This window comes from Lygodium microphyllum, chromosome 19, assembly GCF_053477565.2.
Source record: "Lygodium microphyllum isolate KBCC chromosome 19, Lygodium_microphyllum_v1.1.10, whole genome shotgun sequence".
In the NCBI taxonomy this organism is placed as follows: Eukaryota; Viridiplantae; Streptophyta; class Polypodiopsida; order Schizaeales; family Lygodiaceae; genus Lygodium; species Lygodium microphyllum.
The window spans coordinates 38,789,404-38,861,492 of record NC_141153.1 but is presented as its reverse complement, the minus strand read 5'-3'; the positions used below and the strand labels follow the sequence as shown (position 1 = coordinate 38,861,492).

General features: G+C 36.9%; 1 protein-coding gene across 1 annotated transcript; it reads left to right on the top strand.

The window, feature by feature from the left end:
* Positions 1 to 38,902: 38,902 nt before the first annotated feature.
* Positions 38,903 to 67,731, top strand: LOC148019768 (cytokinin hydroxylase-like). The gene is made up of 5 exons (XM_087699932.1): positions 38,903 to 40,073; positions 40,373 to 40,602; positions 40,904 to 41,163; positions 66,069 to 66,513; positions 66,633 to 67,731. The coding sequence occupies exons 1-5, from the start codon at positions 39,716 to 39,718 to the stop codon at positions 67,209 to 67,211; spliced, it is 1,872 nt and encodes a 623-aa protein (XP_087556058.1). The 5' UTR covers positions 38,903 to 39,715; the 3' UTR covers positions 67,212 to 67,731.
* The last annotated feature ends 4,358 nt before the right edge of the window (positions 67,732 to 72,089 follow it).

Genomic DNA, 72,089 nt, shown 5'->3' with positions numbered 1-72,089 from the left:
CTTAAGTGGAAACAGCCAGAATACTTCTACTAACGTGGCAGACGCGGAAAGTCCTAGATCACAAAACCCGTAACATTCCATGGGAGTGCCGGGCAGAGCTTTCTAGACCTCCTTTCCGATGGACTACTAAGACGTGTCCTGAAGGGAACAAGTGGACACGTTATTGGTATCAGAGCGAACCAACGAAGGATTTGCTTTTTTAGAAATATTAATAAGAAGATGTAAAGCAAATGTTGTTGCTCAGAACATTTCCTTACTTTCGATGCTGTCTTGCAGAATTATGAAGTATGGAATAGGTTCTTAGTGTTCCGAGTCATGTTTATGACCGTGATGCACTCCTCAGATTATCGACAAAGGATCGATATGATGAACATCCTAGACCGTATTTATAATCCATCGCCTTTGTACGTGAAATGGAGATGGACGGGTGACTCAGGAATCTACTACATAGCTGCCCATCGGTTTGTGTACCTTCGAACCAACCTAAAGAGGATCAAGTGGTTGGAGGACCTGAAGATCGTGAAGCTATTCATTTTTGTGAAGGCTCATGTAAACTCAACTTTACATATCGAAGGTTGGCGGGTTGAGCTGAACTCATATGTATACGAGGAAGTGATCTACGTAATCCCCGCCGACAGGATCAAGGTGCTGGGATGCTACGAGAAGAATAGATACCAAAGGAAAGGATACCCTAACCTTCTGATGACAAACCGATTCTTGAAGATCCATGACCCGAAACCATACTATTATCCAGTTCCCGTGGCTAAATGTAACACAACATTATTCTCCCCGAACTAATGTAACAGTTGCTTTACCATCCCAAGAAATATTGTACTCTGAAAGAGCTAGGCCCATATAAATGGAATAAGACTTTTTTTTATCAATGTATGTCTTGTCTATGAGAATTGATAAAAAATTAAGTGGCTAGGGTTCTTAGTTGATAGCTGAGTTGGGTGTGAAATATAAATCATAACGAGAAGTAAGTTATAACGATAAGAATCCTCTATCCAGGCACAACCCCAGGTACAGATTTCCTGTTCGCCCCCTACATCAAGTACGACCGTGATCCAAGAGAAGAAGTTTCTTCTCAAGTGGATCAAGCCGCCAGAATTTGACGGGAAAGTTAGGACTGTCCAAGTAGATACTGAGATTTGGATAGAGTCCATGGAAGATTATTTTGAAGCAGCCGGTACTATACCCGCCAACCAGGCTGTGCTCACCAAGCTGAAGCTCACCGGCGAAACCAGGCTTTGGTGGAAGCAATGGTGCAGAGATCAAGGGATCTCCAAAGGATCCATTACTTGGGAAAAGATTAAGAAAGCTGTGCAAGGAAGATACTTATCACTTGCGTATCGCACGCAGAAAATGAATGAATTCTACGAATTGAAATAACTGGGTCTCACTCGTGACGCATACTACTCAAAATTCGTCTCACTTTTGAAGTATGAGCCACAGATGGACGTGACACAGCAGGTGTCGAAATTTTGTGCTGGTTTAAACCTACCAGTGAATACCCGCCTCGAATCTGTGCACCCAACAGATCTATAAGACGCACTCATTCGAGCTGCGCCCATAATTCAGGAGGTGCAGGCTAGGCCAAGAAGTAACAAAACTTGGTCTTATAATGACTAGAACAGAGGAGCATATAGGCCCCAAGCGAAGAGAGTTCAAGGTCAAAACTGGGGACAAAGAAAGGAAGCAAGGACCAATAATGTCAACAAATTTATCCCTACCCAAAGCAAGGGCCGAAATCTCCGTTGTTTCCACTGCAACGAGCTCGGTCATTTCAAGAGGCAATGTCCTAAGCTTGGCGGAGGACATCGTCAAGCACCTTTCCAAGGAACTGGCCGTGGCCAAGGAGCCACCGCCCGAGGCAGAGGAAGAACTGCCTGTGTTGCCAACAGGTAATTGTGTGAAGAAAAAGACCTGACCATGAAAGCAGAGGTTGAAATGGAAACAATCCATACTGCCCTTCACAAGAAAGGTCCAAATCACTAGTTTTTGGTGATTTAGACACCATCTGACTATCAAGGTAAAGGTTTCAAAACCTTGATTGATTGTGGCAGTACACATTCCTTTATCTCACCAGCTTGTGCAAGAAGATTAGGAATAGCCACAGTAGAAGCATCTACCTTGCTTGTGAAATTAGCAAATGGTCATGAGGTCACTTGTACCAAGAAAACTGCTAAGGTGGAATTCTTTATGGGAGGAAAGATGACTTTGGTCAAATTCAGGGTCATGAACCTAGGTATCCATGAGTGTTTACTCGGAATGGATTGGCTTAAACCTAAGGATGCCCACATTCATTGTGGAAAGGGCTAAGGTTCCTTTCGAAACTCTGAAGGGGAACTGGTCACAACTCAAGGTGGGACAGGAAAGTTGAAAATTCAATTGGCCAAATCATCTCGGATTATAAAGGGAATTAGAAAGGGACTACTTGTCTACTTGATTAAGCTCAATAAGCTAGATCGGAAGCAGAAGTCTAGTGAAGAACCTTCATGGCTAAAGGAGTACGCAGACGTATTTCCTAAAGAGTTGACAGAACTCCCGCCTCAAAGAGAACTGGATCATGAGATCAAGCTAGTGCCAAGAGTTGTGCCAATTGCAAAGAGACATTATAGGATGTCCATTCCGGAAGCAATTGAGCTGAAGGACCAACTTAAGCAATTGCTAGATCAAGGCTACATCCGTCCTAGCAGTTCACCATGGAGTGCTGTTCCAGAAAAAGAAAGATGGAACGCGTCGACTATGTATTGATTAGAGAGGGTTGAATCAATCAACTGTTAGGAACAAGTACCCTATTTCTAGAATAGATGAGCTTCTTAATCGTCTTCAGGGTGTGAAGATCTCTCCAAGATTGATCTCAAGTCTGGTTAATATCAGATAAGGATCAAGGAAGAAGATATCCCAAAGATGGCCTTCAACACAAGATATGGACACTTTGAGTTCCTAGTTATGTCGTTCGGGCTCACGAATGCCCCTGCCACCTTCAACAGGTTAATGCAGGATATCTTTAGGCCATATCTTGATAACTTTGTACTCGTCTTCTTCGATGATACCCTAGTCTATTCCAAACAAGAAGAAGATCATGAACCCCAGCTTTGCATTGTCCTTGAGACAATGAGGGCACACAAGCTGTATGCTAAGATGAAGAAGTGTGCGTTCTTAAAGTGTTAGATTGAATATCTGGGATTCATTGTATCAGCGGAAGGAATCTCAGTGGATCCGTCAGAGATGTTCTAGAATGGCCAATACCAACAACTATCAAAGAAATATGCAGTTTTCTGGGATTGATAGGATGGTATAGGGTCTTCATCAAAAACTATGCTTTGATTGCAGCACCTCTGACGGATTTACTGAAGAAGCAAACATCCATTGCATGGTCAACTACCGAACAATCTAGCTTTGATAGATTAAAGAAAAGTTTGGTATCAGCACCTATACTGAAACTTTCGAACCTCAGTAAGGAGTTCGAAGTAGTCACTGATGCTAGCATGCTTCCCTTAGGATGCGTGCTCATGCAAGAAGGTCATCCTATAGCATAATCTTCAAGGAAACTGAAGAGCCATGAGAAGAATTATGCTACCCATGATCTAGAACTGCTAGTTGTCATCCATGCCCTAAAGCTTTGGAGACACTACCTGTTGGATAACAAGTTTACTCTAGTGACGGATCATAAAAGTCTTAAGTGGATCTTTACCCAGAACGAGCTCAACATGAGGCAACGTTGGTGGATTGAAGTGATGGAGGAGTATGATTTTGAAATCAAATACCGACATGGAAATGAGAATGTAGTTGCCAATGTACTCACTCACAAGGCATTCCTAAATTCTCTAATCTTGCAAAATCCATCAACAACTAGATCTCTAGCCACAAAGGTATCCATGCCAAACAACCCAATACTTGAGCTAACTAGAGAAGAAGCATGCCATGATCAAGCCTATCAAAAGATGCTAAGGGAGATCCTTATCAAGGACCAGGACCAAACGCTACATGTTAAGTATTATGAATTCTCTATTAGTAGTAGACTTGTCTACTATCGAACGAGATTATGTATACTGGCAAGCCAGTCACTTAAGCAGAAGATACTATGGGAAACTCATGATTCCCCTTTCTCAGGACATCATGGCTATGCCAAGACTCTCAATGCAGTTAGGAAGAGCTACTATTGGGAGAGGCTTAAAGATGACGTCCTCAAATATGTAACTGAGTGTTTATCTTGTCAACGTATCAAAGCTGAACATGTCAAAATGCCAGGGAAGTTGCAACCACTTGACATTCCCCAAATGAAATGGGAATTCATCAGTATGGACTTTGTTGTTGGCCTACCCCAAGTTCAAGGAGGATACAACTCCATCATGGTTGTGGTTGACATGCTTACTAAGGTTGCACACCTTATTCCAGTTAAGACAAACTATAAAGTCTCAGACATTGCAAGGTTGTTTATCAAGGAGATATTCAAGCTACATGGGTTACCCAGAAGAATCATTAGTGATCGTGATTCTCTCTTCACATCACACTTCTGGAGAGCTATCTTTGAAGCCATTGGGACTCAACTCTGTTTTAGTACAGCCTACCATCCCCAAACTGATAGCCAAATGGAGTGAGTCAATCAAGTCATCGAGGATATGCTACGGGCACTTTGCTGCCGTGAACCAAAAAGGTGGATTCAATACTTGCCCTTGGTTGAGTTTGCCTACAATGCTTCTTACCAACAAACCATTCAAATGACCCCTTTCCAAGCATTGTATGGGCATGACTGTCGAAGTCCCCTAAACTTCTCAGATCCAACCTTGAGGGTTGAAGCTTCAAGGCAGATGCTAGAAGAGATGGATGACCAAATAAAGTCAATTAGACAAGACATCCAAGCAGCCAAGGATAGAAAGAAGGCATATGCAGATTTGACGTGTTAAGATAGAACCTTCGAGAAAGGAGACATGGTCTTCATTCGCGTATGGCCAATGAAGAGTTGCCTATCCTTAGGAGATTGCAAGAAGCTAAGTCCAAGGTATTGTGGACCATACAAGATCCTCAAGTTCCTAGGACCCAATGCTTATAGAGACTGCAACTCCCTGAGAACCTAAAGGTTCATAATGTATTCCATATCAGCCTACTGAAGAAGTATGTACCTAATCCTAGCCATGTACTTGATGACCAACAAGTTGTAATGCCTAGCCAAGGAGTCCTTGAGCTACGGCCTGACAGGATCTTAGATGTTAGGGAGAGACAATTGAGATCCAGAACCTTGAGAGAACGCCTCATCCAGTGGAAAGATTATCCCGAGGAGGACCCCACTTGGATGGATGAGAGCACTCTCAACCAACAATATCCCCAGTTCATCTTGAGATGAGGACATCTCGATTCCTCCAAGGGTGAGAGAATGTAATATTCCCTTTTGAATAAAAATATTACTAGACTAACCTCTCGCACACCATAAATTCGTGCAAAGATTATCAGCAGTGCGGGCAGTGGATCTATAACCATATGTGAGAAATGGAGTACTCTGCATTGGTAAACCGTGACCGAGGTTCAAAACCGCATCATCTGCGGGAAAACATCCTCTTGGGAGGAGGTTAAGAGGATAATGATGAAATTAATTTCAATTTATTTTTTTCCTTCTCCTCTTGTTGCTGATGCACCGCTGGAGGAGAGGGAGTGTGAGGGGATGGGCCAGTATAGCTGCATGAGGAAGGGGGGACAGAAGGCCATGCAAGGGGCCACGTGGGAGGGAGGTCCTCTCTCCCCCCTTGTCCTATAAATACACCCGTCTAAGGGGAGAAAGAGGAAGAGGTTGAAAGAGACGTCAAAGCTGCGTGGGGTAGAGGAGCTGCGTGAGTGTGTTGTGCCGTGACCAAAGGCTGCTGCGAGTCGGAGGGCACTGGCCCGTTGCTGCCATTGCTGAAATGTGGCCAGTTGGCCAGCCGAATTTGATACCGCCATCCCACCTAACGGCCGCCATCAAGGCCTTCTCAATCAGCGTCTTCCACGTAGCTATTATTTCTTCCCCCCTTTTCGACATGGCCTTGCACACACCCCCAGAAGCTTCTTAGAAGCTTTTAAGGGGGTTTCTCTAAGCCCCCCTTCCCATTGGATCCACCACAAGCCCATTTCCTAGCCGGGTTTAAATTCCCCCTTCCCATTGAACCCTCCAAAATCCCAAATTTTTCCTCCCGGGTCTTGTAGAGAAGAAGAGGATTTCCTTAAACCCCTTGTCCACAAGATCTTTACCCCTAGGATTTTTAGGAAAATAAGTAAAAAGCTCTTCCCACCATTCACCCACAAGATCCTAGGCTCGGGATATAAAGTCTCCACTCCCGCAAGGTCCATCACAAGAACCCTTTTCACGAATCCTCTCTTTTTACGAAAGGAAGAAGGCCCAAGCTCCAAATCCTAAGACCTTCAAGTCGGTACTTCGGTCAAGGAGCCGTACTTCAAAAGAGAATCTTCGCGTACGAGGGAGATGGGCAAAGATCATAAGACTATGAACCAAGGCAAGTAATTCGAATCCACGAAGGCAATCTACAAGCCAAAGTCACGATGGCCCCTAAAAAGTCACAAGGTGCACCTGCAGGAGGATCATCTCCCACTATTCATGTGGATATTTCACCGAACCCACAAGTCCAGGTTTTCTTCCTTTTTTTAAAAAAAATTATGTAGAAGTATTGCAACTATGCATGGTTAATTCATGGAATTAGGATGCACTTATGCTTGTCAAATCCACCTAGATAAATGTGAGTGAAATAAATTGGCTAGTTGAAATTACTTAAAGTAATTCACGATACGAAGTTGGTCGTTTGCATTTTCAATGGAATGAACGAAAAAGGAACATAAGGTGTCTATGCATTTTAGTACCTTATTAGCAAGTTGCCTTTTGTGCATTCCAAAGAGATAGATGAGTCTAGAATAACTAACGACTAGCATTACAAAGTCAAAATTATTATAGTAGACCCTTGATTATGCATGGAAAGATTAAATTGCATGTCGCAATTTTAGACTAACCTTCTTCGTAATGATTCATTTAGTAAGTCGTTATCAACCGTAGGAAAGTGCAAAGCATGGGAAAGATTCTAAGGGCTGCATGAAATAGGTTAACTCTAGCTTCAACTAGCATGAATCTCATCTAACTACGAAATGTTGCATATTGCACATTCATCATACGAATAATTTCATCCATCAAGGGTACACTTAGGGAAAGGCTACATGGTTCATTTAAGCGTAAAATCTTAAAAGTTTAGTGGCAGGAATCTTGAATGCATGTCCTAGTAGGATCAATGGAAGTTATGCCAAAATTTAACATGCGTCTTGGTCTTAACACGAAAAGTTAGGGTTTGTGAATCTAATCATACGTAGAGGCAATGAATCGTGTGCTTTCTAGAAATTGTATCGTAATGCAACTAGTTTTTTTCCCCTTTTGATCAAGACAACATCTTTAGGAATGCCCGTCCTTGTCGTAAGACAAGTAAAATGGAATTACCTAAAACACCTTAATCGCAAAGGATTCGCATAGGATGGTTAAATCGATACATTATACCCCAAGTGCTAACTAGGGTTTACGATCTAGGGTTTCTATCCTAAGGACCACTCAAATCAAATGTTGAAAATCGATTTGAGTTGGAACCCCTAGGACCAAACGTTGTCGGCCTAGTGCAATGGGGAATGGGTTGGATATGAAGACACCCTAAACCCTGCTTCTTATCTAATCATGATTCCGTGACCAAAAGACGTCGTTCGATGGGTGAAATAATCCCATGGAATAGATGCGACACTTGTGCAACAAGTTGCAATGTCGCATGATCTTGTGGTTTGATCACAAGAGAATGGCCAATTCCTCGGAATGAGATTGGTAGATTCTTGCACAAGCTTAACTTGCAAGAGGATGAGTAGTCATCCTGTTATATCACCTTCTTGGGAAAAGTTACCAAGATAAGGGAATTAGATATTTGCTTGGAAGCAAAGGACTAATCAATAATTTGGAACGACATGGTCACCACGATTTACTATTAATAAAACCTAAGGTATTGGTTAAGTTAGGTTAATAGGGTGCGGCCTTAACCCAAGGACAAAAGGGAGAATAAACAAACCCTTGGGGATCTTGCCAAGTCACAATTGATCTCGGATCGAATGCTGGAAGCATTCGGAGAGAAGGATTCACTCCTAAGCAGTTGGCCAAATAACGACCACTGGAAATGATTGTGCTTGTAACAGTTTAGAGAGCACTGTTTGCTTTTTTTACTCAAGGAACTAAAGGATGAAAAGATATTTAATGCTTCAGGTTGAAGCCCTGAAGGGAGAGGCAGCCTCAGCCACCCTTGATTGTCTGCCTGACCCTAACCATGGGGGTTTTTAGTCGCGCAGGGAACGTGGACCGAACCTACCGCGTGAGGTCTCTCTGTCGAGCACTACTTGGAGCAGGAGGATGCTTGGATGCTAGGGGGGCTCGGGCAACAAATCCCTTGGGTGCCAGGGGGGGCTCTGGCCATAAATACCTTGCCTTCCGGGCCATGCACAAGAGGCCGACGTGCCTTGAGATTGGATATCGAGGCCCGCATACTAGTCTATGGGTGGAATCTTGGATTAGTAGTCCCTATGGATTGCTAGATAGCCTTCGGGTGGATTTTGGATAAGCCTGCGGGCTGGACTTTATGAATGTATTCCAAAGATAAATATGATAACTTGTTGAAAATGAACTTTTTTGACACTACTTTTCTATGTCAAGTGCTAAGATTACGTGAAGGAACTGGTGTCTGATAGGCTAATTAAGGAAGCTGCTTGATGCATGTCCAACTAAATGTGGTAGGTAATTAGACAACTAAAACAACCTGAGAAAAGTGTGGTGGATATGGCCATGGGTCTGTCCTACGGATGGGTGGTCCCAGTTGGCCGGGAACTTTTCGCAATCATAATGGACAACAAGGAGATATTCTCAAAGGAAATGAATAGCAAGGGCGTTGACTTAGAGTCTAGGCTATAATAATCTCGGTTTATGATGTTTTAGCGAAACTGAATGGGACTATGCCTTATGCAGAGAGGTCGAGCCGTGCATCCCTCTCGTTTCCCATTCTCCTTGAATGAAGTGCAGCGTGAATCCGCTTCGGCCCTGGCATTTTTGCGTAAAGTAGTTCGCTCGGGGTTCGACGCTAGTTGCCATTTAGGAAATGACCATTAGGGAAAACCCTGATTGAGGTCGGTCCTAAGTGGGAATGGCCAGAATACTTCCGCTATGTTACAGACATGGAAAGTCCTAGATCACAAAACCCGTAATATTCCATGGGAGTGCCAAGTGGAGCTTTCTAGACCTCCTTTTCGATGGACTGCTAAGACGTGTCCTGAAGGGAACAGGTGGACACATTACAATGGGTTGCTAACAAGATGATGCATTGTGCTTCAACTTGACACATCCAATTCTAGGTTGATAATCATTCTACATGAAGCTAAAGTTAAGATCCAAAATGTTATCATCTATCTATTAAATAAGTATCCATGGTTTTATTCAAGATAAATCTTTGAATATATTGTAGTCGTTCGGCAAAGAAGACATTCTTGCCTATTTAATCTCGTATAGCATTCTATGTGGGGTGCTCTAGTAAAGACAAATGGCTGAGTTTGGTAGGCATTAAATTCTAATCCTAGGTTTAATGAATTCTCCTCATCTTTTAGAGGGAACTCCTTGTATATTGCTCATGACATTATTTTGGTGGTTTATTATCTGATCCCTTTTGGAAAGGTTTAGCTTTTTAATAGATTTTATTTAAATAAATTAGAGATCTTATAGATTCTTCTCAATTTCAATTTCTTATTAGCATGACTTCTCTATAGTGTTAATAATTGAATTGCTTTACTTTATGTTTAACTTACATAACATTATCTTAGATCAACCCTCTTCTCCTTAGTTAATATGCTTACTCTCTTAGTAAATGCAGAAAAAAATAATGTCCCCCTAAAAGCCTCGTACAAATACATGAGTGAGATAACTATAAGCAAAGTCCATGCATTAATTAAGGATGAATAATGCACTACTTAACTCTTATAACCCTTGAATTAACCATCCAAAGGGTATCCCAACTTATCCTTTCTAGTCCAAACTTCACATTTCCAATATTACATACCAAAACCCCTCACATCTCATTAATTCACCCTTCAATTTGAACTAAAATCATTAATATTCAAACTCCAATACTTAATCACTTACATTAGAGATAGAATATGATATAAAACTATTATCCCAATCTTTATTTTCACAAATATTATAATTTAACTCTTAATATCTAATCATTTTTATTTTTGTCTAAACCCCTATTTAACCACTATGTAACCACTAAACTACCTTCAACTAGGACCCAAACCTTATGAAATTTCATTAGTATATTTGACACAATAAATAACATATATTCTATTTTCAAGATTTTGAGTAAAACCTTCTCCATTTTTACTTATTAAATACTACAACTTCTTGATAGAAAATTCAAAATATTTTTAATCATTACTTTAATGTAAAAATTCAAATCCTTTAAGATAGAGTATCCCCATAATCATTATAACTTTCTATAATATTTCATCCCTAAAATTTATCATGATTCTTTAATATTCATTAATTATGCTCTAAAATACCAAAGAGTATAATTTGGACCTTTAGAAATTGATATCTCCATATTCGTAATTCCAATATGACAAAAATATCTTCGAGAAATCCCTGTGAACATGTTTTAAATTTTTTTAAATATCTCATTGTTAATATTTACTAATACTCTTAATTATACATTATTACCATTAAAAATTACCATTTTTAGCACTAAAATATCCAAATATCTAGATATACATAAAACTTCATTTCCAGGCTCATCTCAATGTAATCTAGGTTTATTTTAATGTTTTTTCCATCATAACTCATATATTTCTTAATTGTTACTAATTAACACCTAAAAATACAGTTTTTAGTCTATTTCTTATCATGTTCTTTTCATTTAGACACTTAGAGTCAAATCAATCAATCTCATTGTAATCCTTGCAATTTTAGAAATTAGTTTTTAGAGATCGCAGTAAATACATGTTTGATTGTTGTAGGTCTTTCTCTCTTTCCCCATAAGACAATTATCAAGCTCTTGAATGCACCATAAGGAGATGCTTAAGTTTGTTATTAGGAGTGTCAATAACACCCTTTTCAAAAAATCTAGTGACTATTATCTCAAGGACATTTACATCTAACTTAAAACTCTATTTTTTATTTTTTTGTTGTGTTGTTTTTTTGGGTGGATAGAATACTACATTTGAGCTATTAATATGTGAGCTATTCAAATTTGTACATTTTGAGATACATATAGAGGAAAATGCTTTATGGAAACCATTATTCTCAGGAGGCAAATATATATTCAATAAGAAGAAAGTAGGTTAGCTAAGATAGAGAGAAAGCTATAATTATTTATGGTCCAATTAGAGACAAAGAGTATCAATGGCCTATTTGAATAGACACAAGAGCAAAGGCTTGTTGTAAAAAGACATCACATTTTATTCATAAGTATTCTCTATTGAGCTTGAGCACATAAGCTTTACATTTTCTCTTAAATCTCCTAACATGTTCTCTTCCTATGCAGCACAATGTTATGAAGGCATGGAAAACTCTTTGTTATAAGGGACCATTTTCAATATGTGACACCCAAGGCATAGAGAAATCAAGTCCTAACTTATACCATTTTCCTTTATAGCCAACAAATGTGGTAACATGCTAATATAAGCTTATGGAAAAATAAAGCAACATAAAAGAAGATCCAAATGCAGCTCAATATATGATCTTTCTCATTAGTATGATGAGATTGTATACAATACATGTGATTTTAATCACATTACTTTGTAGGGAATTCAACCAAAGACTTGTTTTCCTCTAGGTTTTCTTTTTCTTTATTGTAAGAGTATATTTAATTTTCTATTATGAGATATTTTTGTGTCTTATAGCCTTCAAATGGGATTCTTGAAATGATTAACAAGGTATAAGTACTATACTCAATAACTTTTGAAGCTTGGATCATACCCAAACATTCTAGTTATGGTATAATCTTAATAAATATAGCCTTGCATCTAGCTGCAAAAGAGTGGGAAAGCCCAAAAATTTAAAGTAGTATGAAGAGTGGCATGATGGAGTCATTTGAGTTTTAGCTTGATATATATCTAGAATGTTTATATTTGACCTTTGCATGTAGGGGGCAAGATATAGAATCCATCTCATTAAGTGAGTAAATTAGTAGCTATTTGGATGCTTTTTTTGCATTCTTCTTGAATCAAATTTATTGCTTTAATATTTATTATACCAAGTGTCTTTGACTTTTCCTTCTACTCCTCAATATGCATAATAACTTCTCAACATCCATGTTTTCTTATTCAACATATTCAATCTTGTTATTTGCTTCTAGTATGCGAAGTTTGTTTGCGTTAGCTAGCTCTTCTGGTAGGCCAAGAAGCACAAAAACCCAAAACAAAATTCAAACAAATCACACTTCTACGTATAAAATGAATAGTCCAATAATTCTCTACAATCTTGAGGAAACTTCTATAGCCATTTCTTCACAATTCTCCTTTTAACCTTTCCCTAAATGGTTAGTGGATACATTCTAAGACTCTTTAACCACTTTTCAAAATCTCCACCATTGATCTATCTCTAAGATAAGGTCCATTAAGACTTTTTTATCAACTCCTATCTCCTCTCTAGTGTTTGGATCTTCTAGGGATTCTATCTAAGAAAATGTTTTGGTCATTTTTTGTTCCTCATCTACGACATCCCTTTATATTGAAATTTTAAAAAACACATCTATGGATAAGGTAAATCAACAAAAGCTAAAACAAACCTAGATCACCATACAATATGCTATGAGGCAATCTAACAAATTGCCTCACAACATATCATAGAGGGATGGAGTACAAAGTTGAATAAGTCTAGATTTGAGATCTTTAAAGACTTAGCACTAAATAAAATGTAATTTGAATGTGTTATATAGTAAAAAATAACACAAAATCGTAAGTAGAAAACGTGAGAAATTACACAATACTAATGCTAGTTCCCTCCATCGAACAAATCGCTATCTTAATTTAATAAGAAATGGCAATTAAAATGGAACTTCTTACAATTTAAGAATATTAGCCTCCTAACATCCATACTAAGGATCCACTCTTCTCTAGTTAATACTACTCACAATAGTATGGGTAGGTAAAATAATGTTAGTCTTCTAACATTCATGCTAATGATCCATTGTTCTCTAGTTAGTACTTCTCAAAATAGTAGGCTAGGTGAAAGAAAATGCAATATACTCAAGTATCTATTTTTCTTGTAGGCTAGCTTCCAATTTGAGAAGTCTAATTGAGTTAGTAGGCTCTTCTTGGTAGTCTAAGAAGCCTAAAAATGCAATGTATAATTCATATGCTTCCATTTATGAAATATATAGTCCAATGTCACCTTGTAATATTTAAGAAGCTTACATAGACTTTTCTTCACAATCCTCCTTTAGAGAATCATCCTTTCCTAAAATGGATACTAGAGTAGAGGTCTTGGATTGTATAATAACTTTTCAAATCTCATCCATTTCCTTAAAGCTCATAAATTCCCAATGAAAGTTTAACATGTCTAATAAGATTATATAATGTGTGTTGGAGATTGCATTGAAGATTTTTATGTCATTATCAAAGAAACAAGTTTGTACATCTTTATAAAAAAGTCAAAATAACTTCTTACTTGGGGATTCCTCTCCATTAACAATTTTTTCTCCAACATGACTGTTGCTTATGCCAAGGTCCTTTGAGATGTAGAGACTTTTGCAGCAATCTCTATTTTTTCTCTAATTTCTAAGCTTTTTAGGAGCTCTGTATAGCCAAATAGTATGGTTTCACTACAACATATAGACCTAGTGCCAAGATTCAAAGTAATTGAGTTAGTCATGGAAAAAAGATCCCCCCATCATTGTTATTAGTATTGCCAGAAAACTATGGCTATATTCATTGCTACATATTGACAGAAATATAGTCACAAATATTGGAGCAAATAGCAATTGTTGCATTACATTTTTGACACTAATAGGAACTGTTGCAGGTAAATTTTTGACCAAAATAGCAATGGCTCTAGAGACCCCAAAAAAAAGGGTGACAAAGCATGCAACCCTACAACCCTTCTAGCTACATGGATTGAATATTGTTCCATAAATCATTTACCAACCTAACATACAACTAATATCCAAAAATTATACATCATAATTTACCAAAAATTAGAAACCCATTTATTAAATGTACAAACAAGTAGAATGGTAGCATCTCATTCCATAGTACTACATTGAATGATAGTGAAGATGAATAACAATAGGGTCAATTCTCTATAAAAGTTGTAGAATTTGAGGTGGAAACAACAAAGGAAAAATATGCATAAAGACAACTAGATACAATAAGTTAAAAAAGTTTTTTATGGAGAATATGTAAAAAAGAGAGAGGATTTCTCCATGATTCCACCCTCCCAACTACAATTGGTCATCATCCGATGGCTCACCCCAATGCAATGGATCATCTAATGGAGTCTACAATATAAAATACCATATTAGGGAATTTGGGAATCTCCCAAGTTCCACATTCACTAAGGAGTAAATATTCAACCAAGTGGTTGAATCTTAACCCCAAATTTGAGAGTGGGACTTGGGGGGATTATTTATATAGAATCTAAGGAAAATTTCACCTTCAAGTAAGGGGATAAGATTTGACCATGTGTCTAGATATTAGTCATAGTAGGAATTTCTAAACTTTATGAAAATTCTCAAATTCATGAATATATGGCTATAATCAAAGATCAATCTAAAGTAGAAATGTACAACAGGAACTAGAAATTGAAAAAGTTAAACATGCATGACTTATTGGACTACCGTGCGCATATAGCTTATCAATAAGTGTAGTTAGACCATGTCTTTCTATGTATCTTATCTCTAAGCCTATAAGATCATGATTCGTAATGGAGTGTTGCAGCAAAAAATAAAAGTAGTATGATTAGAATTAGATTACTACTATGAGAGACACATAAAATAAGAAAGTGAACTTAACTAATAGAGATCTTACAAAGTCCTCCAAGTAGGTCTTGTGGCTATCACTCCCAAGGTGGTGTACAACTCCTACCTCCAATTGTATCCTCACCACCTCTCATTGCTATGGCCATCACCTTGAAGAGTTCATGGCATCGTATTGAAGCCTCCTCTAATTCTTGTTAAGATTTCCTATAACACTCTTTACTTCATTTTGTGCATCCAACTATTTGTGGGATATGTTAGTGCACATCAATTCTATTATCCATCTTGTGGGCACATGATCAACTACTATAAGTATTGGAGACTCCTCTTAAAAGGATACTATTACTATCAGCCATTGTAGATATTGGAAACTCATGAAAGGATGCTATTATGTAGTCCTTACTACCCTCTAGTACATTCTTTTAGTGATCCAATATATGGTGTGCAAAACCCATTGGTAGAACTCTTGTATACGTACAATCAATCTCTTCCCCTCATCATTCATGTATATAGCACCAATTCTCTACCCCACAAGTACTTGTAATCTCAAGGGTGGTTTGAACATATATTCTCTTCCACCTATAACCATGCACATGAGGGTAACTAGGACAGCCCTGTACATTGAGTGTATCCATAGGAGTGGTACTCTTGGAGTAGCACCCATTGGATTGGTGCCTAGAGATAGCTGAGCATACCCTTATATCATACGGTTTGAAGTGCCTATAAGTGTAGCTATGTTGATGGGTGATGGCTCCGTGTCTAGTCGATTGCGAAGGGAGGTCGACACTACACTGATGTCCCTATCTTGGTCAATGCAAATATTATTAGAGATCATCTATGTAACATCTCTTCAAAGGGTATTAGTAAATACCCTTTGTTTACATGCTAGAAGGCTATAAAATTACCCCCTTTACTTTACCAAACTTACAATTCTTTCTCAAATTATTATTAAAAAATCTCTTTTGTTACTATAATCTTGTAAATTTTACCAATAAAATACACTTTATTTTGAACTCATGTGGTATCTTACTTATTTTTAAGGTGCATTGCTTAGGGCCTCTACAACAAGCATTAGGACTACCCTCTCACTCCAATGAGAGCAAGAAGTATGAATACGCCACATGATTAGAGTATTTGTATCTATTCAACACCCGTCTTAGAAACACCCCTAGAATGAGGAGAGGAAGCCCATGATTCCTCAAAGTATCCACCATATCCACCACCTCCAACATTAGTCAAGTGAGATGTACTTGAGTCACCTCCCTCTATGACCAATCTAGAGCATTGACTCCCATTACTAGGGATCGACGTGTCAAAGCACTCTAGGGAAAAATGCTTAGACATCAATTGAGAAAAGTTTGCATCTACTATGTTCTTGAACCATGCCATCTAATTTGAGAAATATGCATAAAAATCAGCTACAACTCCTTATCTATATATTGTCAGCTCACCATGCTCTCTAGACCACTTATAGGAATCTACATAACAAAACATAGATGTTAGGACATCAATACAAAGGTAAAAGTGAAGCACTGTAACATTATATATCTGTAGATCTATAAGTAGGTTAAAAACAGGTAATAAAGTATCAATAGCAAATAGTTATTGACTCTAACAACAAGTGATATAAATATGATTGATTCTACGACTCCATAAGAAGCTCTTTGCATACATCAAAAGGTCTATTAAGATTTCTCCACAAAAGAAAGAGTCTATTTTACTCTCAAAGAATTCTTATATGCTTGTCTTCTCCACTGGATTGCTTGTGCTTGTCTCCTCCACATTTCATAAGTACTCTTTATTCTCCACTTCCTATAACAAGAGCTCCCATACCTGCACACTCTCCATGTCCACACTAGGGACATTTCTTTCATCATAGACTCGAGTTGTTTGAGGTGTTTGCTACACAACATGCCACCAATGAGGTTTTTGCGGATTCTTGATGAGTAGTCTACCTTATAAAACATGTAAGATACTAGATCAGTTTAAAGGAAAGAGTATTTTACTAGTAAAATTTATAGGATTATGTTTATAAAAGGGTTATTTTAACTATAGTTTGAAAAAAAACCATAAAATTAGTAAAGTAAAAGATATTATTTTATGGCCTTATAGAATGTAAAGAAAGGGTATTTCTTAATATCCTTTGAGTGCACATTATAGAGATGATTTTTTATAGGTGTACCCCCCGATATGGATTAGAGCAAAAGACTATCTATTTGAAATCAATTAAAAACTTATTGCAAAATAATAGGAATTTTTTGCCTTCCTTTTACTGAATTAAAATTTAAAAAAGACCATGCATTTGCTAAGGACTTGGTAAGATACATGTATCTCGCAAAATTTTCATCATTTTCTCAAAATCTACATCTAAGAATTAAGATACCTCTTATTGAGTGATTGCTCATACTCCTTCCAATACCACTTTAAACCACTATACATCAAATATAATCATGGAGAAGCTACTATAATCTACTCAAACCAAACATTGAAACTTGCCAAAGTACTCAATCTTGTCCACTACAATATTTGGATCTATGGTCTAGAGTCGACTTTATTGCTCAAACATTGCCATGACACCACAATCTATCATCGATCATAATTTAGCAAAGTGCTTTGCTAAAAAATGTCATCCATATGACCATGCTACATTGGAGACTTTGTATAGTATATTGAAACTTTTGGGTTAGTTTTCAATTATAGTTGGTAGATACAATAATGAAGAAACCATATGTTTACCTTAATTGGGCTACATTCCCTAGAGAACTCCCACTCGTGTCTAGTGACTTCCTCCCCTTTGTGTGGAGGTCTTATGAGTGTATCATGCAACCACCTCGCAAACATGGAGCCCTTGAGGTGTGCAACATACCATTGACATGTACTATGTAGAAACTTTGATTGCATTGCCTCTCATTGCCTTCTGGTGACCTCATACTTATTCAACCACTCTTCCATGGATGCATGGTGCAATAAACAAAAATGATTCTTCTCCTCCATGCTCCCTTCATCTACTTGTCTGTCCTATTTTCAATTAATACATCTTGTGTTAGTGTGCCATCATTCTTCAGTATCCATAGCGTCTTATTATGCGTATCCACTATCTATATCCAATCAAAAATATGTACAAATGCTTCTGATACTAGACAATATTTAGTCATACTACCCTTTGGATGAGCCCACTGTTGCACAAATTTATTCAAGGTTTTCATGAACTGCTTCAGAATAACATTCATCAAGTATGGATAGGTATTTGCACTCCATCTACAAGATGTATAACGAGGTCAGTCTATATCGTGAGTATGCTTATGGGTAAATACATATCAAAGAGACAAACTATCTTCACCACTCCTAGCCTTGTGGATTCGATTGAGGATATACTTATCTCCTTCTGCAAGATCCATTTCATTAAGTTAGACAACTTATAGATCTCCAAACATATCTCTAGAGTAAGACAACTCGAGATCATGATTGATAGTATAAATTTCCATAAATATAACATATTTCATATTAACAAAACAAAGTAAAATAAAAAATAAAAAAGGATCACTTAATTAAGCTAGCAACTATCATGGCTAGTACAATCATGGTATATCTTATGCCAATATTGGGATTTAAATCCTATTAGTTGGCCATCTTTAAAAATGTGGATTTGAAAAAACACATTATACTCATTAATGTGTGGATAGACCTAATGATTTTCTTTACTATGCACTTCTCTTTAGTGTATAGGACCCAAGGGGCACGAGGTAGTTGCACATGACCATCATAGCTTATGTGTAGCCCATATGCCTCCATATTACCTATCTCTTTTAAGCCCACCCTTACCCCCATGGTTTCTCCCTTTCATATGATTTGGTCCCATAACAAGCTACCAAGATACTTAAAAATGTGCATTGGATTCAAAAGGTGATTTATTTGTAATGAGTCCAATATGATAACTCGTAGAAAATTGAGAACCATCGCATTTCACTCGAAGCGACTTTGTAAACTATCTTGCACTCATACCAACTTTGGGCATTCATCCTTCTAGGAGGTCATCCAATGATTCCTTCTCTTAAATCATGGCTCTTTGGCAAGAATGGTATGTGCCCTTAATAAACTGTATTTTTCATTGTCCACAACTTTCAAGATTCTTAATAGCTTTGGTCCAATTCAATGGATATTCATGGTATCTCAAGGTGATCATGCTTACCACAACATATGTATCTAGTCAATACGAATATGAAAGTGCAACATTCGAGAAAGTGATAAGAATGAAGGCTCATTTACCTGAGCACTCTTTGAGACCCAGAAAGTCATGTATGGTCCACATAAGAATGGGTTTTATATTAGCAAATCATCGTCTCCCAAGATGCTCGGTTATCTCTTCCACAACAATCCCCTCCTATGACAACATCCTAAGCTCATGAACTTATGGATAAAGATAGACATCCATATTCTTGACTAAGATAAGTATCTCGTGCCCTTTATTGGTACAAATCATGGTAGAATATTATGGTTAACAAGGACCATTGGCCATACATAGTAAGAGATTGAGTGGAATCTGAATGGATTCATGCCATCCATGATAAGACCAACTCAAAGATTCCTTACCTCTCATGAAAAGCTAGGAAAAATGGAATCAATGTGATGCCATACTTTCAAGTGTGTTGTTGGTATACACAAGATACCATCCATGCATATATTTTGCACATGCCATGTTGCTAAGCTCACCATGCCTGATGTGTGAAACATTTGATGCACATGTGATATGAGTGAAAAGTGTCTAAGAACCCTTTGGGAGACCATTTGACCTTGTAGATCTTGTGAATACCTATAAGCACTACACTTCCAATATACTTCCATAGACTTATTTCTCCTCAAAAGAGCACGTAATCATTGATAGATACATACATGCTATTGTAATCCATACCTAGGTTTCGTAACACTTGTGGAGCATTATCACAAACTCGCACATCATGTTTTCAAATGAAAATATGTGACATCTTAGTAAGTTGAAAAATATCAAATATATTAAATAAATTAGAAAAATATTTAATATAATTTTAAAAAGAGTATACTATGTATCTAAACAATTTGGTCATACTTGCATCACTTCATACTTTGCCTATATACTTATGAGCACAAGAAGCATTGTCAAATGGGTTTTAGTCGAAAGGTTGTATCCATCAGGGATTAGAGAGAGAACTCGGGTAAGTTACTCAATGAATATGTGTGCATCACGTGGGTTCAAAATACATATAAAAGGATGTAGTATAGAGGGATTATTTACAGATTGATTAGAAAAGGGTTATGTTTTATTCAAGAAAAATTAACACCTAAGGATATTTATAAACAGGCCTTGAACGCACATGATGTAGAGGATATTTATATAGTAATTTCCGCGAGAGAGACAGAGAAGGAATTAGAGAATAGGAGATAGAAGAGAAGAAAAAGAATAGACAAGAGATACACAAGGTAAAGACAAAGCTTAATGAATTAAAGCAATATGTATTGATAGAACCTTAGAAGATAAACAAAATCCTTGTTTGGGACTACTCGGAAGCAATCTCCAAGCATTAGATCTCTTGGAGGTCCTTGGTAAACCAAAAACACGCACCAAATATTAGCTTCTTCTCTGGTGCTCATACCGCAAATCTAATGGTTTTATTGGCTCCAAAGGGGGGTAAAACTGCATGACACTTGCTCAGAATTCCCCCTGATCGCTCCTTATTCTTCCTAGTTCTCGGAGTGTTGTTTGTTGCCTATAAACTACGATCGTGCATCACATGATCTCATAAGTCCTTTATTTTTGCATCAGATATCCAAAAACTAGTTGAAAAAGTAACTTTCTTTTTGCATGTCACTCTATTTTAGAAGTTTTATATATCTTTTCACGATATTTACAAGAAATAATATCCGAAATATAAAAAATAGGCTAAACTTATCCAAAAATCTCATATTTTTAAACTAACCATGCTATGGACACTAGCACTAATGACTAAGATGACATTGACTCTCTAGATCAATAAGAAAGTTGGATGATGATGCACTCCATGTTTTTTCACATTGTGTCCACGTGGCGACACAACATCCACCCCCTCTGAACATGCACATCCTTTGGTATATGCCAGTGTTGCACCATCCAAGTCAAACACCCATAGCATCAACTTGTTACTAATCATGCACATTAGAAGGTATCCCTCTAGATCATAGATCAAAATACTTACTATCTACATAACTCTTAAACCTCACCTAGTGTCCCCTATAGGGTCATAAGACCTTGGGTGGGTATCATACACTAAAGGCTATGGAACCTCCATATATAGACTATCAATGTATCCATCAACAAATACATAGCAACATGTCTGCTCTTTTAGAGTCACAGCACATGGAAATCTTCTTATATTGATAATTGAGTACCGCATCGAGCCTCACTTGCATCCAACACATTCTCACCATCACTGAAAATAATGAAGTAGTCTATATCTTGAAGCATCTTAGAATTACCTATCAAGGCCTCTCACAAAGTATCTGAAACATTTTCTAGCTACAGAGCATTACATCCAACATCCTCTAAAGGTATATCCTCGAGCTCATGAACTCTCTCAGAAATGATAACTGTATATCCTACAAATCATGTGCATCCAACACTTTATCAATATCCCTCTACATCTCTGCATCAAGTAAACCATGAGCTTCATAAACCTCTTCAGATGCATTAAGAAAATCTATAGATGCAATGGCTGACTCTTCTACTATAAACACCATATTGGGAAATATGGGAATTTCCCATAAGTTTGGGACATGTGGTCAAATCTTTGGATTTGCATAACTTGAACACTATAATTCCAAATAAAGCATTCTATATCTCAATAGATTCCATTTTTGAAGCGCTTTCCAATGATAGGTCACATTATATGGTTTTGAGAAACTTATTGGCATGTTATCTAGGTTCCAAGTTTCTAGTATTAAAAAAATGGGAATTAGGAGATTCTCAAGCTCACTAATATTGTGTTTATAAGATCTTCCAAGGCATTTGTGGCTATCTCAATATAATATTATAAGTTATATCGCAACTATTTTCCCTCTTGCTTGCTGTCATGTTTCTCCTCCTAACCAACCTCTTCCATAACATGTTGGAGAGGTGGCTGATTTGTAGCTTTAGACTAATCCACACTTCTTCTTGTCACTCTCTTAGATGTCCCTGCATTATCTTCATCTCTCTTTTGTTTCTCTTCCACAAGTATATCTATGTTTTTCACCTTTGCTAAATGTGCATCTACCAATGATTCCCATCCAGTTATGTCATGAATGTCTTGCCCTGCATGAGACATTTCACTATCAGTAACTTTCCTCTTTTCAGCTACATGCAAAGCATGTGTCCATATTGCAGTCTTTGGACCAACAACCATCATTTGGCCAATCATTCTATCCAACTGTAGACCAAAAAGTAGAAGCATGTGCAGTCACATAAGCATTTCTTTAGACCATATTGCAGTCTTTGGACCAACCATCACTTGGCTAGGCATTCTATTCAATTGTAGACCAAAAGTAGAAGCATGTACAGTCACATAAGCATTTCTTCGGATAGCTAAGTCTTCCAACAACTTTTGCATACCTCCCTTTCCAAATTTCAAAGCAAGGGGCAATCCCATTTCTTGTGCATGGATCTTGCTATCTTTCCAAAAGATGAGCTGTCATGCCAAGGCCTCTTGATAAGCAGCACAATCCTTTCTTTCTTGCTGCAAACTATCACACCACATACACCTTTTTCCTGGTTTAGGGGCTACTATCCATCCCCTTTCCTCTTGTCCTTTTTCATCTAATTTTGTGACCTTCAACTCAAGATCCCACCTTTCTTTAACCAATTCATCTAATACATCTTCCCTAACGGTGGGAATAGCAATGGTGCAACCATAGGGTTAGCCACAAAAGTGGGTGGCTTATTGGATACATTAACTATTTTACCCATCATAGTGGGCAAGCTAGATACATGCAACATTTCTCTTCTTTTATGCTTTTTCACCAATGTAGTAAAAACTTCCTTAACATGCCTCTAATCTATTTTAAGCCTTGTCTTTGTAGTCTAATCCTCTAACAAATAATCAAGCTTCTCTTGAATCCCAGGACCTCTTGCTCGTAGAAACAATTTAATTCTTTGACTTGCAAGATCTTGTTGTTGTGCAAGATCTAACTACTTAAATTGACTTTAAAAGTCTCTTAATAACTCTGTAGTAGTCACAAGACCCTTATTGGGTTGTAGAACCGACTCTGGAAAAGTCTTGTGGGTAATCAAACTAGTGTCTTCAATGTGAAATTCTTCCTTGAGTGTCTTCTTGAAAGCTACCCAATTAGCATCCTACATGTATAATTTAGTAACTCAAGCTTTTAATTCTCCCGAATCACTCCTTCATCTTCCCAGTTTTGAGAGTGTTGTTTGCTGCATATAAGTTGTGATCACGTATCATGCGATTTCAAAAGCCCTTTTTTTGCACGAGATCTCCCAAAACTGATTGAAAAAGCAACTTGCTTTTTGCATGTTACCTTATTCTAGAAGTTTTTTACATCTTTTTAGGATATTTATAATAAATAATATTCAAAATATCAAAAGTTAGCTAAAATTGTCCAAAAATCTCATATTTTTGAACCATCCATACTATTGACATTGACACTAATGACTAATATGGCATTGACTCTCTAGATTAATAAGAAAGATGGATGATGATGCACTCGAGGGTCTTTCATAGTGTGTCTGCATAATGGCACGATAGCATCTTTAAGCAAGATACCTAACACCCATCATATAATGGTGTGTATGACTCCTTTGTCAATAGATCAAATGATTCAATATCCATAGATAGTAATGCCTTAATCATCACTTTCATCTCATGCTCGAGTATATCTGAGAAAGGTCTAGCAACTTCCCCACATTTGATCCATTGACAAAAGCACACTAGACAAAAGCACCCTATAGAGGGTTTATTAGCTTGAGTGATCATTCTATTCTATACCTATACGAACTCTTATTATTGCTTACAATGAGCTAGAATCCCCTTATGGAGATTTTTCATAGTCAAATAATAATATTATTAATTATTTCAATTCAAGTTTAGACAATCATTGCACACTTTTGTTACTACTAACTTGAAGTCCAAGGTCGCTTGATCTATGATTTTTAGTTGAAACTTGCCATAGTGTCACACATGGTCTATAGACAAATATGTTTTTAGTAAGCTGTAAGCTTATAGTAATTGTAAGGATATGGGACATGTTGATTGAGATATATCTCTTGATCTCCAACATTGAAGTCATCATCATTGGTCATTTTTGCTATAGTATGGGCAATACATTTTTTAAATGATTAGGTCACTCACCCTAAACAAAGTAATAATTAGCAAATCTAGTAGATTTTTAGTAAAAAGTGTAAAATTTAATGATATGAAAGTGTGTGTTTCTACTTTTGATTTTTTTTTTTGGACTGTAAGAAAATCAAAATCTCTAATCTAAGTCTAATTTTAGCTTATCGTTGATCCCATTGGTTGACAACCTTGTAGCTCCATACTCCCACCCTTAGAAGCTCATGGATAAGTAGTTAACTCCTCTCTCTCTCTCTCTCTCTCTCTCTCTCTCTCTCTCTCCCCTTTTCTAATTAGAAAAAAATCAATAATTTTCACTCTCCATCTCCATCTTCTTTCCCCTCTCTTGGTTTATCTCCATCTCTCTTTCTTTCTCTCCCCCTCATTCATTTCTAAATGCATAATAACCTAATTTTTTTCTCTCACTCTTTCTCTACCTCTGTCTCTCTTTGTTTCTCTATCCATCTATATCTCCTTTCACCCTCTCTTTCCCTCGGTCGCTCACAAGAACAATGCAAAAAGAAATCAAAGAAAGAAGAAAAAAATTCATAACCTCATTCTCTCTCCTCTCAATCTCCTCTCTCTTTCTCTTCCTCTCTCTCTTAAGAGCAAAGCAAATAGAAAAACAATGAAATAATAGAGGAAAAAACTTACCTCAAATCTCGGAGAAGTACTCTTTCGTAGTCATCTTCTTCATCATTTTTACAACCTTTCTCCTCCTCCTCAGCTTCTTCTCCTTTGCAATTATCTCCTCTCTCTCTCTCTCTCTCTCTCTCTCTCTCTCTCTCTCTCTCTCTCTCTCTCTCTCTCTCTCTCTCTCTCTCCCCTTGCTTCCTCTCCCTATTTCTTTCTTTCTTCATGCTCCTTTACAATGCTAAAATTGCTACAATTTGTGTGCCATGATTTTTTCATCCACAGTATCTCATTTTTGCTATTTCCATTGGTATCAACATTAGAAATGCACATCAACATTACCATAGTTGCACGTGTCTCTATATATAGTGACACTAATTCCAACAACTATAGTTATGAAAATAGTGATGCCAAAAAAAGTGTCACTATAGTTTGTGGCTATGGCCTCATTCCCTTGTAGTATTTCTCTTATATTCTCCTCTAGACCTTCATTTCTACCTTAATAGAAAAATTCATAAATGAATAGGGTTAGACTTTTCATATTGATTGCTTGGATAAAATTATAATTATTTGAGCTAGCATGATAACATTTAAGGAGTACAATAATACTAAGTGCATTGAGAAAAATATAGTTTCATGAGCCAAAATACTAGAAGAGATAAGAGAATTCTTAATGCCATTTTTTTGTGTGAGTGTTTTGATCATTATAAGACCCTACATGAGGTCAAAAGACACGCCTCAATAATTTTGAGTACAAATATGACCCCATTCTAAGTGGTGGAGTGAAAGTTATTGCCTTGTATCTCAAATTTTGGTTCATGAAACTCTTTTTCTTCATGTACTTACTTTTACTATATGTTTGAAAATGATTGTTCTAGCTCAAACAACTATATTTTTTCCCAAGTAATTGATATTAGAGTTATCTATAAGTACATCATTACTACAATTGGAAACCTCAAGGAATGCTAACCATGGTAAATCTCCACCTTAAAGTATTTCCAGTTGGTATCTTCATCTTCAAGTTCACTTTATTTGAATAATGTTATCACTTATAAGTTTTCAACCTTGCTACCTCTTTAATGTTGTTGATGAGGTTTTTGGGTCTAAAAAAATGTGGGACCCTTCAACGAGTTAGGAGGCAATTTTAAAGCATGGATTTTCCTTCCAGTGTCGTCTAGGGTTTGTCTATTTTTGGAATTTTTTAAAATTATGCTTGCATGAAATATAATTATAAAGTCTATCTTTTGTGTTTTTTAAATTAGTGCTTCTTGTTGGAGAAGGTTTAAAGCTTGCTGAAACTGAAATTGTTATACTTTTGGTATATTTGAGCATTAGGAAGACTCACCACAAAGTTGATTATGTCATAATATCCTTTCATGAGGGGTATGGTTTTTCAATAACTAAATGCTAACTAATGTTTGATGGTGAATGATTTAAATTCTTCTAGGAGCCTAAGCTTGGTTTTCCATGGAGCTCCTACTAGAGTGCTATAATACTTGATCTACAATTAAGATAGATTTGGTTGATGAATGTCCTCGAAGGACTTCATTTAGATATCAAAATGTCACTACAAGGGATTAAGAGAATATGGAGACAAAGACTTGTGACACATCCATGAGATAAAAGTCGACACTTGTATGCACACCGATAAAATTGCCAATATATGCACCCGTTTTTTTACAAGTTCTTACAATTAAACACACTAGTGCATATTTTGATGTCTATACCAATGAAACGGAGAAGAGATGAGAGAGAAAAGTGAGGGAGAACAAAAGAGAGGGCAAATGTAGAGAGAGGAGAGAGTAAAGTGTAGAGTAGACAGGACAACGCATGGAGATAGGAGAGCATAGAGAGAGGGAAGAGAAAGTAGAAAGAGGAGAGACTAGAGAGTGAAAAGAGAAAGTGGAGAGAGGAGAGTAGAGAGAGAAGATAGGGGTAGCTATGGGGAGTATATAGAGTTGAGTAGGGAGCTAAAAAAGTGAGTAGAGAGAGAGGAGTAGCAAGTAAAGGAGAGTAAAGAGAGAAAAGGAAGGATAGCTAGAGGTAGTACAAAGAAGAGAGAGAAGGTGGAGTAGTAAAAAGAGGAGAGACACAAGAGAGAGGAGAGAGAAAGTAAAGAGAGAAGATAAACTACTAAGAGAAGAGAGGGAAGTAATGAGTAGAGAAGTAGAGAGAAGAGACAGAAGTCCAAGTAATAGAAGGGAGAGAGGAGAGAGAAATTGGAGAGGGATGAGAAAGAGTAGAGAGAGGAGGAAGTACAAAGAGAGATAGGAGAGAAACTACAAAGAGGAGAGTAGGGAGCAAAAAGATAAATTAGAGAGAAAAGAGACAAAGAGAGAGAGGGGAGAGAGGAAGAGAGAGGAGGAAAAAATCAAGAGGAAGATGAACATGAAGAGGGAGGGAGAGGGAGAGGGAGGGATAGAGAGGGGGGAGAGGAAAAGAGAGGAGGGGAGAATTGAGAGAGAGAGAAAGAGAGAGAGAGAGAGAGAGAGAGAGAGAGAGAGAGAGAGAGAGAGAGAGAAAGGGATAAAGAGAGGGGGGAGATACACACACACAAACACACACACACGTGTGTGTGTGTTTGTGTGTGTGTGTGTGTGTGTGTGTGAATAGAGATAGAGAGGGAGAACGGGAGAGGAAAGAGGAAAAGAGGGGGGATCAAGAGGGAGACTTAGACTCTAGGTAAACTCTAGGTAAGAGAGAGTGTGTGAGTATGTGGGTGAGTGAGTGAGAGAGAGGAAAAGAGAGTAGGAGAGAGGGAGAGAAATATATATCATAGAGGGAAAGAGAATTACTCTTTTTTATGTTTTAATTAAACATCATTCTACTTTCTAAAAGCTGGTTACTATGGCCTACTTTGGTAATTGTATGAAGTACATTGCTATTTTGTATTTTATGAATATGAAAATATTAGATTATTTTTCATTTGTATATTTTAAAAAACTACATGATTTTTTAGAATATTTTGATTGTTTTTAATTGTATGAATTTTCAAAATTATTTTTTGTGATATTCTCTTGTCTTTCAAGAAGACATCTATCTCCATGAAAGAAGAAATATATGGTGGAGAGATATTATTGAGAGATGTAGTTTAGTATGAAAGATATGGCTGAGAGCTTTCATGGAAGAAAAAAGACATGTTCAAGGAAGGGAAGAAGAAAGAGAACAAGATGAATAAGGCTTATCCGAATTGGTATTTGTTTTCTCTTTCTTCAATATGGAAGAATATATAGTTTTTCTAAATTTTAAAGACTTTTTGTCAAAAGATCTTTGTTTTAATATGTGGTATACTTAAGTTCTTTTTTTCTTGTCTGTCGAAATTCTAATTATCTCATTGTGTTTATATACACAAATAAATGAAGTGGCAATATTGAGGGAGAAAAAGAGAAAGAGAATAATAATAAATAAAGATTTTTTAATTTGGTATTTTTCTTCTCTTTGCTTATTTAAAATTTTTTTTGGCCTTGTTTTATAGATGGATGCACATATCCTTGTTAACCTTATTAAATATACCATAATATGTTGTAGTATAGTGACTTATATACTTTAAATAATATTACGAGTGAAGGTATAAACTCATGATGATGAGAAAAAACATTGCACTCACTCGACGTACAATGCATAAATGTCACAAGAAGATCCTAATCCTCATCCATAGTAATCATTTTCTAGGGTTGCCACTTTTTTCTAGGCTTAAAGTTTTAGTTTTTTAATTGTTTTTCATTATATGCATCTCACACATATTCACATAATTTCTTATGGAAAAATGACTGTGCTTGCTAGGGCACACTAGGCGCCCATGTCTCTACTCTGATTTTGTTGTAGTGTTTCATCAATCTCTGTTTTACACTTTAAATTTTGTGGTATCAAGCTATATGTTAATGTGTCTATCTTTAAATAAGAAATGGATTATGTTCCTATAAATGCTTAATATCATGCAAGGAAGGGCAAACAATTGTTGTTTAATATGGTTTTCACCCCAATATGGCTAGAAGGGTGGTAAGGCTACAAGCCCTTGCCACCCAAATTTCTCTTTTATTATACAATTGTTGGTATTTGTGTCTTTAATTTTTTACTACAACTTTTCCTATTAGCATTGCTAGTAGTGACACTTTTATAGTGACACTAATAGTAGTGCTTTTAACCATGATGAGGGATTTGTTTTTGTAGACAGTGAATCCTGCTAAAGATGCCATTATAGGCCTAATGTGTTGTAGCAATAGGATAGCATAAGAAGAGTGGAAGGGCCAACCATGTGAACAAGCATTATGGGGACTATATAAAGGAGATGATATATTATATTATTGTAGGTATAAAGCAGATTCATGATGCCAAAAAGATAAAAGGTATGAATGAAACATGAGTATAACAAAATTGACTTGATTTTGAAGATCATTGCATTGAATTTAGAGACCATGGATTTGATTCCTAGGATGAAGGAGGAAAGGATAATTAGTTAACAAATATGTTGTGCAATCTCCATGATTATAGTGGCTTGTTTCAAGTAGGTCAAGTGGAAAGGGAAGGTGAAGAGAGGATATGGCCACACACACACACACACACACACACATGGAGATGGAACATGCACACACACATATATGGAGATGGAACTATGTGTGTGTGTGTGCGCACACACACATATATGGAGATGGAACTATGTTTGGAGTATAGTGGGAAGGCCACAACTAAAATGTGCCATAGAAAGAGGAGAAGAGAGTACATAAAACAAGTAGGCTCTATCTATAAGGAGTAGAGAGAGCATACGGGATAATGAAATATACTAAATTTTGGGGTGAGAACATAGTGAAGAGCATGAGTAATGGCAGGATAGAAGATGGTATTTTGTGATTTTTTTTTGTTGAAGAGAGGACATATATAAATTGAAAGAGAGGTGCTATCCAGTCATAAAAAGAGAAGGTAAGAGAGACTTAACATGAGAAAAGGACAAGATATCACTTTTACCCATCTATTTAAATGTGTAGTACCATTTCTCATTGAGCTTAATAGTATATGCAGAAAAAGGAGCCAAGGTTCAAGTGTTTGTGGTTCATGATTGAAGGCCCTACGTTTGGCTTGATAGAAGAGATTACAATATTTGGAGCTTTGGGATTATAAGAAATGAGCCATATACCAATGTTTAAAGCGATAATATTATTAATTTAAAAATTTTCCCTTGTCATTGCTAAAACTATTGGTATACATGTCTCTACAAAATCATTGCAATCATTGCATCACAAATATTTGTGAAGTAAATAACAATGCATGCAAAATTTATTTGCGACGCTAATAGCGACATGTGTAGGTTTATTTGCCATGCTAAAATTGAGAGTTATAGAGAAAAAATAAATCAAAGAGCAAGTCATAAAGCCTTGCCATCCTTTTAGCCACATGTGCTGAAATTTTTTTCATAAGTCATTGATAAATTGATTATACAACTATTGTTGAAAGACATGCATCATGAGATGGTAGAATAAAAGTGTTATTTGATTTAATTTTCAAATAAGTATAGTATCAACAAATGGTATGTCATAGAGCTACATGGATTGATAGGGAATAGAATCCAAAAATAGATAGATGTATCAATAAATATTACAAAGTGTGAGTCCATACAAAAGATGAGAAACATATTGAAGGAGAGCTATATAGAAAGAGCATACATGGACTATAGAGCCAAAAAAGGAAGGGATGCATATTCCATGAGTCGAAGCAATTGCTATAAGTCCTCACCATCTGAGAGCTCATCTTGATGCAATGGAGTCTCAAACTAAATCTATCATACAAAGCAACCAAATATTAATTTGCATAACATAATGCATCATAGAAAAATTAGAAATTGAAACCAGGAGAGAGACATGACTTATTGGACCACCACACACATACAGTCTATTGATAACATAAGTGAGTTGGTGCTTCTATGTATATCGAGTCTTTAATCCTATGGTATCGTTGTTCGTGATTGAGTGCTATGAGGAAAACAAAGTAGCATTGTAAGAAATAAGATTATTAGTAGAAGCACTACACTAAATAAGAAAGTGAACATAACCAAAATATAACTTACAAAATCCTCCAAATAAATTATGTGTCTACCACTGCCAAGATGATGCATCACCCCTACCTCCAGCCATACCCCCACTACCTCACATTGTTGCTCCCATAATCGTAGAGAATTTGTAGCCTCCTCCTTGAGCCTTTGCCAATCCTTTGCATCCAGCCATTCCGGATTTGGAGAGCCACTCTTGATTGTGTTATGTGCATATGATCCTTTGCAATATATGTGCATGCATACAATCCATCATCCATCTACTAGAGAACCAATCAACCACTATAGGTACTGATAAATCCTCATACAAGGATGTGATCACATAATTCTTGGCTCCCTCTAGTGTGCTTTTGGAGTAGTCTTGAATATTATGCCTAAATATCTACTATTACAATTCTCTCATATGTGCCATCACACTTCTCCTTTCAACATTCATGATCATGGGATTGGTTTTCTCATCCACTAAGTGTCCATCTCTTAATGGGGTGGATTCAAAATGTATCCTCTTCCATCTACAACCATGCTGGTGAGGATAACTATGAGACCCCTATCCATCCGGTGTACGTGTAGGTGTGGTATGTGTCGAAGCAACATCCATAGGGATGTAACTTGTTGCAGATGGATGAGTGAAACCTCGAGTCAAGGGAGTAGACATCCCTATAGGTATAGCAAATCCTAGAGGTGATATGCATCTACATGAGCCACCCTTAGTAGAACCGATGTGAGAGTGAGGAGTAACAACTGACTGCGGAGTCACAACATGTGTATCTCCACAATATCCACTAGAACCACTCCTAGAATAAGGAGGAGAGGAAGTCTACACCTCTCCAAGGAATCCATGAGCCTCTATCTACAGCTAGCCTAGAGTGTGAACTGTTCTTGTTTGAGATCAATGCATTGGAGCATGGCGAGGTAGAATACATTGAATGCACATATGAGGATCATGACAGCTTTTGGTGTACCATATCTCTAAAGCATGCTATCTGATCTTGAGACATGCATGCAAAGATCTTCTGCAGCTCCTCATGTATCATCCCTCAGCTCATGGTGCTCTCTGTATCATTTGTAGTGACATGCATAGCCATATCTTCTCAGAGTACCTGTTCATAGTAAATCGGCAAGACAAATGTGTCACATAGATCATTCCACTCAGAGTCTACCTCCAACAATCCAAAGGATCATTCCTAAATAGTTACATGTGTTCCTTCCAATATTACATTAAATAATTGTACATTGAATATGATTATAGAGAAGCTATGGTAATCTACTAAAAGAACACTTTGTAGGTTGCCAAAATACTCAATCTCATCCACTATAATTTTTAGATTCGTGGCATGTCATCAACTTTCTTGCTCAAAATTTGCCATGAGTCCACAATCAATCCTAGAGCGCATTTTGTTAATGTGCTTAACTCAAAGATATTGCCTACATGACCACGCCATGGTGTAGATTTTATAGTGTACATTGAAATGCCTAGGTTAGTTGCCACTTACAATTACTAGATACAACAACAAAGATAACACTTGATTATCTTTTAGATATATCCCCTTGCAAACTCCCACTAAATCGTAGAGATTTTCACTCCTAAGTATTCAAAGTGGGCTTAGACATCATGCAATTATCTCGTAGACATGAACCGCAATATCTACTCCATACCCTTTGGTTACCGAACTGACCATTGGCATGAACTACACTGATATTTTGATCACACTATCTCGTGTTCTCTTCTATCTTGGTTGTATCTACTAAGCCACTTCTCTATAGGCATGGTACAATCCTAGTCAATGAGAGCATAAAAGAGCCATGTAAAATGCCAACAATGAGAATAGAAGCAAACATACATGAGCACTTTTCATATCCCAAAAAATTGTGCATGGTCCACATAAGAATGGCTTGTATGTCTACAGACCGCCTCCTAATATGCTTGCTCATGTATTTCACAATAATCCTCTCCCATAAAATCTTGAGCTTTCTAACTAATGGATGATGGAGATAAAAGTCCATATTCTTGACTTTTTGGTGTCTAAGAATGAGCGAGCTGAGGATTAGGTGTCCCTTCTTTGTAGAAAGCCATGGTGGGATATTATAGTTCACACAAACTACTCGACACATATTGTAAGAAGTCAAGTAGAGTTCAAATGGATTTATGCCATCCATAGCAAGACCAAGCGCCAAATTATTTTTTGTTCTTATACAAAGCTTGGAAAGGTGGAGTCAATGTGACCCCATGCTCACCAATTTGTTGATATTCATTGGATTCCATATGTGGACCTATTTTGTGCATGCCATGTTATCGAACTTTCCATGCCTATTGTGCAAACCATGTGATAGGTACATGGTATAAGTGAAAAGTGTTTGAGAATCTTCTAAGGGATGGTTTGCCCTTGTAGGTCTTGGTGATACTTATGAGTGTACCACACTTCGGACATGTTTCCATGGACTCTATTCTCTTCGAAAGAGCATACAATAATTGTCACATGTATGAATGTTGTTATAATCCATGTCGAGCTTTCCCAACACTTATCGCATATCATCATGAGACTCGAGTATTCTATTTTCAGATGGCCCTATATGACATTTTAGTAGACAAAAAAAAATCTAAAAATATTTGAAGAAATAAAAAATTATTTTTATTTATACATTAAGTTAAAGGAGTGTAGAATATATGTGAACAACTTAGTCATACTTGCATCGATCCATTCGTACTTTACTTGTATACTTAGGAGTGTAAGGAGCATCCTTAAGCAAGATACATGGCATCCATTATATAATGGTATAGAGGCCTCCTCTCTTACTAGATCGGATGACACAGTATCCATGGGTAATAATGCCTGGATCATAGTCTCCATCCATGTCTTCAATATATTAGGAAGGTTTGGACATTTCTCCATGTCGTCTAGTGTCGAGAGCGTAGTTGGCAAAGTGTCCTCTAACGGGCTTATCGGCTTCGGTGCTCCTTCCACCAATATACGACCATGAAATCTTCTTACGGGTCATAATAGGTACATTGGTTGAGATGGACCAATCATATTTATTATTATTGAAGTTTATTTTAAGTAGGGTTTGATTGCAAAGCATTAACGATACACACTTTTGCTCACCATTACCTCAAAGGTCTAAGATTGCTTGATCTATGATTTGCGATTGAAATTCATCGAAGTTATAGACAAGCAACATTTTTGTCAAATTGCAAGCTTGGATTGAGTGCATGGAAATGGGACACGTTGATTGAGATATGCCCCTTGATCTCGAATGTCATGGCCCTCATCATTGTCTATATTCTCTATATCATGGTGGACAATACACTTCTCTCTCTCCCTTGGCATATTTATTTCTCCCCTCACTCTCTCTCTCTCTTTGTTTCTCTCGCCTCTTCCACTCTTTATCTCTCTCTTGTCTCCTCTTTCTTTGTTTCTCTCCCTATATTTTTCATATTAATTCATTAATTAATATTATTTTTATTTAATTTTTTCATTTTCATTTATCTTTGTTTTTGTTTCTTTCCCTCACTCCCCTTATTTCTTTATTTCTCTCTCCTCTTTCTCCCTCCCTTCAAATCTTTATTTTCCCCTCTCTCTGTTTGTTTCTCTCCCCCCTCTCTCTACTTTTCTCTCCCTCCCTCTCTTTATTATTCTCTTCCCCCCTTTTCTTGCATGTTTATTTCTCTCTCCCTCTGTCTTTGTTTCTCACCTGCTCTCCCTCTCCTCTCTTCCGATATTTAATGTTATTATTTTTAATTAAATATTTATTTTTTCCTATTCCTCTATTTCTTTACTTTTTTCTCTACCCCATCTCTTTGTTTCTATTTATTTCTCTCTATCTCTCCATCTTTCTATTCTTCTCTCTTTTTCCCTCTCTCTATCTCTTTATTTCTCTAATCCCCCATCCCTTTCTCTTGGCTTCTCTCATTCTCTCTCCTTTCCTCTTTCTCTATTTCTCTCTCTCTCTCTCTCTCCCTGTTTCTTCCCCTTTATTCTCTCTCTCTTCCTCTCCTCCCTCTATTTTTCTCCCTCTCCCTCTCTCTATTACTTTTTTCTCTCACCCCTATATTTTTATTTCTCTCTCTATCCCCCTCTCTCCTTGTTTCTATTCTTTTTCTCCCTTTCCCCCTTCATCTCTCTATTTTTATCTCTTCCCTCTCTCTCTCTCTACCTCATTGTTTCTCTATCCCCAATCCTTTTCTATTGGCTTCTCTCCTCTTCTCTCATTCTCTCTCTCTTCTCCCCTCATTCTCTCTCTCTCTCTCTCTCTCTCTCTCTCTCTCTCTCTCTCTCTCTCTCTCTCTCTCTCTCTCTCTCCTTATTTCTCTCCCTCTCCCTCCTCTCTCTCTATGCTTCTATCACCCTCCCTCCTTTCCTCCCTCCCTTCCTCCCCCTCTTTGTCTCTCTTTCTCCCTTCATCTTCTTATTTCTCTCTCCCTCTCTCTCCTCTTGTCATTTCTCTCACTTCTTCCTATTATCTCACCCTCTTTTCTACCTCTCTTTGTTTCTCTGTCCCCTCTCCCCTCTCTTTTCTCTCTCCCTCTCTCTTTCTCTCCCTCCTCTTTGTTTTTCTATCTCTCCCTTCCTCTCTTTGTCTCTCTCCTTTCCTTCATCTCCTCCTTTCTCTCTCCCCCTCTCTCCTATCTTCATTTCTCTCTCACTCCCTCACTTTATCTTACCCTATTTTCTCCCTCTCTTTGTTTCTCTTTCCCCTCTTTTTTTAATCTTTCCCTCTTTGCTTTTTTCCCTCCCTTCTCTTTCTTTCCCTTACTCTCTATATTTCTCCCTCCCTCTCTTTCCTTTTCTGTTTCTCTCCTTTCTTATTTCTCTCACTCCCTTCCTCTCTCTATTTCTCTATCTCTCTCCCTCTCTCTTAATTCATCACTTCCCAAACTAGAAGATAAAGAGAAGAGAAGAAAATACATAAATTAAGAGAGGAGAAACAATGCATCTACCTCAAGGGCTCGAAGAAGAAACACTTCACTTTTGTGGCTTCCCTCCTTTTTCTCCTTCGTTCTTCTCTCCTCTTGCCTTGCGAATGTTGGTGGCGGTGGTATAGTCAATCAGTCTTTGTCTCCATCCCTCCCTCCCCTCTCTCTCTCTCTCTCTCTCTCTCTCTCTCTCTCTCTCTCTCTCTCAAACCTTCAAGATCTCTTGCTCTCTCCTTCTCTCATTTTCATTTTGTTCTCAAAATGCTGACCTCAAGTTTTCAACCCATTTTTTTTCCTAGAACACCGTCACTATTTGTGTCACTACCTCCATGCAAATTGCGTCATAACGTGAATTACAAGAACTGCTACTTGCATCACAGATAGCGATAATACTAGTTTTTATTGAAAACTACTATCGATATGTCTTAATTCCCATGTAGTGGCTTCTTGATCTATTTTATACTTGTGGTATTGAGTTTATGTCATGAACCTTAGTTTGGAAGCTATAAGTTTGTTTATGAAGAGTCTAAGTTTGATAGGGTATTAATGTCTAATGAGGAAAGTGTACTTTGTATTCAATTCCTCATAGCTTACATCATCCCATAAAGTTTTCCCAAGGAGTGTAGAGTGCTACTTTTTTCATGGATATATACTTAGTTGTAATATAGACTTGGCCATATGCATAAAGTTTTATATCTTTGAGGTTTAGATGGTGTAGTCTTTTCTCTAAGCTTAGGGAGGCAATAAAGTCACATATTAGTTCAAAGATTCTTATGATAATCTATTTTACTCCTCTCATACCTTGATGTGCACCTATTACTTTGTTTAGTTCATTGGTTTTATGTTGGATAGTATGTCACAATTATTCTAGGCTAAGATATCCTATCTTAGATTAGGCTATGCTATCATAGGTTATATTTTTCTTAGTTTATGTTTAGGTTATTTAGTTGTGTATCGTTGATCGTGATGTTGTGTATTTGTGTAGACATTGATAGGACCATCATTGCAGAATTCTAGTCACCAACAGATGATGGTAAAGATAAACACTTTTTATGGGCACTCTCCCATCCTGACAATTTGATTACAAACTCACCCCTTGGCCACCTAGGTTGTAGAATGCCATAGAGAATCTCTCTACCTCATGTCCATCTTGATTACACATATAGCCATATGAAGTCTTTACTTTCTATATTCATTGTCATGGTTGTAGACAACCACACAGACATGCTTGACCACATCTCCACTATTTCAAGGATTTTGATTGCAATAGGACATGAGTGCTCATTCGACCACCCCTCAAGAATCTTGACTATAGATTGCCATAGAGAATCCTATGATAGGTCCTTTCACCACACAAACTCCATTATAAAGAGCTCTAGTGTCTCCCACACCTATCTCATGCATTCATTAGTCTTCATCTAGGTAAATATCACATAAGAGTGATAATAGCCAAAGGATCTTACAACATTAGGCAAAGTGGATGAGGTACATGATTCTCATGAGTAGTATGGAGAGGGCATATCTCTTTATGGTCACAACCAACTCCTTAGGAAGATGTAACAGACTATGACCTTGATGGCGAGGGTGCTATGTAGCAAGACATGGGTGAAAAGTAGGTCCTCCATTAGCTTTGGCCTATGGTACATGCTTAGTTACAAAGCCAAGCTTACTTACAACAAGTAGGATTAAGGTTGTTGACAAGTGGTTCCGTTGTCCTGAGGAGGGAATGTAACAAATGGGTTAGAAGCAAGGTATCAACAATCCTTCAAAATAAGAGGTCATTGTTAATGCCTTATCCAAAATAAAAGGATGAAGAAATGGACGACTCCACACTAGTTAGAAGTGCTTGTTGTCAATTATAAAAGAGGTTTAATATAATTGATGTCAATTTGTTTAATACAAATTCTTGATATAAACAAATTAAGGTTTGGACTACTAATAAAGAAGCTAGTGGTGGCATGGAGAAAGCTTGTCGGTCTTTTTATTATTTGTTCTTTAAGTTATGGAACATTAAAAAGGCGTCAACTACAAAGTTTTGTACCTCCTGAGCATTTTGATGCCTTATACCTAGCCGTTTCCATCAATTTAGAAAGAGGACATCGGTAGGTGGCTATCAAAAATTGGAGCTCAACCTTGTTCAACCAATGTGTCAAAAGTCAATCCATACCTCCCATCAATGTAGAAGCTCAATTCATTATCGTTTTAAAAAAATGAGTTCTAACGATCTTGAATTTAAATGAGAGAGTGACCATAGCTCATACCTATGTATTGGTAAACAACATGGGTACGAAAACACCATTACAATATCGAATTGAATTGGAGTAAGAATACTAGGAATGTGCTATGACATTCTAATTCACTCAAATATTGTCCTAAGAAATTTCACTTTGGACAACTAGAATTTTAATGTCTTGAGCTTTTAGTCATGGAGGTGCAAGCTTAGCAATTAAAGGAGACCCATGTTGCATATGCGTGATTATTTTTCTAGCTCCAAAAAAAAATGGAACTCCGCATTAAAAAGGAAGTTCTAGATCTATTGGGTGGGAAAAACATTTCTCTCAAGGAAGAGGTTGGAGGGAAAAGAGCTTGTAAACGGAAGCCGTCTACATGTGGATCCCATATGTGCATGAGGAGAGGCGCAGCATATGCAAAACCATGCGTTGTGTCAAAACAACCACCAAAATATCGCCTTGTACTAACCCGGCACAAATATAGTCACGTCAAAGCTAAGTCAGGCAGATGAGGAGGAACCAATATCAACGTTGCCAATGGCATGTACCCTGTCGCACAAAGATATACCAACGGTTGTGATGCAATGCACCTCTCCTCCTAGTCTCTTCCTCTTCTTCGCACCGATATTTTACATTTTTTAATCATGAATACGAGCCGACCAGAGCTTGTTAAAGCAGGAAATGTAAGAGAGAGAGATCAGAGACAGGCTCCACATGCGAAGAACATCAAATGAATACCGGACCTTGGCGAATAGGGCACGTCTTCCTTTTGCTCGTCTCAAGGTCCAAAGGGTTTCGGTACCTTATTTAATCATGAGCAATAGTTCCTCTTACCCGACGCAGTAATCAGCAGAAGGACTATCTTGACCTCTTCTTTCTCCTCCCTATCAGTACTGGTGCTGACCCACTTCCTCTCTGCCTCATAAGTTCTTAACGTCTCCAGCTCCCTACATACTACTTCTTTCGACTCCATTGTATTATCATCATTACTTATGAACTTTCTTCATTCGCCTGTAGTAGCCTCTTGCACAGCATATCGATAACACCAAAAGGTATCGAAACGAGTCGCTTTTTGAGAAAAAGAGGTGCTGCCTATTAGAAGCTGTAGCTCGCTCGCTCTCTCTCTCTCTCTCTCTCTCTCTCCACGTCTAGGGTTTGCAAAGTCTAATCAGTAAGGCATCGGCCAAGTCGAATCAGCAAAAGGGCCTTGCTAGTGGGCTGTGATCCGGAGCGTCAGAGGACGTGGTGTAGATGTGGTCCTTAGCTTTGGTTTGGAGGCTAGCAAGTAATTATTCTTCTACAGTGGACATCACACAAACTCGGATCTCTGATTATCACTATTAGTACTCACGACAAAGCTAATTTCATGCAGCTGCACACCGCGCAATATGCACTAGTCTTCATTTATATATTCTAGTACACGGAAGCCGCATCCGTTTTCTGCCACGCAACTAGTGTTGTAATGTTGGGTAGTTCTCCGTGTGCGCGCAGACACGCACACGATTTCCTCTAGTACAAGCAGTAGGACGTGGTATGTTCTCGTTATGGTGTTGCATTCATATACAGACGCGGCGGACATCTCTGATCGACAGCCGATCTGTGGCGCAGTGGTATTGTGGAGTTTTGTTGTGATATTAGGAATCATGAGCCTGCTGTGCATAGCTGCTCTGGGGTTGTGGAAGCTAGTGGCATTCGTGCGCACGCATTGGTGGGTTCCCCGCAGGATAAGGGATGTGATGAGGAGGCAAGGGATAAAGGGGCCGGCACCTCAGTTCATGCACGGGAATCTCCTTCAGCGCAGGAGGATGAGGGAGGAGAGTCTGCGGCACGACATGCATGGTGTCACGCACGACATTGTTCCGCGCTTGATGCCTGATTATGTGCACTGGTCGAGCATCTACGGTTCGTAGCTCTCTCTCTCTTTCTCTCTCTCTCTCTCTCTCTCTGGCTCTCATGTTTGGAAATAGAGCAGACAATGAATCTCGAAAAATATCTATAATCAAATTGTTCATGCACATATTATTGATAGGGTTTGTGTGTTGTGTCGGTTTTCGGAAAGATGGTCGTCACTTCCGAACTCGTGCTCATCTCGTCGGATGATTAAGCTAATCAACTCGCTCATCGACGAATGAAATCGCAGATTCCCCTGATTCTTTTCGTGCGATATTGTTATCAAGTGTTAATGAATATTATTGGAGCAGGTAAGCGGTTTCTATTCTGGTGGGGTGCGGAGCCTCGGTTGACTATATCGGAACCAGAGCTAATAAGGGAGGTTCTCTCGTCAAAGCACGTCCACAGCCTGGGAAGGTCCACTCTTCAGAAGCAGGGCGTAAAGGATTTCATCGGCGAGGGGCTTCTGATGGCGAATGGGGAAGCTTGGGCTCATCAGAGGAGGGTCGTGGCCCCAGCGTTTCATGTGGAGAAGCTCAAGGTATTCTTATTAACTGGACTTCCTACCATCCGCTTTCTGATATTTGTCGAGGGTTTTTGCACAGCTCATCAGTATGGTTCGTTCAGCCCGCTCTGCAACTTCAAAATGCTACAGCTAGTGTAATTATCTTGAGGTCCCGGGAGCCACGCTATACCTAGCATGTTGAAGTTGCGGACAGGCCTCTGAGATCCACGTCGTAGAGAGAAGGCAATGGAGTTATACTGGTCTAATATTTTAACGTTAAGATAACGCAATGGGTTTCCTTGAATAATCGTCTTCTTTGAATAAATTTATTGAGCAGGGACAGATCGGCCACATGGTGGAGTGCACAGGGCAGCTTCTGGACAAATGGGAGGGGCTAATTATAGCGAATAAGTCGAGGATGGAGGAAGCTGGAGCTGAGGTCGAGGTCGAGGCGGAGATGAGCCGCCTCGCGGGAGACGTGATAGCTCGGACGGAGTTCGGCAGCAGTTACGAGCAGGGAAAGCTCATATTCAGCAAGCTCAATCAATTGCAGAAGCTGTCTACCCAATCGCCCTGCAGCCGCGAGGATCGCAAGAGGTACTACCTATATCTCCCTCCTTCCTTCTATAGCCTTCGGTGCTCGCCTTTCGGATATTTCGATTTGAGGCCCAGACAGCCTTCTACTTATATCTCCCTCCTTTCCTTCTATAGCATTCTGTGTTTGGCTCTGCGATATGTCCACCTAAGGCCCAGACAGCCCGCAGACTTGGTCCCACCTACTCGGGGCTGTCTTGGTCCCACCTACTCAACAGTTTCTGGCTAAAGAAAATTTGCAGATTTATATACCTTCGGAGCTTAAACCTTAAAAAAAAAAAGAAAAGTCACGTCCCTTTCTTCTAAGATGGTGTTAGAAGTTGATAGGAAATCCACAAACATCATAGACAATCCCATCTTCCACACACAATGTTCTTTAAATAAGCAACATCACAACCCCCAATAGTGACTGCACTGCATTATGTTTTTTTATTGCAAATATATTGAGCAAGGCCAGCATCAAAGCAATTGTCATGTGTCAAAGGTACAAGTGTGGAATTTGGGTCAATGGAATTAGAATAAGGGCACTTAAGTATAAATGAAACAAGGGACAAAACTATGGAATTGTTTCATTTAGTTAAGATAGTAGAGCTTGCAAGACTTGGACAAAGTCGTCCTAGTCAAAAAAGAATAAATTGAGTTACTTTCTCTTAAAACATTGTGATAGATTAAGATATCCTCTTTGAAGAACTTAAACCAACAACCTACCATATAGAGCACAAGAAGTTACTAGCAATCTAGATGTTGGAATATACTTGCTAGTATCGACCATTCGGAAAACTTATACAAAGCATTTTGTTCCTAAACATCTCATGGGCATTTAAGCTAGAAATCTTGAAACTTCATATCTCACTTCAGATGTTCTCTCACCCAAATAGAAGAAAATGATTGCCTTCTATAGATAACTAAACTAAGGATACTACTTGAAGGAGAAAATGCCTTTTTTTTTGTACTAGGCCATATTCTATAGTGATGAAGATGATTGTCAATCCTTTTGTGCCGTTTTATTAATTGAGCAAGTATTGTTAGAACATACCTAAAGTCTTCACACAACACTCACTCTTTGCTCAATAGATAATCTTATTGAAATCACTAAAGTAGCATAAAACCATGGATCACTCCTTGTAGGGTAGCCTAGTTAGTGATCAAGTAGAAGAACTATAATATATCAATATATGGTTGCTTCAAATGATTTACTCATCATAATATTAATAATGCAAATATCCTATTGAGCATACTTATCTTATGACACATATATGGCCGATGACTATTGATTATCATTCCTTAGTTTTCTCACTTGATATTTCCCATTCGGTATAACTTGAGCTCCTTCACATTGTCCAACGTAGGAGTAGACTTTCATTTGGGGAATGAGATGTTATCTTCTAGAGACACTTCAATTCAATACTTTTTCCTCTCTTCCAAAAACACTTGGTTTGAATGGAACTTCCAAAATATTCATGGCCTTCTCTTTATGGGACACTTCATGTAACATCTACATCTCAATCAGGTTATCAGCATCGACCATCTTAGTCTTATAGAGGTTCCCATAACTAGAAGATGAGTCAGAACATGTTTTTTTGAGGCTTCCCTACTATGTCCACTCTTTTTCATCTCATGAACTAGGGCATATGCACATACATGTGCAAGATGTGTATGCATGTGCATGCACTTATGTATACGTCCACAAGGGTGTTCTTAAGTTATAAAACATGCATGAAATTGTTAGCTAATTAGACTTTATTCCATGGCAATAAATCAAAGAAAATTATTGTCTTCAAACATGCTTTCTATATCCATTGATGGTAAGGGGTTCCTTAGAAGCTCCCTTTGGATCATTGTGATGAGACATGACATGAAAACCTTATTTTAATAGACCTTAGAAGCTTCCTCACAAAGGTATCTAATTGAACATCAATAACTGGAAGGCCCTCAGTTCAAAGTGAGATGTAGTACAATCACTATTGTATGGACATTGCCAATACTTTGTTTTAGATATGGTAGTTATTCATTGATGATCTAGAAAGCATATTGCAACCAAAACATATTATCTTGATTAAGGAAAATACCTCTGTTATCACCTCCTAACACTAGCCATATTCACCAACAAGAAGAAAGCATGAACCACACATACCAAGAATGAGGAATAAGTGAGGGTTGATCCAATTTTGAGTGACGCTAGAAGGAAAATATGGAGATCTTTAAGGTTAGTTTTCTAATTTTATTATTTACTTAGCAAACATCTCTACTACCTAAAATGAGGGCGATGTGAGACTAGTTGAGGCTCCATCCAAGTTGAGTCCAAGGTCACTTACTTGAGTGTGCTTGACTCTTACTCATTGTTACTCATAGAGCACTGGAGTATACTCATGGCTACCAAAAGAGAATTTTGTAGTTTTTCTTGCTTGAATAGTGAGTGAGAAGGCTACCAATAGAGGCATAAGGGTTGAGAGAGTAGTTATAAATTCTCCTTAACAACTCTTTATATGCTCCTAATGCTAGAACAAACTTGTAGAAACTTATGAGACATCTTCCTATCATGGATTTCAAAGTAATTTCTCCCTTTTAGTTTTTTCAAATGATTGTGCTCTATTTTGCATGAAAGGGTCTCATCGTTTATGCAATCAAATTTTGTAAAACTTGTAAGTGTTTGGGTGGATAAACTCCTCATTCATTGGTGAAATGTCTAAGTACTAGTGGTTCTAACTATATGCAAATCTGAAAAAGGATTATACTTACTATCATCTTTTCTTATATCCTTAATTTATAGTTGGGATTTGACCATATAAAGCATGTGTAGTGGACCCATTGAAATGAAGGAAAATTTAGAAATGTGTCTAGTCTCCTTGGAAAAATTTAGGTAAATTACTAAAAACTCATGAGGTGGTGTTGTTCTTTTAATCTAGAAACCATTAAAGGCAAGATTGAGAAGTCCTCTTGAAGCTAGTACTTGATAACATCTTCCATGGTTTGCAATGGATAATGAATACTATTAGTTAATGATGTTACATTAGAGTATCTTATTTTAGTGGTGCCATCAAATTTTAAAAGGGTAAATTTTTTGTAATGACCCATGGCATAGCTTGATATAAAGGGCTACCCTTAGTGAGAGATGACTAGTTGAAATACATATCCTTGATAAAATTCCATGTTACTTCAAAGGGGTAACTATTATGGAGATTAAACTTGGGGAGTCCACCTTATAGAACATGTAAGATACCACGTGAATTCAAAAGAAAGGGTATTATATTTAGTAAAATTTACAGGATTATATTTACAAAATGGATTTTAAATTTACAATTTGAAAAAATTCCATAAGTTTAGTAAAGTAAAAGGGTTTGTTTTAGGGCCTTATAACATGTAAAGAAAGGGTATTTCTTAATATCCTTTGAATACATGTTATGTAGATGATTTCTTATGGGTAGATCCATGGGGTTAAATTTTAATGAATTGTTTCTAATGCTTTCATGCCTATTATGATGGTTTTTCTAAGACCACTCAAGGGAGAGAATGTGATATTCATATCTTTTATGGTCTCACATGAAGTTCTTGGGACTTGATTCAATTGACCCAATTGGACATACAAGATCAATGCTATTGTTGGTAAATATCTACCCCAACAAGCAATGAAGATATATCTAGCATATTGCTAAAGATTATTTTTTAAGAAACCTATATATTGATATTTATGTTATATATTAAAATTATGAAACTATAATGAAGCTATTGTTAGTACTTTTAAGAGTCAATTGCTTGGAAATTTATATATTCTAGTTGTGAAATTTTGTTGTTTTGAGGTTAGATTTATCTTATGCCTCAAGATTTTGAGCTTTACATTCCACTTGCTTATGTGTCTTCCTCTTGTATACATAAGGTAAGTGGCCCACACTATTTTATCTATAACCATTAAAATAATCCCTTGCTCATTTCTTTTCTCACCTCTCAACCTGCTTCTTGACAAGCGGTATTAGAGCAATGGTCTTTGATGCATTTGGTTCAATCTTTCCTTGGATTTCCTTCACGGACTAGTTACATTCTCGTTACTTAAGGATAGGGTGTTAGCTTGGAAATGGATAGATGCAAAGACTAAGGAGACCAAGGAAAAATGCCTTGTTAGAGCTAACTGGAGTACATGAAGGAAAAGGTGGAGACATCATGGACAAAATGGCAAGTCATGGACAAGATACATACCATTTTGTAGGTAAAATAGTAAATTAAAAGGAAAATAGAGTTAGTTAGGGTTACAAGTGCAATTACCTTTCAAACATGCTTTCTCTTTTCTCTTTTTTTCAAGATTTTGGCTAAATATTTCATGGTTTCTTTCAAGAAAACCTTCTTCTTTCTCTTCATTGATCACAACTCTTCCTTTGACCTTAGGACACTTGTTTAGTGACTTGAGAGCAACATATCAACTATACTTGAGTAGGAATCATTCAGCCTTGAGCACCAGAAGTACTTTGCATATTTTTTGGTGCCTTTGTACTAAGAACTGTAGGGAAAACCTCCATTTCCAATATGCATTGAGATATTTTTCATTGATTAAGGGTAAGATTGGTCATGTGTAAGGGGTATGGTAGCTTCTCTTTCAACCTTTGGAGCTCCTCTTTCAACCTCTTCAAACCCTAGCCATGGTAGAATAGGGAACTTGCTTCAATGGTCAAGAATCTTGACAAATAGTATAAGATTTCTTATCTTCTTGCTCATGAGGCTCTCTATATGGTTATGGATTATCAATGGCAACAAGATTAAGCTATTTCCTTATCTCCTCAAGCTTTCTTCTTCTTCCAATGATCATGGAGAGCAATGTAACATTTAAATTATTTTAAAACCATCAAGATTCCTTAAGAGAGCTTGTGTCGAGGGCCAAAGGATGTTACTCAAGTAAGTATTGAGTTGGAATAGTGAAAAATTTGGAGAAATAAGTATTGAGTTGGAATAGTGAAAATTTTGGAGAAATTTCAGCATATGGACCTTCTTGGAGTGCATATTGGAGTCATATTTTGGGGCTTTTGGTCACGGAGCTTGAATATTTTGTGTTTAAGTATTCACGAGAACTCAAGGCATTGATTCTTCAAGAATTTTATGATTTTGGATTTTCAAGCTATTGGAGGTAGAGGCGCTTGTGCCTAACCACTAGTGTATTCATTATACTAGAAGTATTTGCATACTTGTACACTGTAGGTGTGGTGAGCACCCGTCACTGTCACTTCATTCTTTATTCTTTTAGTAATATTTGAATAAGGAAAGATCGGTCACACATTATGACTATTGGAGTTCCCACATCTAATGTCTCTTGCTCTTGCTCTCTTGCTTCTTTTACCATAGCTCTTACTTCTACTCCCATGCTTCCACTCGAAGCTTCCTCTCTTCAACTAGTATCTAAGCATTGGTTTGGGGAGCTTCTTATTCAATTTTACTCTAACCTTGATTTGAAAGTTTCACATCTTCATCAATGGTAGCTATGGCTTCTTTACCATGAGGTATGCATTGAGTTTTATCCGACTCGTTTCCTCCATTTGATGCTTGCTCTAAAGCTTGGATAGACTTCAAGAACATTAGCACGACTTATGCCTATTTCACATTGTCTTGTTGTTATGTAGACACTGTGTGAAAAACCTTGGAGTGCATCATCATCCAGCTTCCTTATGAATCTAAAGAGTCAATGTCATCTTAGTGCTAGTGTCCATGGTATGGTTAGTTCCAAAATACGGGATTCTTGGAAATTTTTTCCTATTTTTGATATTTTGGATATTATTTCTTGTAAATATCCTAAAAAGATATAGAAAATTTCTAGAATAGAGTGACATGAAAAAAGCAAGTGGCTTTTTAGTCAATTTTGGAAGATCTAATGTAAAAAGAAAGACTTGCAAATTTACACAAAGCGTGATCACAGTTTACATGTAGCAAACAACACTCCAAAGGGAGAGAACGAGGAGAAGAAGGAGCAATCTAGGAGAATTCTGATTAAGTATCCTAGAGTTCTACACCCTTTCGAAGCTAATGGAACCATCAGATTTACTGTCTGAGCAAAATCAAAGAAGCTAGTTTTTTATGCACGTCTTTGGTCTAGGAGGGAGCTCCAAGATCTAATTCTTGGAGATTTCTTTTGAGTAGTCCTAGACAAGGATTTTGTTTATCTTCTCAAGTTCTCTCAATACATAGTGCTTTGATTCATTGATCTTTGTCTTTATCTTGTGTACCTCTTGTCTATTCTTTTTCTTCTTTTCTATCTCCTATTCTCTACTTCCATCTCTCTCTAATCCCAAGTGGATACGACCTTTCGACGACTAAATCCTTCCAACATAAGTAAACCCGATGTGAAAGGTCGTCGGAATGAAAGATAGGATAGGAGAACCTTCAAGCACAATTTCTAGTGATGTTTTGTAGTCGAGCTAGTGCAGAATATGAGCATACTTATGCAGTTACAACAACAACAATAGGTGATACAGGCTTCTACTCAAACAAAAACTTTTGTGATGAATGCTCTACAACAAAGTAGTAGAGCATGAGATGAAGTTTTTTAATGGTAGGAATGTATCTTCATATTTTCATACCTATGCTCGAAGGATGGAGTTATTTGGGATGGCTCAATTTGCATGAAGTAAATATTTTGTATGGGTCACTATATATGAATTGAAAGCCCAAGTTACCGAAATGTGCATGTAGGATATCGACTGGATAGCTTTCAAGAAGACACTTAAGGAAGAATTTTACATTGAAAACACTAGTTTAATTATCTACAAGGCTTTCGAAGAGTGGGTTCTAAACCCAATAAGGGTCCTGTGGCTACATAGTTATTAAGAGAATTTGAAAGTCGATTTGAGGAGTTAGATCTTGCAGAACAACAAGCTCTTGCAAGTTACAAAATTGAATTGTTCTTACAAGCAATAGATCTTGAGATTCAAGAGAAGCTTGATGATTTGTTAGAGGATCAAACTATGCAGACAAGGCTTAAAACAAACTAGAGGTATGTTAAGGAAATTGTTATTGTGCTGGTGAAAAATAATAAAAGAAGAGAAGTATTGCATGTATGTAGCTTACCTACTATTACATGTAAAATAGTTGGTGTCTGCAGTAAACCACCCACCTTTGTGGCTAATACTATGGCTACACCTATTGTTCTTACTATTAGGGAATATTTATTAGATGATTTGTTTAAATACATGCGGGATCTTCAGTTTTGAAGGTCACAAAATTGGATGAGAAATGACAAGAGAAAAGGGGACGCGCAACAGCTCCTAAACTAGGGAAAAGATATATGTGTTGCTATAGTTTGCAGCATGAAAGGAAGGATTGTGCTTCTTATCACGAGGCCTTGGCACAATAGCTCATCTTTTCGAAAGATGGCAAGATCCATGCACAAGAAATATGATTGCCTCTTGATTTAAAATTTGGAAAAGTAAGGTATGCAAAAGTTGTCGGAAGACTTGGCTGTCCGAAATGCTTATGTGGTTGTACATGCTGCTACTTTTGGTCTACAATTGGATAGAATGCCTAGCTAGGTGATGGTTTTTCTGAAGGCTGTAATATGGACACATGCTTTGTATGTAGCTGAAAAGAGAAAAGTTTTTGGACAAGACATTCATGACATAACTGACAAGGAATTACCACTAGATACATATTTGGCAAAAGGGAAAAGTATGGATGTACTTGTGGAAGAGAAACAAAAGAGAGATGAAGATAATGCAGAGACATCTAAGAGAGCAACAAGAAGAAGTATGGATCAGGCTAAAGCTACAAATCAGCCACCACCCGAGCATGTTATAGAAGATGTTGGGCAAGAGTAGAAATAAAATAGCAAGCAAGAGGGACAAACAGTTGGGATATAAGTTGCAGTTTGATATTGAGACAACCCAATGGATGCCTTGAAAGATCCTGTAGTGGAAGAGTTAGACATTACATCTATAGATTCTCTTAATGCATTTGAAGAGGTTTATGAAGCTCATGTTTTACTTGATATAGAGACTTAGAGGGAGATTGATGCAGTGTTGGATGCACATGCCTTTAGAGAATATTAGATGTAATACTCCATAGCTGAAAACTATTTTGAATGCTTTGTTAAAGGCCTTGATAGGAAATTCAAAGATACTTGAAGATATGGACTACTTCATTATTTTTGGTAATGGTCAGTATGTGTTGGATGCAAGTGAGGCTCAGTTTATGTTTAATGTGGTACATAATTGTCAATATAAGCATATTTCCATGTGTTGGACTCTGAAAGAGAAAACATGTTGCCATGTATTTGTTGATGGGTGTATTCTAACCATGTATATGGAGGTTTCATAGCCTCCAGTATATGATGGGCACCCAAGGCTGTATGACCCTAGAGGTGGTATGAGATGTGGGTCGAGTGGTGCCAATACTAGTTATTTCGATCTATGATCCAAGGGGATGTCTTCTTATGTGCATGATGAGCAACAAGTTGATGGTATGGGTGTTTGACCCGGGTGGTGCATCGGTAGTACATATCAGAGGATGTGCAAGTTCAGAGGAGGTGGATGTCGTGTTGCTACATGGACACAATGTCAAAAATCCTAAAGTGCATCATCATCTGACTTATGAATCTAGAGAGTCAATGTCATCTTAGTTGTTAGTGCTAGTGGCCATAGTATGGTTAGTTTTGAAATATGGGATTTTTGGACAAGTTTAGTCTATTTTTGATATTTTGGATATTATTTCTTATAAATATCCTAAAAAGGTGTAAACATCTTATAGAATAGGGTGACATAAAAAAATTAAGTGAAATTTTTGCCAAATTTGGGAGATCTAATGCAAAAAGGACTTGCGAATTTGCACAATGCGTGATTGCAGTTTACAGGTAGCAAAAAACACTCAAAATAAGGAGAAGAACGAGCAATTCGGGAGAATTTTGAGCAGGTGTCCTGCAGTTTTACCCCCCTTTCGGAGCCAAGGAACCATTTTATTTGCCATCTTAGCAACATGGAAGAAGCTAGCTTTTCGTGCATGTTTTTGGTTTAGCAGGGAACTCTAGGAGATCTAATGCTTGGAGATTACTTCCAAGTACTTGCAGATAATGATTTTGTTTAGTTCTATCAATACATAGTACTTTGATTCATTGAGCTTTGTCTTTATCTTGTGTACCTCTTGTGTCTATTCTTTTTCTTCTCTTCTATCTCTTATTCTCTACTTCCTTCTTTCTTTGATCTTCGATGGATATGACCTTTCAAATAAAATCCCTCTAATAATGCCTGCTCTTCCCTACTTCTTGTATAGACATTGGCAGCCCTATTCTAGCTCATATGGCACTTGCCATTTACTAGGCATCATTTTCCTTCCTCCCTAGCATTGGTACTTAGTTTGGAGTGTTAGTTTTGAGCTTGAATGCTTTAGTTATTCACTATTTAAATAGGGTAGGATGCTCTCATAAAACATGAATAGCTGTTACTTCATTGTTTGAGCTCCACTAATGCTCATACACCCATACATTAATATTGGGATATTTAGAAAATGTCTTGAGGTGCTAATGGTTGGCTTTGAGCTTCCATTGTCTTAGTTTTAGTAGTGATCTCATTGCTTAAACTAAGCCAATGCAAGCTCAATTTAAATAGGTTATCATGGTGTCATAAAACAAGGAGAATCATTACTTTATTATTAAAGCTCCATTGATGCTCGTACACCTATACATTGATGTTGAGATATTTAGAAAATGTCTTGAGGTGCTAATGGTTCATTGTGAGCTTGCACTGGCTTAGTTTTAAGAGTGATTTCACTTCTCTAATATAATGGATAGCAAGTTTTTATAAGGGAAAACTAAATGCCTATTGCTCTTAGATGTCATTCAAGTGCTTCATATCAATGTATTGATGCTTAGCATTGGTCTACACACTTGAATATACTATTGAAAGATTTTGAGTTTTGATTTTTAATGCTTGATAACATTTACCTTGGCTATGGTTACGTGCCTTCGTCATTTCAGTGGCTTACACAGTTAGGGGCTTCAAGAATCTATTAGGTTTTATGCTCACATCTTATGCTTCATATATCTTGGATAGTCACATGTCAAGCATCTAATGTTTTGAGCTTGCATTCCTCACTTGGCATTCAATTTTGTTCCAATGGGAGTTATTTTTGCTACTTGAAATTTTTTCATTTCAGCAGAGCTTTGTATTTATAGAATTGAGCTTACTTTAGTGAGATTGTGGGACTTGGTTGAGTTATGGTCATAGTCTTTGGATGCTATATGAATGCACTTTTTGCCTAGCTTTCATGCTTTGAGATGGCACATATCTATATCAAGTTGTTGTCAATGATATATTCACCCTGTTTTGATATGTATGGATCTTCTCTACACTTGCTCAATCAGTTGTGTATTTGGCAGTTCGCTTCCACTATCTCTAAGACCTACTATAAATATGAAACTTATCCCTATTGTATAGATAACTCTCTCTAGAACATTGAGCTTGGCAATTCTGTGTATTGGTTGTATGCTTAATGACTCCTAGTGGTTTGTACATATCCCAGTTTTTGTAGGATATACCTAGTAATTGCAAACTAGATTTTATCAATTGATTGCACACATCTAGCATTTGATTTTATTGCTTCCATTATATTCAACTTATTGTAGTTTTAGGTTTATATATTGTTTATGAGGGTAAATGCTTTGACTTGACCATCTTCTACTAGTAGTTAGTGGATAGTTCTAGTCTTTGTTGTTTCTTGTGTGTTAGACATTGTATTGGCTTTGATTTTGGACTATTGTGCTATCTTTTATAGTAGTGTACTTGTCTTGGACTATGATTTTATTTCTTGCATTGTGAGTGGTGGATTGAATGACAGTGTTATCTTTAATATTGAGAGGTTGGATGGCAAAAATTATAGCTATTAGAAGACATAAAAATGGTAGATTCTCATGCAGAATGGTAGACTAAGCCATTGAGGCATGAAGGTACAAAGCTCAAATGCTTTGATGTAAAGGATTTGACTGAACTCGATGAGTTATGTAAATTTACAATCATTGTGTCACTCTCTTAGTAGGTCTTGTATAATGTTGTCTCTGAAGGGTAGACCACCTAGCAATTATGGGGGGATAATATTTGTAATGTCTATGATGAGCATAGCCCTACCATTCAAATGTATTGGTTGATGCAGCTCATGAATGTTCATATGAAGGAGGGGAGTTCCATTTTTGCCCACATAACTGAGTTTCATTCTATCTTCAGCCACTTATCTTCATAGGGTATTGAATTCAAGAACAACCTTCCTCCCTTATTCTTGGTAGTTATATTGTCTAAGTCATGGGACACATTCTATACTCCTATGTTTATGAATATGCTTGTTGATGGGCTAAAATTGCAGAATGTAGGAGTCTTTAGGTGGCATGAAGTATTTCATTACTTTAATTGATGATTTCTCGCATAAGATGTAGGTATACTCCATAAAGTAGAAAGGGAAAGTCTTGGGAACATTTTAGCATTCGCTTGCTATTGTTGAAAACTAGTCTAGGTATAAGTTGAGATATCTAAAATGGAAATAAGCATGTATCTAAAGCCTTTGAGTAGTTTTGTGATGAGAGGGATGCTAAACATTAGTTGAGCACCCTATATATGCCACCCAAGAATGGTATGGTTGAGCGCATGAATAGGATAATTTAGGAGCGAGTTCATAGTATGCTTAGCGAGAGAGGCTTACTATAGTACTTTTGGATTGAGATAGTTACTACTGACATTCATTTGATTAATCGATCCCCATGCACTGCTCTTAATTATCAAGTTATAGAGGGGTTATGGTCTAGAAGACCTCCATCATATGATCATTTTTGTATATTTGATTATGAGGACTTCTATCATATTTCAAAGGATAAGCATAATAAGTTAGATCCTAAGTCCGTAAAATGTCTCTTTTTTTGTTGTGGGGATATAGTAAAATGGGTTATTTTTTATGAGATTCGTAGACTTAGAAGATCATGTGAAGCCATGATATTATTTTTCATGAGGAGAAAATGCATAAGAAGCATGAGCAAGCCACTGAGGTACATAAAGTGATATTTCAGGAGGAGCCTCTTATTACTATCCAACTAGACAATATATAGCAACTGATGGATTGGTGGCCCTGAATCCTAATGTTAAATATGATGTATAGACCCCACAACATATTTTGTGGCGGTCTACTAGAGATACACATCAATGTGATTGTTTTGTGCCCTATATGGATGTTATAGTGGTAGATGCTCGTGAGTCTCTTACTTGCGATGAGATGATATGAAAAAGTAATATTGACTCTTGGGAGTGGGCCATGTATTGAGAGTATGAATCACTATTAAAAAATCATATGTGAAATTTTGGTTCCTTTGACTAGTGAAAATTGTGCTTGGCTATGCAAGTGGGTGTACAAGTTAAAAAGTACTACTAGATGTCTCGAGCACACTTACAAGGCCAAATTTGGTTCCTGTTGAGGATTTTAAGCAAGAGTTTAGTGTTGAATTTAATCATGTCTTCTCTCTTGTAGAGAAGATGACTATCTTACACTTTGTATTGACTTTAGTTGCACAGCTAGATTTGGATTTATCATATGGATCTTAAGATGGCTTTCTTACATGGGGACTTGCATAGTGAGATTTATATCTAGCAACCTAAGAGCTTTGAGAAAAAAGATATGAATACCTACTGTGCAAAAGTTGAAAAAGAGCTCTTATGACCTTAATTAGGCACCTAGAGAATAGTACCACATGTTTGATGCTTTGAGGGATATATCCATAGTGATATGGATTCATGTTTATAAACAAAGAAGACCTATGATGACAACCTTATGATTTTGTACTCTATGTGGATGATATATTGATTGTTGAGAGTGCTCATGATGATATGGATGCCTTGAAAGGTCATCCTAAGAAGAGCTTTGAGATGAAGGACATGTGGTAGGCCTCCCATATTCTTGGGATACATATCATGTACAATTTGTCTAAGGGACTCCTTTGCTTATCATAGAAGGAGTACATCTACGAGGTCCTTGAGTGGTTTCATATGTAGGATGTTAGGACTATTGGGTGTCCTTTATCTTCTTATGTGAAGGTTCGTCAGACTAATTATCCATAGTCTAATGAGTAGAAGGACAAGATGTCTAAGATCCCTAATGCATTTGCAGTGGGTAGTTTTATGTATGCCATGATAGCCACTTGTCCTCACATATCATTTGCTATGGAAGTTATGGTACACTATACAACTACACCTAGCATATGGCATTGGGATGTCATGAAAGTTACCATGAGGCACAATAAGAGCATTATAGATATGTGTATATACTATGGCAGCCAAGATACAGGTGTTATTTCATTATATAGGACATGCATATAATAGGAAGTCCATCTCTTGCTATATCTTCATCTTTACTAGACATAATGCTTCTTGGATGTCTAGGCTACAGAAATGCATGATGATTTCCACTATATAGAGGTATAGTATGTTACAACCACTAAGGCTTACAAGGAGACTATTTGGTTACGCCATCTCATGGTAGACATTGGTATTAGTGTGGTGATCCCTACACTACATTTAGATTCTATGAGTACTATTCAATTGGCCAAGAGTCAGGTTTTCCATAGAAAGACAAAGCACATTGAGATACATTATCACTTTATTAAAGAGGTCATTGAGGAAAAGTCCATCAAGCTTGTCAAGATCTCAAATCCTATAGATTTTCTTACTAAAATTCTCTTAGCGGAGTATCTTGCCTCCCTTAGAAAGCTAATGGGCATTGCATGAGATGATGCATTTCATCATCCTGTTGTACTTCATGTATGTTTTGTAGTGTATCACTTTTTTCTTGTTTTTTTCTCACTAGATACACATTTGAGTTTAAGAGGAAGGTTATTAGGGGTAAAGGTGCCTCTATGTAACTACCTATGTAGTTATTATACTAATAGTATCCGAATAGCTATACACTCCAAGTAGTGGATGCCTATCAATGTCACTACATTCTTTATTGTGTTAAGTGACATTTGAATAAGGGAAGGAGGATCACACATTATGACTCATGGATTTACCATATCTTATGTCTCTTGCTCTTACTCTCTTGCTTCTTCCCTCAAGGAATTCACTATATGTATATTCTCTTTATCACATGCATTCAAGGTCTATTTATAAATATCTTTATTTGTGAAATTTTCAAGAATAAAACACAACCCATTTTTATTAAATCTGTAAATAACCTCTTTATACTACACCCTTTTATATGTTAAAAATGTATAAAATTTGCACTTTAAAAATCTCTTATTTTGAACCCACGTGGTATATACATATATCCATGAGTGACCCCCCTTAGCTTCTTCCACCATAGCTCTTGCTTTCCCTCCTGGCATTCCACTCAGGGCCTCTTCCATTTAAAAGAATGCATGGGTTGAACTAAATGGATTCTTTGGAGCATGAAACTTTATGAATGGATTTGAGGTAGTATCTTCAATCAATGGACGATGGTCTAGGACTAAGGTCTAATTCTAAGTGAATCAATCATCTTCTTCAAGTTAATAAGAGGTATTTAATTTGCTTAATCTCTAAAATCTCTCTACATCCACTTGTTTCAAACTTTTCTACTTGTTGATGGAAGTTTTTTAATCAATTTAGTCTTGAAATTGATCAACAGATCGGAGATTAGTATTTCTCTTTATTTATCACAGTCAATTACTTGAATTCTAGCATTCATTTCAGTCCTCTTTCATCTCACAATTACCATTTACATTGTCTTGATACATAATCCTAATTTGATTGTGTGATTCTTTATACCCAAGAAAGAAATATTAGAAAGAATAAATACTTGCAATCAATGAGTCACTGAATTGCAATGGTAAGATCCTCAGCCAACTTCCATTTCTTGATTCCATTTTTCATCAATTAAATCTTGCATATCATTGAAGGCTAAAATAATTTTTTTCAGTTATACATTTCATTCTTGTTTGCTTCAATAGAATGCTTTTACCATCTTGGTCTTTTCACCAAGGAAAAAGGTAGATACCAAGGGAGATAGTGGGACAATAGAGAGATGACTCTTCCCCACTATAAAAGATTCCAAAGGGTTGCAAAACCAACAGACCCAAAGAGAAGTTTATACACCTACTAGTGATTTGAGGCACGTGTAGGAAGGTTGTCATGTGGTTAGGTCCCTCACCATACATACCATAAGTGTAGCCATTGAAAAACTAAATATTTCAACTAAAGAGCATTGATGATCAAGGTCTCATATATTAGTTATAGAGATTATACAAGTCTATAATAGACCTAGTACAAGGTATATTAACCTATTTCACCCGTCGTTAGCAAGGTATAGGTGTACACAGGAGTAATAGGACACTTGGATAGTGATGATTGGGATTGATACTCAATCATCTACAAGTGCTACAAATTATTGTAGATGATTACAGATTTTACATTGGGTAGTTCACTCAAATAATAAATTGGGACCCATTTTGGGGTACTATCTACTTGGTTACAGGAGTTGTAGTAGTGCAATTCATAGATATTTCTAGGCGTAAATAGGGTATTTAAAGTCATATTTAGTCTCTGCAGGTCATATATAGGATATCACAAGGGTTTTCTTCAAAAAGATCATGATTCTAATATTGAAGTGTGAAATTATAGCCATTTTAGTGACATGAGATCTATTAGAACTACACTACAATAGTGAGTAGGGATGATTGGAAAGAACAACTTTTTATAATCATGAGATGAGGCATTCTATTAGACATATGTACTTAGTCTTTAAGCTCGATCAAGTGTTGAAAAAATGGTTCAATCCAACATTCAAACTAGGGCAGTAATGGAGCAGATGGCCCACTCTACAAAGGATTCATTGGAGAAGTTTGCCTCTTTTTTTAAAGATTCATTGGATAAGCTTAGTGCTGATTGGACAAAGAACATGGTATGAATTGGACCAAAGAAGCCTATTAATTAGAGAGTATATTAACTAGTTTTTCAATATTGCCATGTATGTAGAGAGTGTGAGCGATGATGTAAAGTTGCATACATATACCTATGGTCTAGAGTGTAATCTGTCAGCTAATGCTATAGCCCAAAAAAAAGCCATAGGATTCTAGGATATTGAGCTAGCAAAGAGGTATGCTAGTAAGTACAAGAAGAATATTCCTATACAAGTTTCTTTTGGATAGAAAAGGGCTATTCATAAATAGGGTAACTTTGGTGGTAACTATGGAGGATCCAGTACTTCATTTAGCAGTCCCAAAGTTCCTATATAGTCTACATTCAATGCTTTAGGATAACAAAGTGCTTCAAAGCTAGTAACAATTGGCCATAAAGTAGAGCATAAACAATGTGACAATAGACCTAGAAATAATTCAATAAGAAATGGAAAGTTCATACGTATGGATCTTTTTATAGAGCGCAAAGAGAAGGGTCTATGTTTCAAATGTGGTGAAAAATATATGGCTAATCATGCATCTAATTGTAATTACAAGAAATCCAAAACCAAGAGTTACAATATGATAGTAATTGAGGATGTGGATAAAGAGATCATTAAAAAAACAATTCTGATTGCACAAGCTAAATTTGAAGACTGTGACGAGGATCTTGATCTAGATTAGTCTTATGAGGTTGTTGATGGATTTGTATTTGACCCAGGAGGGCATGTTTCCTTTAATCCTAGTGGGAGAGATTTTCCTATTACTACCACTACCCTTTGTTCTATTTCCATGGATACTTGGGAAGGTTCTAAGAGCCCTAATCACTTTGTATGAAGGGTACCCATCATGGGAAGGATGTGTTTATCTTGATAGATGGAGGTAATACACATAGTTTTGTGAATAAGCTAGTTGTCCATAAGTTACATTGTTTTCTTACTAATTTACAACAATCCATAAGAGTACAAGTAGCTTATGGAAAATAATAATAAAAACTTAAATGTATCCATATGTTCCCATATAATTGGTTGAAAATTATGAAGCAAAGGTGAGCTTTATTACTTTGGAAATAAAACCCATAGATATTAAAGTTGGATGTCTTTTTGTTTTACACCTAAATAAAGAGGTTGAGGATCAATTTAGGAATTTAGCGAAGCATCTAGCTTTGAAAGCTCTACTTGAGAAGTATAGCTATATTATTTGAAGTGCCTACCTTAGTACCTCCCAAGAGCACAAAAAATCACCCTATAGATTTAGAGCCACATTCAAAGCCAATCAATAAGCCACCCTACAGATTTTCTAAATGTGAGTATGAAGAAGTGGCCAAGCAAATCTAGCAGCTTCTAGAGATGGGGTTCATTGAGCTTAGTTCTTCATCTTATGTATTTTCAATCTTATTAGTGAAGAAGATAGATGGATCCTTCAAGCTATGTACTTACCATAAGGATCCAAACAAGATCATAGTGAAGAATAGGTATCCTAATCCTAGAGTTAATGATTTTCTTGATGAGCTCAAGGGGGACCTAGGTTCTTTACTAAAAGTGAGTTGATATCAGGATATCATCAGATTTGTATAGGAGAGGCTGATGAAGTTAAAACAACCTTTAGCATTGATCATGGATTATAACATTTATTGGTGATTCCATTTGGGTCTACCAATACTCCAACTATCTTCCAGAGTTCGATGAATAAGATCTTACAAATTTTACCCTTTCACTTTGTCCTTGTTTTCTTTAATGACATATTGATTTACAACAAGATACTATTGGATCATTTGTTACAGATGAGGAAGTTTTTTAATGTATTGAGGCATCACAGACTCTTTAAAGAAGTGTTTTTTTTATATAGATAGAGATGGAGTACTTATGTCACATTGTTAGTAAAAAAGGGATATAGGCTAATCTTAAGAAGGTGCAGTGTGGTAGAGATTAGCCAACACCTAGTATCAATACTTCACTTAGAAGATCTCTTGGTCTATCATCATTCTATCACAAATTCATTTAAGCATTATATGACTATAGTAGCTCCTATGACTAAAAAGTTAAAGAAGAAACCCTTGTTTTGGGATACACTTGTAGATTCTAGCTTCCACGAGTTAAAGAAAATCCTTAGTTTTTATCTTATTTTGGTATGTTTAGATTTCTCTAGACAGTTTACCATACAGTGTGATATTAGTGGCCTTGGCATAGGGACTATATTTCTACATGAGCATGGATTTATTACATTTGAGAATCACAAGCTTGAGATAAGAAAATGGCTCTGAATACTATGACTAAGAGATGTTGGCTATTATTTATGTGATAAAAAATTTGAATGATTATTTGTATGAAAATTTAGAGTTCAGAGTGATATAAGGAATGTTAAGTACTTCCTTACTTAATCAAATCTCACTCCTAAGAAACATAGATGGATAGCTACTTTGTGAAATTATGATTCAAACATTACTCATACAAGGGGTAAGGATAGCGTGGTAGATTGATTCTCTTTCCAGCATGTGGGTATGTTAAGTTTTAACTATGACTGAGCTATATAATGATATGATTAAGGAGTCATAGGAGATCTATCTTTTAGATGATGAGATTAGCCATTTACTTTAGAAATTACAAGAATATCTCATGTACAAAAACTCATATTGTTAGCTTAAAAATGGCATACTCTAGCTTAATAACAAGATTGTTATTTTCTCTACTTCTTTTAGGCTACAAATTATAGAGGAGTTGCATTCTTCACCTATATCTAGATATTTTGGAGTATTTAATACCTATGATAAGATCAATAGAAGTTTACAGTGGAAAGGATTATGGAGAGATGTTAAGGATTATGCCATGAATTGTATGCCTTGTGAGTAGAACAAAGATAGCACCCATAAGCTAGGTGGTTTGTTATAACCATTGTATACCCATGAAGAAAAATGGATATATGTTATCATCATGTATTTCATTACTAGCTTACCTATTATAGAAAAAAATGGCATCTACCTAGTAGTAGATAGACTCACCAAGGCAATTCATTTTATTCCTATTGAAATCAAGTTTGTTGTTTCAAATGTGGCTAGTGTATTTATGGAACACATGTTTAGATTACAAGGATTCTTGTAAGTGATTGTGCATGGTAGATATACTACATTCATGAGTGACTTTTGGTAGGCAATATTTAGCTCTATGGATATTAAGTTAGTTCCTTCTATAGCGTATCATTCACACACTGATGGCCAAATAGAAAAGGTATATAAGTTTTGGTCAGCGGTATTCTACTCCAGGGGTATTAAGTTGGCTCTATCTATAGCCTTGAATCCATGGATAGATGGCCAAATAGAAAGAATAAATAAGTGGTTGGAGACTCATCTTCACCATTTCTATCATGCTATGCAACATACATGGGATTCATAGTTGCATTACATTGAATTTACTTATAATAACTCCACTCATGCTAGTATTGGAGTTTCACTCTTTAAGACTATGAATGGTTATAAGGTGCCCTTGCCCATATTGATTTTTAGTGAGAAGATCAATCCTCATGGAAAAGAAGAATAGGAAAGAATGTAGACCCTTCTTCAATAGTATAAGATGAATAGTAGAAAAGCTTAAGATCAAATGAAGATCTATGTTGATGCCAAGACGTGAGCTCTAGAGTTCCAAGAAGGAGAGTTGGTTTTGCTGAAAGTACCCAAGTCTCGTTACCCTACTTTGAAGAAGGATGGATCTAGTAATAAACTTGCTCACAAGTTTTATGGACCCTACAAGATCTTGAATCATATCAAAGACTTGGCATATAGACTCAAACTACCCTCTTCCACTAAGATTCATAATATGTTTCATGTCATCCAACTCAAACCCTTTTATGGTACTCAAGTGGAAATAGTTGTTGAGCTACATTATATGGATAAAGAATCCCTTATTTAGTTTATCCCTAAGGAGATCATAGGTAAGTGTGAGAAGAAGCTTTGCTCTCATTTTATCATTTAGTATTTAATCAAATGGATAGGTTTACCACTTGAGAAAGCTTCTTGGAGGTTAATTTCCATATTAGATGAGTTTTCCCATATACAAAATGCATTAATAGTTGAGTCACAGTCAATGATGGAGCTAGTTATGATGTAGATAGGGAGTAGACAATAGTCTATTTTAGAACACTTTTTATTTTTTCCAATTTTTAAATTTTTTTCATTCACATAACATCAAGGTAGTCATCAATAGCTACGTTTTGGTATGTGACACACTTCATTTGGATACATTTATTAAAAGTTAAGGTATATTTTGTTCAATAAGACTTCTTCTTACAACAAGTTATTTATTCATTGCAAAGTTGATTGCTTAAAGATTTAAAGGCTGAAATTTCTTTTTGAAGACATCCAAATTATAATATGGAAAATGCTCATTTTATGTCTTCATTTCATTCAATAAATCTCGATTTATTCATTCATTTTTCATATTTTGTATAGCTAAAATCATAGTAGTGCTCTGTTTTATCCATTTTTCTTTGCGATTGTAAGTTTGTTTTTGTGGGAAAAAGCCTTTAGGAAGGGATGGATTGTAAGAAGATGGGAAGACATATGCTTTAGTAAGCAATCATTAATAATATCTTGTCACACTAGCATAGGTATAAAAGATGTGACATGTAATTTTTGACATATTTTGAAATAACACATTTAGTCTCTCTTATCTCACCTCCTTGGTCACAGCTCTCACGGCTTCACTCTCCCCTTTTCTATCTTTCTAGTATTTCTCTCCTCTCATCAATTATTCTCTCTCCTCTCTTCTCTCTCTTGTACTTTCCTTTCTCTCACCTATTAGCCCTCTTCTTGACATATTTCCCTCTTCATCCATATTCATTGATTTTATGATGATGAAATATGTGGTCAAAGTGAGAGAGGAAGAGATGAGGGAATAAGAAAGGGAGAAATGGGGGAAAGCTCTTAAAACTATAGCTCCCAAAAACTAATATATAATTTAAACTTCAATCTCACTCAAGCTAAAGTTTGGGACATGTGTAATGAGAAAGAAAAACATAAAAGTTTCCACATGTTAGAGGTCACTTAAGAATCCACATCATAACTAGATAGTTATACTCCCACTATCTAATCTAATAACTTGTGAACCACCTACTCAAAGGGATCTAGATGTTAGCTTGGACTAGGATGTGTTGGGGAGCAACTTCTCCCCCTAGCACAAGCTTGCTTGTGGAAAAATCCCTCAACCCAATACTATAGTGAATGTTTCATGGCCTACCATATGTCATATAAGTGGGTGTGACAGCCTATATGGGCAATAAGTGAAGGTAAACTTCCCATGTGCACTCATACCTTCTACATTTGTTGTCATTGGTTCAATATTTATCTAGATAAGTAGTGAAGCTAGTTGGAGTGCATTGGTGTACCAATCCTTTATGTATTGGCTATATTAGCTTCTTAAGAAATTTACATTCTCCTCAATACTTGTGTACACTATTATCTTTTACTATATCATGCTCTCTTTTAGAATATATGAGAAATTTAGCTCCGTTATGTAATATTATATTTTAGGTTAGGCTTTTGGTACATATAGATACAATCTAAGACCCGTGGCCTTGAACTTCACTCCTTTTATATGTGGGATTTAACATTTCAGCATATGACAATTTGACACCCAAATTGAATGCCCTAAAATTAGGAAAAACGGATCTTGAATGTGGATCCCTTATCGGTGCCTACATGGATTGGAATTTGACACAAGTGCATGTTGTAGAGGAGAATGAGGAACTACTTGAGATAACATATAGATCATATGTGGATTAAGGGAGCGTTTCTTCATATCTATGTCCTCCACATCACCTTGCATCAACTTGCCAAATATGTAGATGACTCTGACTTAGACTAGAGTTATGCATGCTACAATATACACTTCCATATGTGACACCACAACCATGCATGGATGAAACATAGATAACTAATTAAAATAACTTATATGAAAGAAAATATATGATAAAAGATCACATAATATCTAAAATAAATGCAAAATAGAATGCATGTGTTAATTAACACATTTAATAATGTAAGAAAATATCTAAATATAGAGTAAGAGTAGCTTGCCATCATGTTTACAAGCATGCTTATAAAAACATGAATAACTCCATAATAGCTATGCTTGTACATGCATTTCTAAACGCGGTTTATAAGTACCAAGTTGAGATAGAATCAAAACAACAAGAAGATAGGATTTTTAATATTTTCAGGAAAAGAAGAAGAAGAGGAAGAGGAGGAGGCATGAGAAAATCTACCTTTAATAACAATAGGAACTTGAGAAGGTCCAACCGTACTTGAATTAAAGAGAAGAAGAAAAAGAATTAACTTAGAACTTGATCCTGAGAATGAGAAAAAGAAGAGGATACAAAAAAGTGGGAAATGTTTCTTGCTCTTGAGAATAAGAATAAGAAGCAAAGTCTATTGCTCTTAAGAAGATAAAGAAAAAAAAGCAACATAATAACTCCCACTTTTCAAAATGAAACTTTTTTTTGACTTGAAATCTCCAATATAACTCGTCTTTTCTCTCCTTTCTTCAACTCTTCTTTTACCCATTTTGACTTGGAATGAATTCATTCTAAATGAAAACAATTTGTTTATGGGTCTAAATTTTTATCATTTTCCTTAGTGTGGTTATATTCAGATTTGAGAGCCCATGTAATCCTCTCTTTTAATGTGCACTTATAAAGGAATGCAAATGTTGGTGTGTAAAATGTTCTCTATTTGTCATGTTTGTGTATGTATATTTAAGCACATGTATGGAAATGCTTGCTACTAAAGTGCATATACCAACTACACCTATGCTTCCATTTTGTTGTATTCAAAATTCACTAAAGTGACTTGATTTACAATTGATAGGAGAGAGCCTTATGCTTGGATTGATGAACATATATTGTAGCTCATCATGGGATTGAATATAATGGAAATTAATAGTCAATATTGTAATACTTTCCAATCAATGGTGAAAGGTTTAGAAAATTGAAGGAATATAATGAGAAAACCCTATTTTTCGTTACTTTTGGGCAAATCTTAGGCTAGAAAATGTACATTCTTGTACATATGGGTTATTTTTTGAGCTTTCAAGACTCAAAATTTAGTTTGGTGACCAAGGTCCAAACTCTTGGCTTCTTCAATTAAAATTTAATGACACTAGAGCCATTTTGATATTGATGCACTAACTCCATGGTAGATTCAAAGGATGATAATGTCGTTTATTTGGCGTATAGTCTTGAGAACATGTAAAAGGCAGTATGTATCTTTCATCCAATAAATTAAAGTGCTTGGAAGAAATATTTTCATGAACTTCTAAAGTTTGCAAGATGTTAGAACTATCTTGATTCCAAATCCTTCTATTAGCCTCTCCAATTTTGCTTATGATGCAAACATATTAGCTGTAGCTAACCTACTTTGCTACCAATATAGAATGGACAATTTGGTTCACACTTTCAAGATAAGTGCATAACATCAAATACTATTAGCTCCTTGATATGTATTGCTTAGTTCCTTAGCTTCTTCTATATCCCTTGATCTTTTGCCAACTTCATGATGTAATCCTTGAGTATCCTAATGTAATAGCATTAGGTGGACTTGGTTGCTAGACTGATGGATGAGGTGCTCCATCTTTTGAAGGTTAGGTGTGCTTTTTTGACTTAGATTATGCATAGCCATAATGACTCTCTACATATATGCTTAGTGTATGTAGTGCAGTCTCTGTGAAGGAAAAGGACCTCTTAGGCTGGCAATCTAAAGGTTCCATGATCACATACAAAATACTAAGAAACACAAACAAAAATCTAAGCATAATTCATAAAGAAATAAAGAAATAAAAGAGAAACTATGAAAACTTTGGATGATCAAAATCACGAAATGAAGAAAAGAACGGCTCTCACACCTTAGATTATATATATTTATCTATCTCCCCTCATCCCCCTCTCTTTCTCTCTCATTACTTTCATGCTCTATTTGTATTAGTTTTTGTATCTTGCTTTGTGTCTTTGGAAAGAAAATGTCTAAATTTGACATGATGGAAACTTAAAGTTATTTTTTTAATAGTTGTGTATATGCACATTTTGAGTTTCGAATTCATGCATATTTTTTGTGTAGGTGTGAGCTATATAAGATTGTAATTTTTCCACAATATTAAGCACATTGTGATGCTAGAAGAAGAGAAGAAGAAACATGCTCATTCGAGGAAAATAGACACCACAATGCCAATGGTAGGGAGGATAATGGCCATATTCATATTTAAATAAAACAATACAAAGTACAATGAAAAAGCATGTAGCTCTAGAAGTCAATCAGACAACTATAAATTTAATGACCAATATGCCTAGGCACATGGTAGAGAGGTGTATCTACTATACAAGCTATTCTCTCATGAACTTAACAACCATGACACCATACCACATATTTGAGAGAGTAATAGATAGGACGTGATGTATAATGAATATTTTCTCACTACACATGGTGGCTTCTTCATACTCAAAATATTTGTTGACGAACAAACAACTTTCAACCAAGGATTACAAATTAGTATCATTACCATACCTCCATAGAGAAGCAAGCTTTGTTGATATTAAATAGGATGGAGTCAATCCCTGACTTCCACCTAGTGCCCGGGTAATACTCACAAAACAAATCCTAGTTACCACCTCATTGTTGAATGAGTAAAAAGAGAGTGCAGAATCAAGTGTATTCTCATGGTTTTCCTCATGTTCGATGTGTTGCACGATTCTATTCGCATGAACGTTTGTTGTTGTTGGCCGATGATAAGCGCTACGTGTGTGGTAAGTGGGTTGGCCCGTTTGACCTAAATGCTGTACTTTCGTTTATTCTTTTCAAAGTGGCGGAAGATTATGCTTGCGGTGTATATACATCTGCAATTTCGCTTGCAGAAATTGGATTAACTCGAATCAAGAATGGACTTCGAATCTTGGACATAGACATCTTCCAATTAACTGAATGGTGAATCTCCATTGGTGTTAAACATTGCCGGTGGCCGAAGCTGCTCGTATATATATTTGACTGCAGTTTAGCTGGCGTGTGCAGGGTATCTGAACTGAGGAAGCAAGTGGAGAGGTTGCTCCAGGAGCTTATTCGAGCCCGACGTGACTCCGCGACGTCAGGCAGGGCGTCTAGCTATGGCCAGGATCTGTTGGGACTGATACTATCAGAGATAGAGCTGGAAGCCGCCAGAAAGGAATCCCAATTGACTGGAGACGACAGAGCATCATTTTATGAAGCAGCTCAAGTTGAAGCTGGGAGACCATTTAAATGTATGCCTGAGCGGACGTTTCAGTACACTGAGGCTCACCTCATGGACGAGTGCAAGACCTTCTTCTTCACGGGCCACGATACCACCTCCCTCCTCCTCACCTGGACCCTCATGCTCCTCGCCTCCAACCCCACTTGGCAGGATCGCGCCCGCCAAGAGGTCCTGCACGTATGCCACGGCCGCATTCCCGATGCTGACGTTATCGGAAAGCTCAAAGTGGTGAGACAATCACAGATTACTCAGATCAAAAGAACAGCTCTCTCCACCCCCTTCCAATTCTTCTCTCTGCTTTTGATTATTGTGTCACAAGTTATCTTATAGTCGGTCTGCTTTTGCAGTTGGGGATGATACTGCTGGAATCTCTGCGCTTGTACACTCCTGCAACGCTGCTGGCACGGCAAGCCTTCACTGACATTAAGATAGGCGACATATTCATTCCCAAGGGCATGTCTGTGTGGGTGCCGGTGCTAGCGATCCATCATGACAAGGCTATATGGGGAATGGATGCTGATCAGTTTAACCCACATCGTTTTTCCGAGGGAGTGGCAAAAGCCCCCGTGATGTCCCTTAAGCAGCAACACAATCAACACCACGAGCAAGTAAAACAAGAGCAGCTGCCACGACAACAGCTCCAGCACCAGCAGCAAGAGCAACGGCCGGAAAAGCAGGAACAAGAACAACATCCGATTATGCATCACGGTTTCCTACCCTTTTCCTTTGGCCCCCGTAATTGTGTGGGTCAAAACTTTGCACTATATGAGGCCAAGGTGGTGCTTGCTATGATCCTCGCTCGCTTCAAGTTCCATCTCTCCCCTAATTACAGGCATGCGCCTATATTTGTCCTCACCCTCAAGCCCAAGCATGGAGTCCCGATAATCATCAAAACACTCGACACATTTTCTAAACCACACGTATAGATCTGGGAGGTTCTTTTTCAGCAACTTACCAAGTATTCTATAATCTACACATAGAATTGTTACACTAAGCATACGGCAAGCTCTATGTACGCACAATATCACATCCAAAACCGTCACTAATGCTTTGAGATACCAATCAACTATTGAACCTTGTACACTGTCAACAAAAGCTCAAGAATATAGATATACATGCTAACAGCAAAATATCAAAGTAGATCGGCAATCTCTTCTCATGTAGGACCGAATGTCATGAAGATATAAAGCTATAAGTAACACCTCAATAATAAAATGAAAATACTACATTGCTTTGAGCTGTAGTGTATTGTTACTTTGCCTCTTCAGCTAGATATTGATAAATATTGTCATTATTCCTCTTGTGAGAAAGGATATTGGGAATACCCACACTTGTCAACTTTGTCTTCCAAGGATGTCGATCCAACCAACACTAGAAATCAATTGGATTACTAATGTAGTGGATTAAAAGAAAGAGTAGATAGTGTTGTGTATTCAATGACAACAACTATCTCTTGAGCAACAATATTATCATCTAAGCAACATGTAATAATAGAGTGTCTTTTAAATGTTGAGAATGGACATTGCATATGTGATGCATTTTAGCATTGATACATACATTGCGTAAGGGAGGACCTCTATTTACACTTGCAACAACCTTAGCAAACTTAGTATTGTATCTTACGAGACATGTATCTTGTAAACAACACTTATTTAAAATATTCCCCTTCACTTTCTTTTGTCTTTGTTGCACCTCTCACTCCTTTCCTCAAACCGTCATTGTGGACACCCTATTTGGCTATAAGTGCTATGGAGGTATATACACTACAAGAGAAAGGCCCAATACACGCGCTGATATACCCGCATTTTTAAACATGCTTATAGATGCGAAAATAAACGCACAGATTTTTCATTTCTCATAAAGTCCCTAAATATGATCAAACCTTTTAACAACTAGTATTTTTAAGAATACATTACCAACTTTACTTCTTTGTGGTTTAATATAGCTTACCCAATTGTACTTCTTTGTGCATCTTGGTGCATTGTTCTTTGGATGTGCGCATTCAATTCTAATACTATAACCCAACAAATGTTATATGTATCACAAAAGTAAACGGCTCTTAATTGATATTTTAGTTATTTCTGAGTATTACAAATATACATCCAATCATTCAAAACTAATTATATGCTATAATGAATGATCAATCTCATCTTCAATGAGATCAACCCTTGCTAGACTATCTACCTCTAGGTCTATGTTACCAATAGGCAATGAAACAAATAAGTCTATCTCACTGTAAGATGTATTGCTATGCTCAATTTCTTCATAATCATCTGCAACCATATTATTATCCTCTTCTGCGCTTCCTTTAACATCCTCGTGGGGATCATCTTGCACTCCATCATGTATATCATCGATCATGGCATCATCATGTACATCATCATTGATTGTTGGATTGTCATCAACTATCTCTATGTTGGTAGCATTGCCATATACTGGTTTTGAATGATTAGATATGGGGATGACGTGCCACCATCGGTTATTATTTACCATTAGGTGATACACAACCTGCATTTAAAAGACAAAAAGTAAGCAACTTAGATATTTATTGTATTTTGAGAATGTATCAAGAAGTAATATATATGAAAATAAATAGTTTCTAATATACCTGCTCGCATTGTTGAGGTAGTACGAATGTGTCATTCTTGCCTTGCAAGTGAAATTTTGTAGAGTCAATCACTCCAAAACCACTTGGATGACATCTAATTGTGCAATGCTCACCCGTTGTTACTACTTTTTTAAACCACTTCACATCTAGTACATATATAAAAAATCGCCTAAAGTAAAGCTTCAAAATATCTTGGATCAAGCCACAATAACCTTCCATGGTGCCATTGGTATCCTAGAAGTTTGCAAGGATACCACAATCCTGGGTATTTCTCTTATCATCTATATGTTGAGTTCCAAAATGTTTGCCTTCACACCAAATAGCATTGAACAATGTGCACTAGTACTACATTGTTGAGATCATATTAATGATTTAGTTAACGATGAAACATGTGAAATTTTTATATCATATATAACTAAAGATAATTTAATTATAAGTATGTCTCACCTTTGATAAGCAACCTCTACATATTCCCACTCCTCTTGCGATATATCCATCACCTCCTCTTTTTCCATCTTCTCCATTTCTTCATGTAGCCAATCTATATCAATATGATGTGGAAGCGTACTTAAATGTTTTGGATATGGGACATTACGTCCATGTCTAGCACGAAATGCTTCATTTTGCTTACTCTTCTTGCCCTTGCTTATTTATATAGTATCACCCATTTGCTCATTACTTCGCTGTTAAGCACACAAAATACATTTAACTTACGAAGTTCCTCTTTCATTAGCACTTTGCTCCTTCCTTTTCTTTGAGGCATTAGAGAGGTCATTCTCAAATCTTCATCATCTTTTCATAGTCGTTGTGGTAAAGAGGGGTCCACTTTAGTAAGATATTCAAAGATAATTTGTACAAGGGATGATTGCACTAACCAACCCTCAGCCATGCTTCCCTCGGGCCATGCATTTTGCCTTACAAAATCTTTTAGGATTTTTATAAAGCGTTCTAGAAAAAACATCCAGCTTCCATGAACTACTCCACAAATTGCGATCTCATCAATTAGATGTATGAGTAAGTGTACTTGAGTAGTCAAAATGGAGCGAGGAAAAGTTTCCCCCACCAAACAAACTACCTCAATGGACAATACTCGAGCCTCTTGCAACGTATTTGGATCGATTTCCTTCAAACTCACAAATCTACCAACATGCAATTGAGAACGTATTTGGATCGATTTCCTTCAAACTCACAAATCTACCAACATGCAATTGAGAATGATGATTAGTTTTGTCCATAAATTCAAGCGGGTTTACTACGTGATGTACGTAATATGTAAACTAAAAATTAAGTATAATGTATACATACCTCACGAGCTCACACATCTTGTAAATGATATCACACATATCTTTCGAAACACAATGGGATATACTAGTAGGAAGGATGAACTATATGTAAATATTCATACATTGTTAATTAGTCTACATAGTTACTCCACTAATTAATATATTTATAGCTATGAAAATCCTTACCTAAAACATTTTGTGCCAATCGTGAGACTTCAAACCGGATAGTTGCTCCATACCTCTTTTCTTTTTCTTTATGAAGGCTCCCTTGAGGCATCTCATACATCCTGTGGGAGTTCGAATGCTACATATATGCTGCTTCACCATCTTTTTTGCGGTCTTCGACAACATCCAAGGTGCAAGCGGTAACTCGATCTTTTCTCTAGGTCCTATGCGTGGCCAAGCTCGTCTCATACGTCCAATGCTATGTAAATCCTCCCTTACATTGACAGAATCACGAGCCTTGATTAAGTAATCCCATAATGTAGAGGCTACATTCTTGAATATATACATGGGGTCCAATAGGTGATTGATCTTGAGTTCAGTCCAATATGGGAGACGAAAAAATATAAAGAATCTAAGGCACAAACAATACATTATTTCTCATTTTCATAATGGAGTGTACTTTAAAGACAAACAAAAGAAGTAAACTAGTTAACCGACTCATGCTAAGTGGAGAATGATCATTGGCGTATGTCTAAGTGTCCTCCCAAGGTCAGAGATTGTGGAGTTCTTCCATTAGTGGGGGGTGCATATTTGGGGTGGTCAATAGGAAGAAAACAATGATGATTGTCATAGATAACCTTCTTCAAGCATATCGGTCTAGAAAAAACCAGAGAGGGACCGCAAATTGAACATGCATGATATCCTAATGTAGTTAAACCTGTAGAAACAAGTGGGTTAATGATGACATATATTTGATTAAGAGTAAAAATGAATAAAATAGAGTACGCAACTACCTGAACACTCTCCATAGCCTGGAAAGTCATGCATGGTCCACAACAACATGCCCTTTAAAGTGAAATCTCTAGAGGACAATGATGCACTCACATTTTGCATCGCAATACCTCTCCATAGAATTTTTAGCTCCTCAATCAAAGGCGCTAAGTAAACGTCCATATTCTTTACTTTGTGTTTTCCAAGAATCAAAAGGAACAACATTACATGTCCTTTTTTTATTGCCATGGATGGAGGGATATTATAGTTCACCAATACCACTGGCCATACACTATATGAGGTGCTTTTGATGCCAAATGGATTTATTCCATCTAATCCTAGACCAAATCTCAAATTTTCAGGCTCTTCTTTGAAAGTAGGCCACAAATTGTCTACGTGTTGCCCAGCTCATGTGTCTGAAGGAATTCTCCACTTTTCATCACTTGAATGGTGACTAGTATGCCATGACATGAGTCTCGCAATAGATTCACACTTAAACATAAGTTGAATACATGGAATAATAGAAAAATATCGCAAAACCTTACGAGGCACATCCATTGATTTCATCTCCTTGTTATATCTTGGTTCACCACAAATAGGACACTGTCGTGCAGATGCATGATCCCCATAAAACAAGATGCAATCATTGACACATGTATGGATTTTAACGTAATCGAGACCTCCACAAGATGTCAAGAAATACCTTGCTTGCTCCCTTCTAGTTGGTAATTTATTTTCATTTGGAAGCATTTGTGATAATAACCTGCATATATTGTGCAAATAGAGTTAACAAACCGCGAATATTGTCTAGAAGCATTTATGAATTAATATCACATGATATATACTTCAATAATGCATTCAAGCTAGCATTACTCCATCCATAATTTTTTTGTAAATTCAGTATCTCGAGAGATGTACGTAGAATAGAGTATGTCCAACCTTCGTACAATGGAGTTTTCAATGTTATGTATAGTGGG

What these genes read in the sequence shown, in the direction of transcription:
- LOC148019768 (XM_087699932.1), top strand. Translation starts at nt 39,716, where the DNA reads ATGGTGTTGCATTCATATACAGACGCGGCGGACATCTCTGATCGACAG. An exon ending in GCACTGGTCGAGCATCTACG is followed by an intron (nt 40,074 to 40,372) that starts GTTCGTAGCTCT and finishes TTATTGGAGCAG; the next exon opens with GTAAGCGGTTTCTATTCTGG. An exon ending in TTCATGTGGAGAAGCTCAAG is followed by an intron (nt 40,603 to 40,903) that starts GTATTCTTATTA and finishes TTTATTGAGCAG; the next exon opens with GGACAGATCGGCCACATGGT.